At 46.7% G+C, this 50,623-nt stretch overlaps 1 protein-coding gene and 1 long non-coding RNA gene across 4 annotated transcripts; both read left to right on the plus strand.

Moving 5' to 3' along the window:
* Window positions 1-3,001: 3,001 nt before the first annotated feature.
* On the plus strand, window positions 3,002-23,526 carry LOC308573563 (uncharacterized protein). 3 transcript variants are annotated; one of them, XM_081170664.1, is made up of 8 exons: window positions 3,011-3,119; window positions 5,971-6,017; window positions 7,711-8,067; window positions 9,076-9,468; window positions 11,122-11,226; window positions 11,333-11,357; window positions 11,450-11,481; window positions 22,117-23,526. In XM_081170664.1, the coding sequence occupies exons 2-8, from the start codon at window positions 5,975-5,977 to the stop codon at window positions 22,302-22,304; spliced, it is 1,143 nt and encodes a 380-aa protein (XP_081026790.1). In that variant the 5' UTR covers window positions 3,011-3,119; window positions 5,971-5,974; the 3' UTR covers window positions 22,305-23,526. The 3 variants fall into 3 exon arrangements, with proteins under 3 accessions (XP_081026792.1, XP_081026790.1, XP_081026791.1); XM_081170666.1 differs by lacking the exon at window positions 5,971-6,017 and having other exon boundaries at window positions 3,002-3,119; XM_081170665.1 differs by lacking the exons at window positions 3,011-3,119; window positions 11,122-11,226 and having other exon boundaries at window positions 5,774-6,017.
* Window positions 23,527-33,163: 9,637 nt separating this feature from the next.
* Window positions 33,164-36,683, plus strand: LOC308572777. Its single transcript, XR_014001865.1, has 2 exons — window positions 33,164-33,288; window positions 36,522-36,683. It is a non-coding gene; the product is annotated as an uncharacterized lncRNA (long non-coding RNA).
* The last annotated feature ends 13,940 nt before the right edge of the window (window positions 36,684-50,623 follow it).

Below are 50,623 nucleotides of genomic sequence, written 5' to 3' on the forward strand. Positions count from 1 at the left end.
CGAAAGCTCATACCAAGAACTAACTTAGTTGGTCTTTAAGGTGCTACTGGACAATTTTTTTTGTTTTTTGTTTTTTATATATATTTCTACTGACCAACAAGGCCACCTACCTGAATCCAGAAGTTCCTCCTTATCCAGAGGTAGAGAGGCAGGCTTGGCAGCAGAGGCAGCAACTCTATGGGGCGGAGGACAGCTCAGCCCCCGCCCCACATGTGGGGATGTGACTGAGCCATCCCCAATCTTGAGGGTCCCACCGGGCCTCCCTGGGCCTTGTAACCTCACACACATGCAAGACGGTTGTGTGGAACTTGGCCCCTCTGCTTGGAGGGCCACATTCCCCTTGGGCCTAAGATCCCCCATTGCTGGTCACTGCTTGGAAAGTTCAACCGCCTCCAAAAAGGAACGAATTCTGTTCACAATTCACAACTTGCCCATGTGTCCTCGATGTGCCCACCCAGCTGCTGCCTTCAGAATTTCGCAAGCTGCCTGCTAAAGTATAAAATATACTTCAGAAAACATCTAAACACCCCCCCCCACTGTGTCATGTTAACAATGAAATTATTTAACTCCTCCAAGTATTTTGGTCTTTAAGTTTCAACAGCTGACATCACTTTTCAGACATGCAGAAATGGACACAGAAAGGGCTGAACTCCTCAATGCCTTCTTTGCCTCAGTCTTCTCCGATAAAGAAAACAATGCCCAACCTGAAGAATTTGGAGCAAATGATTCAGCAAACACAGCCCAGAATAACTAAGGAGATAGTACAAGAATACTTGGCTAGTTTAGATGTATTTAACTCTCCAGGGCCAGATGAACTGCATCCAAGAGTATTAAAAGAACTGGCAGATGTGATCTCAGAACCACTGGCAGTCATCTTTGAGAATTCCTGGAGAACAGGCAAAGTCCTGGCAGACTGGAGGAGGGCAAATGTCCCTATTTTCAAAAAGGGGAGAAGAGAGGACCCAAATAATTACCGCCCAGTCAGTCTGACATCAATACCAGGGACAATTCTGGAGCAGATCATTAAGCAAACAGTCTGTGAGCACCTAGAAAGGAATGCTGTGATCACCAATAGTCAGCATGGATTTCTGAAAAATAAGTCATGTCAGACTAACCTGATCTCGTTTTTTGACAGAATTACAAGCCTGGTAGATGAAGGGAACACAGTGGATGTAGCCTACCTTGATTTCAGCAAGGCATTTGACAAGGTGCCCCATGATATTCTTGTAAAGAAGCTGGTAAAATGCGGTCTTGACTATGCTACCACTCAGTGGATTTGTAACTGGCTGACTGACCGAACCCAAAGGGTGCTCATCAATGGCTCCTCTTCATCCTGGAGAAGAGTGACTAGTGGGGTGCCACAGGGTTCTGTCTTGGGCCCGGTCTTATTCAACATCTTTATCAACGACTTGGATGATGGACTCAAGGGCATCCTGATCAAATTTGCAGATGACACCAAACTGGGAGGGGTGGCTAACACCCCAGAGGACAGGATCACACTTCAAAACGACCTAGACAGATTAGAGAACTGGGCAAAAACAAACAAGATGAATTTTAACAGGGAGAAATGTAAAGTATTGCACTTGGGCAAAAAAAATGAGAGGCACAAATACAAGATGGGTGACACCTGGCTTGAGAGCAGTACATGTGAAAAGGATCTAGGAGTCTTGGTTGACCACAAACTTGACATGAGCCAACAGTGTGACGTGGCAGCTAAAAAAGCCAATGCAATTCTGGGCTGCATCAATAGGAGTATAGCATCTAGATCTAGGGAAGTAATAGATCTAGTGTGTATCTGAAGAAGTGTGCATGCACACGAAAGCTTATACCAAGAACTAACTTAGTTGGTCTTTAAGGTGCTACAGGAAGGAATTTTTTTATTTTGACTAGGGAAGTAATAGTGCCACTGTATTCTGCCCTGGTCAGACCTCACCTGGAGTACTGTGTCCAGTTCTGGGCACCACAATTCAAGAAGGACACAGACAAACTGGAACGAGTCCAGAGGAGGGCAACCAAAATGGTCAAAGGCTTGGAAACGATGCCTTATGAGGAACGGCTAAGGGAGCTGGGCATGTTTAGCCTGGAGAAGAGGAGGTTAAGGGGTGATATGATAGCCATGTTCAAATATATAAAAGGATGTCACATAGAGGAGGGAGAAAGGTTGTTTTCTGCTGCTCCAGAGAAGCGGACACGGAGCAATGGATCCAAACTACAAGTAAGAAGATTCCACCTAAACATTAGGAAGAACTTCTTGACAGTAAGAGCTGTTTGACAGTGGAATTTGCTGCCAAGGAGTGTGGTGGAGTCTCCTACTTTGGAGGTCTTTAAGCAGAGGCTTGACAACCATATGTCAGGAGTGCTCTGATGGTGTTTCCTGCTTGGCAGGGGGTTGGACTCGATGGCCCTTGTGGTCTCTTCCAACTCTATGATTCTATGATTCTATGGTAAATGCAATGAGTTAAGGGACAACCCTTCCCCCCGGGGGTTATTAAACTGAAACTTTAGTCAAACTGAATGGAAAACACCCAGAGTTCCACAGCAGAAGGAACTCGATTCACATTAAGTTCAGATGGAAATTATAGGAAATACTTTCAGGTGCAATTCCAAGATTTCTGAATTAATTCAGTGAATTAGTTAACATAAATTAGAGTTCAGTCCAAGCCCTGTTCCCGCTTTATACTCCTTTCCATGCACAGTGAGGACTCTCACTCTGCCTACACTAGGCATATCTTGCTTTCCCGTTCTAATCTACACACCCCGTTTTATGCAATCTGCCCCTTCTCCTTATTTTGAGCAACACTAATTAGATTTAGAACCACCTTCTCACTATATAGAGGGATCTGGCAACTTCTGTTTCAGTGTATCTGAAGAAGTGTGCATGCACACGAAAGCTCATACCAAGAACTAACTTAGTTGGTCTTTAAGGTGCTACTGGAAGGAATTTTTTTAGATTTAGAATGTCAGAGAGGAAATGTTGTTCTGCCACCTAGTGGCTGATCAGGGTAATACACGCAGAGGCCCAGAATGCGCCGAGCAAGTCCGGAGCATTTCTGAATCTTGAAACTTTCGAGTTCACTCATTTTCACCCGCTGCAGTGAAGGTCTCCTAGGTTTTATCAGGTGAGGACTAAAGGGAGAGATGGTTCAAGGGGGTGGGGGTGGGGCAAGGGAAGTATTAGAGCACAGGCTATGCAGGCAAACCACCCCTGCTCTTTCCAGGGGGGACAGAGCTTTCTGGCAGCCACAGGAGGGGGCCCGAGAAGGAGCAGCAAGACAGGGCTTGGGATGTGGCTGGAGGGGTTAATGGAGCTACAGTCATTTAGACCACATCTAACATTGTCTTGGGAAGTGTAATTTACCTCTCCTGGATCTACAGTTCCCAGCACTCTTAACAAACTATAGTTCCCACAATGCTTTGGGGGAAGCCATGCAATTTAAATCAGATTTAAATGTATGCTGTGGATGCGACCTGGAATTCTCCATGTGGTGCCAAGCCTGCTCCTCAGAAGAGGTCTCCCTGGGGTGCCACCAAGGACGGAAGAGCTGGAGACTGAGGTCTGAGCTATGGGCAAGAGTTGCTTAGAAGCTCTCTTTCAGAGGCTCTATTGTAATGACTAGGAGTGGTGCTTGTGCAGTAGAACGTCCCAGGTAAGGCTCCTCCATTTGAGCTACTGGCTAACAACCCCACAACCTCTCTTTTTTTAAAAAAAATTCTTAATTTTCAATTACTAAAATCCAATATAAACCACATTTTAACAATCTCAAATTACAATTACAATTCAAATATATATCAATAATAAAGCCAATTATACATTTTCCGTGGCCTCCTGTGTACTAGATTTCAAGGTGAGATAATTTTATTTCATCTTGCTTCCGAAGTCTTAATTAATCCATTTACATTCCGTCTTGATCTTAATCCCTTATCAACAGCTACAGAGGTTTTTTTTTTACTTCCATTCATATTGGCACATTTAATAAATTTTATTTCTGCAAGAGGAGTTCTGTATCCCATATATTTCCTCTGTGTGATGTTTATTTTGTCCACGTTGTTTCTTCATTCTTCCTATTCTCCATCATGTCCTGCACAGCACCGCTGCTTCCGCTTCGCTCTTTCTTTTCCTTTGTACCCAGAGAATGAGGCTGTAATTTCAACTGTGTCACACACCATCTTTTGTTGTTACTGTTTGAGTTTAGAGAGAGAGTAATCTGGGGTCCTGCCAAAGCCTTGGCCGATCTTCAAAGCTCAAAATCCAGGTCCTCCCATGGCAATACAGTGAAAGTTTGATGCTTTAAATCCATTTCAATTTTCTCACACAGTTCTATTTTTCATTGTAATCCATGAATATGACCCCGTTCTCTTTTGTCTCCTCTTGCCTTTTATCAGTTTGTTAGCATTCAAAGCGGGGGGGGGGGGGGAGTTGCCGAATCATTTATGTAGAAAGAAAGGGTAAAGACTCCCCCCTCACATACCATATTTTACATGGAAGGAAGTCTTCTTTCCAGTTTGAATCGTAATGGCTTTGTAGCTGTTTCAATTTAGCAGTTTATGATCTTGTTCCATCTGCTCCAGCACGTGCCTGTATATTAGTCATAATTTCTGTTATGTACTGAAGTTCTCACCCTGGGCCAGCAGGGGGATACAGTAGATAGTTATGCAAATGAAGGATCGAAAGTGATGTTCAGTGATTGGATAGTTTTAGAAAATGGCAACAGTTACATTGTTCTGGAGCTCTATACAGTATAAGCAGGCTGACTGAGCTCCTCAGTCAGTTCTGTTCCAGCTTACAAATAAAGAGCTGCTTTGGAAGAATCGCTGTGTCGTCTGATATGTTCACCCACAACTTAACAATTTCACTCTAATAAACAGAAGTACGTCTGCTTCCTAATGGCTGCGTATGAGGGTTACCGATAGGCGAAGTACTTTTGCACTCAGTGCCTCCCTGCCTCCCGTATTCCATGCCAGAGCGAGAGCCAGGTACTGAGACAATTTGCAAGTGAAGCTCATCCCCCCCCCCCGCCCCGGGCCCTGTGGGGAGCTTGAAAGGACAATTACCCTCAAATCATCCTTGTTTATTCTTCGCTAACTGTCTCCACTGGGACGCGGGTGGCGCTGTGGGTTAAACCACAGAGCCTAGGACTTGCCGATCAGAAGGTCGGCGGTTCCAATCCCCGCGACGGGGTGAGATCCTGTTGCTCAGCCCCTGCTCCTGCCAACCTAGCAGTTTGAAAGCACGTCAAAGTGCAAGTAGATAAATAGGTACTGCTCCGGCGGGAAGGTAAACGGCATTTCCGTGAGCTGCTCTGGTTCGCCAGAAGTGGCTTAGTCATGCTGGCCACATGACCTGGAAGCTGTACGCCGGCTCCCTTGGCCAATAAAGCATGATGAGTGCCGCAACCCCAGAGTCGGTCACGACTGGACCTAATGGTCAGGGCTCCCTTTACCCTTTACCTTTAACTGTCTCCGCTATTGTGGGAGTGGCATCCATTAAGGGAACAACCCCACCAACCTCAGTCCACCCTCATCTACCCGCTGGTTGCATGTCCTCTAAATCACAGCCAGTCTATGGAATGGCACCACCAATCAGCTTCCAACTTGGCAGGGAGGAGGATGGACACAAAACTAGAATTAGTTGTCTCTGCCTGTCATTGGCTTTGATCTCGCCAATATAGGCTGGTCTTCCTGCCTTCTGCCCCGCCAATGCCATTGGGCACCAGCCACCTCTGAAACTTCCTAGTTTGGTTGTATCACGTGTTAATTCCCCAGAGGAGGTGTTTGAGGGGGAGTCAGTTGCGGTTAAAGTTTCAACCTTGAGTGATTTCTAAGCAGACGGGAAGTGAAAGGCTGTAAATAACTGCTGCACTTGCAAGTTGCTTCATGTCAGCTGTCTCTTCTTCTGCTTTCCTTTCCTTTCTCAAGCGAAGAGAACTTAAGGTGACAAGACCATTTGCCTTTTTTTGTTTTCCATTTCAGGATTATGTTTTTCATGCTGATCCTTCTTTTCCTAAGGGAAATTTCAGGTACGTGTCCTACAAAGAGATCTCATGGTCTCTGCTCCTGTTGGTTTCTTAAGGAGAGGAACTGTGAGGGAAGGTCCACCAAGGACCACGCCAGGCAGAGCAGCTGCTGCCACAATTTCCCTTTTCTTTAAAACTCTTGTGAAGTCATGGAGAGCCCCTGGCACTTCTGCAAAGCCAATTTTGGGTTCCTCAGAGCAGATGGAAGATGTTCAGTTTGGGGCAGTGCCTGAAACAGCCTTTTGTTGGTAATAGTAAAAACGAAATGTGAATCTATGCCACAGACTGAAACTGACTTAACCATCCTTCCTTTTACACCATGAGAGTGAATGTGAGAGGCCTTGACTGTGCTGTTTTCAGTGCATGCTTAAAGCATCTTGGTTTAGACATGCCTACCCAAATATCTCAACTGCTGATGTATTTTTAGTTTATTGCTGGTTTTAATTTTCTGAATCTTTTAATTGTTTTTACTAATGATTTTACTGTTTTATTCCTTTCATAAACTGCTTCAAGGTTGTTCACAATTGGGCCATGTATACATTTTATGAAATAAATAAGCAATAACAATCAATGGGCTGGAGAGGAAAGGTTATTTCATTTAGGGAAAATGGCAGCTGAGGGGAACATAATGAGGGGTGTAGGAGACATCTGGAGAAAATGGAAACAGTAGCAGAAATTGCTGATGTTTGCTTACTTCTTCCATGCCCAGAATGGAAATCAGTCTAGCAAATACAATCAGTATTTGGTGCTGTTGCTATTTTTTCAACCTCCAAATCATATGTAACTGATTACAGTTTCCCTGCCCCCATTTGCATTGCATTAATATTAATATATTGGAATAATGTGATGGAAATGTAATTTACATATAATTGATTAAGTTCTGTAATTTTGTCACAGCCGATAGCTGCCCTATATCCTTTGGCATGGCAGAGGTGTCTAAAAGTCTGCATGATGTAAAGAAAATGGACAGAGGTCCATTTTTCTCCCCCTTTGTTGGTCATCCAATGAATCCAAAGGGTGTGAGATTCCCAGTGGCCCAAAGGAAGAACTATCTTGCAAGGCATTTACTTAAATTATGAAATATGCCTTCACAGGAAAGAGTGACAGCCACCCATTTAGATGGCTTTAGACAAATTCATGGAAGATAAGGTTCTGAATGGCTACTGGCTTTAGTGGTTACATACCACCTCTGGTGCTCTGAATTCCAGGGGCTGAGACTCGCAAGGGAGTCTTGCCATCAGGTCCCTTTGGGGCAGTCGTTCTCGACCTGCGGGTCCCCAGATGTTGTTAAACTACAACTCCTATTACCCCTAGCTAGCAAGGCCAGAGCTCAGGGATGATGGGAGTTGTAGTCCAACAACATCTGGGGACCCACAGGTTGAGAACCGCTGCCTTGGGGGCTCCCCATAGGATAGGCATCTGGTTGGCCCCATTGAGGGCAGGATGCTGGAGTAGAAGAGCCTTTGGGCTGATCCAGCAAGCTTTTCTTAGGCTCTGTCAGCCACCCTCCAACTCCAGCTCTGTATTTGGGGAGGTGATGGCAGTTAAAACGGTGTAACACTGAAGAAATATATACTAGCATAGATACATTCAGGAGAGGGACCACATTACAGCTTCCAAAGGTTCAGGGAATTCTTTTGCCCTGAAGTGCAAGATCCTACAAATACGAGCCGTGAACACTTTCCTCCCCCTACAGGCGCAACCTTCATTAATATTTATGAAAATGAAAATCACTGGCTGAGCTGCAGCAACACATCAGCCGATCAGAAGGAATCAAGATGGTGGTTGGGGAAAGACTGCTCCTCCTTGGTCCAATTTCAGCCAATGCCTTGTGATCCAAGTTCTCAGTGCCCAGCAGGAAAGAATCCCACAAGCCGATATCTCAACTGTACACAAAGGAATGTCTCTATTGCTGCTTTCCCAGGTGGTGGAATATTTGCATGCAAAGCCCTGTCAGGTAGCAATGCGTCAGATCCACACCCACTTATTAATAAGGAGGACCACTGCAGGAATTTCAACTTCTTCATTGTAGCAATAATAAACAACACTGTAGGTGAGTGCATTAAAAGACAGCATGTCATTTTGAGGTGAATTCAGAAAGCATAAGAGTAACAGGTGCACTGGAAAAAGAAATAGGAACACAGGAAATCTGCCATACAGAGTTAGCTAAGGATTATCTGCAGTGACTCCAGGGTTTCAGAGAGGGTTCTCTCTTGCTCTCTGCCCCTGAGCTAAGAACATAATTTCTCTTTTAGAACCATTTCCATTTATGTTTGCTAGTGGGAATGCAGGCAACAGCCATGAAATTCACAGCAAAAGCAAAAATGATGTGCTTCCAACTGAGGATAACTCTAAGAGTCAAAATAAATGAAAGACCTTTTTTTTAAAAAGAGAGAAGGCGTTAGACCAGATGGATGTGCCATCTTAGTCCTACGCAGATTAGACCCATTGAAGTTAATGGGCACAGCTCACCTGGGTCCATGAATTTCAGTGAGCCAATTCTTGATAGGATTAGTAGGATGCCATAACTAGCTGGTGTTTACTTTGGCAGGGAGACAGAATGCAAACCAGTTCAATCAGATCCATGCAGAATAAGCTGCAATAATGCACAGGTCAAAATTCACCATTGGAAGCAAAAGTATTGTAAAGCTCTCCCTTTTCAAACTTTGCCCATTTTGCTTGAGGGGCACTGACTTGAATATGTAATGTTAGTTTTCAGTGAGGTACAAATGCCAGAAAGAACCAAGGGGAAGCTTTTGCACATTTCTAGCAAATTGTATGAAAAAATGTCATGATTATGCACTGGTACCTCGGGTTAAGTACTTAATTCGTTCCGGAGGTCTATTCTTAACCTGAAACTGTTCTTAACCTGAACTTCCACTTTAGCTAATGGGGCCTCCTGCAGCCGCCGTGCTGCCGGAGCACGATTTCTGTTCTCATCCTGAAGCAAAGTTCTTAACCTGAGGCACTATTTCTGGGTTAGCGGAGTCTGTAACCTGAAGCATATGTAACCTGGGGTACCACTGTTACTCTCATGTGACTATGCCATTTTGCATTGCAGAGAGTAGCATGCAATCAGAAGAATTAGTGGTTGTTGAAGGAGAACAGAACTTCACTCTTCCTTGTGAATTTAATTTGACTGGTGCCAGAGACATATTTACTTTGTATTGGATTAAGGAAACATTTGAAAGGAGGTGCCTTGCTTCTGTTTCAAATGAAGACCACTGTTTTTCTAATAATCTAAACTGCTGTGTTGGCACCAAGATCAAAAAGAGACAGGTCAAAAATTTGACTGACCCACTTGACAGACATCAAAGTCATTACCTGACAATTTTCAACACCACCACTTCAGACACTGGAGTGTATTTCTGCCTGGTTGCTGTTTACACCAACAGACACGTGTGGAAGATTGTAAATAATGTGACTGTACAAGTACGAAAAGGCAACAGTGAAGGTGAGTTTAGAAATTATTTTTAAAAATGTGTTCTCTTCCTTTAGTTGAGTGTTGGATGCTCAGAAACTCTCCTCATTGACTGGGGACTTAGGCAGGAAGGGCAGGCACCCCGAAGGCCTTCCCTCACCACTCAAGACATTTGGGAAACTCTCGGAGAAACCCTTGTGGGGGACGGATCATGGTCATCTGTCCTCAAATTGGGCTCTGCCACGAGTGGTGGGGGAAAACAATCGGTTCAGAACTTTCTAGTTTACCCTTCCTGAAACACTGAAATTAATACAAATGTAAGGCTCTGCACTTAGGCAGGAAGAACCAGATGCACAAATACAAAATGTGAGACACCTGGCGTACATGTGAAAAGGATCTAGGGATCTTGGTGGACCACAAGCTGAACATGAGTCAACATGAATGTGATACAGCAGCTAAAAAAGCTGACACTATTCTAGGCTACATCAACAGAAGTCTAGTGTCCAGATCAAGGGAAGTCATAGGACCACTGTTCTGCCTTGGTCACACCACACCTGGAATCCTGCCTTCAGTTCTGGGCACCACAATTTAAGAAGGATGTTGACAAGCTGGAAGGTGTGCAGAGGAGGGCAACCAAGTCTGGAAACGAAGCCTTATGAGGAATGCTTGAAGGAGCTGGGTATGTTTAGCCTGGAAAAGAAGAGACTGAGAGGTGATAGGACAGCCATCTTCCAATATCTGAAGGGCTGTCCCATGGAAGAGGGAGGAAACTGGTTTCCTCATGCTTTCGAGGGGAGAACACAAAGCAATGGATTCAAGTTGCAACTCCACTTACCTTCAACAGGCTTGTGCGGGACAGTTGCTGCAGAGGTTTTCTCAACTGGCTTAAACCCAAAACAGACAATGTTTTTTTTTGGGGGGGGGGGGGAGGGAGGTGCTGGTGCTCACCATGAACTTATTACACTGAGTGCCACACTTTTAACATTTGAAAGGGAAAAAAAAAAGGTGCCGGTACTGCTTACCCTTGAGTCCCCCCAGAAAAAAAGCACTGGAAGGAGTATCCCATTAAAAGGATTTGGGAGAAGTTGCTTCTGTCCAGCCATCCAGGCAGGGGCCATAGCCCTCCTCAAGGTGGCGATCCCATGGAGCATTCCTACTTGATGTATGTCACAGGACCTCACCATTCTGTTGACCTCCAAAAAGGCTACTTCCAGCAGGTGGCTGGATGTTGATGGTTGTGTCCAATGCTTATGCCAAACCTCTGACATTTGCAATCGATAAAGAGGTGGCCTGATTTGACTCAAAGCAGTGCCCGTTCTGTCTGGTTCTTCTCTGTGAGTCAGGCAAAGTGGGCTTGGGGTGCCTGGGCATGCAGAAAAGAGATTCTGACTAAAGACCAGGAAGAACTTTCTGACACTAAGAGCTGTTTGACAGGGGAACAGGGTCTTCTTTGAGTAGGACTAGCATTGAATTCCACTCCCCATAATCCCCAAAGCTCTAAGCCCGAGAAAATACAGACAGGATTTTGGCTTGTATGATCATATCAGCAGATCAATGTTTGCCATCCATTATCCTCACAAAACTTTGAGGAATGTTTAAGTAATTTGGAAACAATAAAATTAGCCTGAGGCTGCCATGTTTCTTTTCCTCCGCCTGATACCATATCATATTGGGATCTCTTTTCAGGGTCTACTTTTACAAAAGAGCTACAGATCTCACTGGGAGTGGTAGGAGGAATTGTTCTGATTAGTGGGATAATATTGTTCCTTTGCTGGAAGAAAAAGTCTAAAGGTAATGAAAGAAGAACATATTATAAGGTGGAATCAAAGGTGACTGTGTGATTTGCAAAAGCATTTTAAACTGCTACTTAATAATGCATATATTTTTTGTTTGACAGGAAAGGCATATGAATCGCAACAAAGGTACTACATGTCAAACAATATAAAGAATTCTGCTGGTGCTTCTCTCCCTTCCAGACCATAAAAATGACTCTAAATTTATCTCTTCTATTTAGGGATCAGACCACAACTGAAATGGAAGAAGACTGTAAGCACAAGCCCCCTTTTGAATAATGTTATAAGTGGTGTCTCATGTAAGAGATATAGGCAAATGTCCAACACATATTCCTTAGAGGATGTTACATGTGTCACATTTAGTGGACATGAATCATTAAGTGTGAATTCAGATAGTTAGCATTCATGCAATTAAAATTCTGCATAGAACTTGAGCAGGTTAGGAAAGGAGACTAGGTCGGCGAATGCAAAGACGCCATGTGTCAGAGCTGCTTCAAGATCCTAGCTCACAGAGGATCACGCTAGCCAGCGGTCATTAAGTAAAAGTCTTTATTGAGTTACAGTTTCCATTCTCAAGCTGCTACTTGCAACTCTACGTCTAATGGCTAGATCGGCGAAGCTCCGTCTGAGTCTCCGCCCCTTGTGCACCAACTTAATATCCTAGCCCTGCTCCACCTTTTCCGCCTGACTGTCCTCCTCTGGGTCCCTCTACCCCCCGGGGTTTCTTCCTTCCTGGATTCTTCTGACGCTGACCCGGACCCTCCTGCCTCCTTGCGCCGGGCTTTAGGACCTGGTTCCCTTTCCGGGCTGCTTACTGCGCCGCCTTCCTCTGCATTTGAACTTGGCGCGCGCGCCCAGCCTTCCACTTTCCTCTTAACCGTTTCTTCGCTCCCCGATGGAGGTGTGGCCACTCCTGACTCATGCCCTCCCTCCTGTGGTGAGCTGCCAGCGCTTGCCCCCTGGCTCCCTCTTTCTTCCCTGCTCCCTGGCGGTGACGCTGGTCCCGATTTCCAACTGCTCTCCCCTGAGTCCCCTCTGGCTCTATCTTCCTGGGGTGCCCCCCTAGACTCCCCCCTTGCCCTGGCCACTGGTGCTCCTTTCTGTGAATCCTCTGATTCACTGGAAAGACTAGGAGATCTCGGGTCGTCGTCATCACTCATCTTTTCTTCTGCCTCCTCCCCTTCGCTCTCTGTTTCCTCCCTTGGCCTTGCCTCTGCTCCTAAACCCCTGACATCCATCCCCCCCTCGAAGCCCCCCATTCCCCCCTCCCCTCCTTCCGGTGCTGGAGCTGGGTGCTGCTGCTGCAAAGGGACGAACGTCGGATATCGTTCGCTTCCCGTGGCGGGCCTCCATCTGAAGTCTCTCGGGTCTTCCTCCCTGCTCTCGTCGACGACGGTCACCTCCGCTTCCATCTCTGTGCTGCCGTGCTCGAAACCAGGGTCGTCCCCGAAAACGTCCATGTCCGTTTCTCCCTCACTTCCTCCTGGCGGCGTTGCTCGTCCTGGACCTTCCTGCCACTTCCTGCGCCACTGCTCCTCTGGTCTATCGTCCCACCAATACGAGGGTTCTGAGGCAGATCCCGAGGGTGACCCCTCCGGGGAACGGGCGTCTCGTATCGGGTCCTCGTCCGAGTCAAACCCCCGGAACGTGCTGGCAGAAAGCGTTGGCGTGAAAAGCCAGTCGTCGAAAAAGTCTGCTGGCATAGGTCTATGTGGGAAGAGGGCATGAAACTCGTCTTTGAGTAGAGGTTCGTCCAAGGCGTAGCCCGGCACCCAGCTGTTCGCACTGGCCGGGGTGCCCTCCTTGGCGAGAAAGTATTCTACCCCCTCTTCCCCCCATCTGGAGTCCAAAATCTCCGTGACTTCGTTGATGCGCTCCTTCTGTGCCACTCCCGCGTGCCCTGTTCTGTCTCTGACCGGACTCGGCGCCGTTCCTGGTTCCTGGAACCTGTGCGGTGCCTTGTAGGGAGTGAGCACCGATCTGTGGAACACCGGATGCATTCTGGAACCCTCCGGAAGTGCCAGTCTGAAAGCTACCGGGTTGACCTGCTCTTCGACTTGGTAGGGCCCCAGTTGTTTATGCCCTAGTTTCTTCTTGGCCAACGACCTGGCCGGCACTGCGTGGGCTGCTAACCAGACCCAGTCTCCCACGTGGAGCTCTTCGCCAACCCTTCTGTGTCTGTCCGCTTGTACCTTGTATGCGTGTTTGGCCAGCTCCAGGTGGCGCCTCAGCTGATCGTGGACTTCCTGCAGCTCCGACGCGAACGCATCTGCCGTCTGCGGCTCCCCCTCCCCCATTCTTTCCAGTCCCGGGAAGGTTCTGGGGTGCCTCCCGTTGTTGGCGAAGAACGGCGTGACCCCCGTGGACACGTGCTTCGTGTTGTTGTAGGCGAACTCGGCAAGCGGCAGGTAATCCACCCACGTCGCAGGCTGTTGATTCGCATAGCATCTCAGGTACTGCTGCATGATGGCATTGACCCGCTCCGCTTGCCCGTTGGTCTGCGGGTGCCTCGCCGACGCCAGGTTGATCTTGACGTTTAGGAAGCCCATCAGCTTCTGCCAGAAATTCGAGATGAACTGCCGCCCGCGGTCGGACAGAATAGACCGTGGCAGACCGTGAACCTTGAACACGTGGTCTATGAACAGTTTGGCGGTTTGCTCCGCCGTGGCCACCTTAGCACACGGAATGAAATGGGCCATCTTGGAAAACAGGTCCACCACCACCAGCACTGCCGTCTTGCCCCTCGAGCTGGGCAGATCCGTGACAAAGTCCAGAGCCACCCTTTCCCAAGGTTCGACCGGAGTTTGCAGCGGTTCCAACAGTCCGGCCGGCGGTCTGTGCACTGGTTTGGCCCTCTGGCAGGTGTCACACCTTGCCACGTAGTCTGCGACCTCCCCTCTCATTCCAGGCCACCAGAAATCCCTGGCTACTAAGTCCACCGTCTTCTCCTTGCCAAAGTGCCCGGCCGTGGGCGCGTCGTGCAGCTGCTGCAGCACCTTGGCGCGAAGGTCGTCTCCCGGCACGTAGATGGCCCCTTTACGGATGAGCAATCCATCTCGTAGCTGGAAACCGTCGGCCACAGCCTTGCCCCTTTGCACCTCTGCCATCTTTGCTTGCGCGAAGGAGTCATCCTGCAACGCTCGTCGCACCGCCTCCAGGTCCACGGTGGCCGCGGCGCACGCCCATACTGTTGGTGCGAAGATGTGCATGGCTGCCGCTGGCGTTGCGTCCTCCAGATACTGTGGCTTACGGGAGAGGGCGTCCGCCATGATGTTAGTGTCCCCCGGGACATACTCTATGCGGAAGTCGAAGTTCGCAAAAAACTCAGCCCAGCGTATCTGCCTCTGGTTTAGGAATTGTGCCGTGCGCCAGTGCTCCAGATTCTTGTGGTCCGTGCAAACCTGCACCGTGTGCTTGGCGCCGATCAGGAAGTGCCTCCAGGCTTTGAACGCTGCATGAATGGCCAGCAACTCCCTGTCCCAGATGGTGTAGTTCTGCTCGGACTTGCTGAGCTTCCTGGAGTAAAACGCTCCCGGTCGCCACACCCCCTGCTGGTCCTTTTGCAGCAGGACCGCCCCCACGGCTCTGTCCGAGGCGTCTGTCTCCACCCTCATCGGCCTGCTGGGGTTGACGTGAAGCAGCTGCTCTTCCGACGCGAAGAGACGCTTGAGTGCCTGAAAGGACTGCTCCGCCTCCTCTGTCCAAACGAACTTCTTTTTCTTGGAGCTAAGCGTGTCTGTGATGGCCGCTGTCTGCATAGCGAAGCCCTTGATAAACTTGCGATAGAAGTTCGCAAAGCCGACAAACCTTTGGACCTCTTTCCGGTTGCGTGGGCTCTTCCAGTCCAATACCGCTCGAACCTTGGCGCTGTCCATGGCGAGCCCTTTGTCAGACAACTTGTAGCCCAGAAAATCCACCTCCGTCACGTCGAATTGGCACTTCTCCAGCTTGGCGTAGAGCCTATGTTGCTTTAGTCTGGTCAGCACTTCCTTGACGTGCCTGTCATGCTCCTGCTGCGATTCCGAAAAGATCAGGATGTCATCTAAGAAACAGACGCACGTCTTGTAGAGAAGTCCCGCCAACACGTGATGCATGAAAGCTTGAAAAACGTGGGAGCCATTTTGCAGTCCAAAAGGCATAACTCTGTATTCGTAGGTACCCAGTGGCGTGAACATGGCCGTCTTCCACTCATCTCCCTCCCGCATGCGAATGAGGTTGTACGCCCCTCGCAGGTCTAATTTGGTGAACACTTTTCCCTTCCGCACCTTCGCCAGGAGGTCGTCGATTCGGGGCATGGGGAAGTCCGACGGCTTGGTCACACTGTTTAAAATGCGATAGTCCACGACCAGTCTTTTTTGGGGCGTGTCTCGCTTTTTAACAAAGAATACAGGACTGCCCCCCGCTGCCTTGGACTCTCGGATGAAACCGCGCTCCAAATTATGATCGATGAACTCTTTGAGTTCCTGCAGCTCGTCCTCCGACATGGAATACAGTTTCCCTTTAGGCAGCGCCGCCCCCGGCAGCAGGTCAATTTTGCAGTCATATGGTCTGTGAGGGGGTAGCCTGTCCGCCTCCTTCTCGCAGAAAACTTCCAAAAATTCTGCGTACTTGTGGGGAATCGCTTGCAGCGTGCCTAGCAGCAGCTGTGACTCCTCTTCCTCTCCTTCCTGCCGGTGCACGATGCAGTGTTCAGCACAAAAGGAAGAGCCGAAGACCAGCTGCCTCTGGTACCAAGCCAGCGTTGGGCTGTGCTTGTCCAGCCAACTCATTCCCAATACAATGGGCGTATCCGATAGTTGAGTGACATTGAAGCTGATGACTTCTTTGTGATTCCCAAGTCGCATCGCCATTGGCGGCGTCTGCTTCACCACTTGCCCCCCTAGCAACTCCCTGCCATCCACCGCGACAACCTGCAGGGGCAGTGTGGCCGGCAGCAACTGTATAGCGTGCTTGTCGACAAAGTCCTGCCCTATAAAGTCCGCGTTGCTGCCCGAGTCCACTGTGATGGGCACGTCCATGGTGATTCCATTGGGCAGCTGGAGAGATGCGGTGAGCCTCACCACTGGTTTGGGCGGGAGGGGGTTCACGGGCTGTAAAATCTCTGGGGACTGCGGCACTAACACGTCTGGCTGGGCCCCAGGGCCTCTTCCTCCAGCCAGACTGCTTCGTTTCCCTGCTGTGTTTCTCCTTGCTGCGTTGCTGCAGTCACCATTGCCGAGGCTGCAGTGAGCTTGTGGAGCCTCTGGGGACACTCTTTCGCCATATGCCCTGGCTCCCCACAGACGTAACACTTCCTGTTCCCTCTAGGAGGCTTCGCTTTCACTGCTGCCGGTGCTAGGGCTCTGGTTGCTGACTGAGCCCTTGCACCTCCAACCTCCATAGGTTCGGCTCCTCCTCCTGGCGGAGGCGTGGATTGCGCCCGCGCTGCTTCTCTGGGAAGGAAGGAGGGGCCCCTGGCTGGTTCGCGCCCTCCACGCCCTTCGTCCCTGCTCCACGGGCGTTCTTCCAGCCTCACCCCCACTGCCAGTGCCCTCTGAACGACCTCCTGGGTGGTTCGGGGTCTCTCCCCCCTTGCGATCTCATCTTTAATCGAGCTGTGCAACCCCTCCCAAAAGAGGTCTCTTACAGGGGCCGAATCTCTGTCCCACTCCAGGGCACTGACCAAGGCGAAAAAGCGGGCATGGTACTGCCTGACGCTGGCCCTCCCTTGTCTTAGCCCATGCACCTCCTTCCGGGCAAGATCCACGTCAATGCTTGATAAAAAACACCCATCCATCGCTTTAATAAAGGCATCTGCATTCTGGAGCGCCGGATCCTTATCTCTCCATAAATTGCGTAGCCATGCTTTAGCATCCCCATGCAAATGAGACATGATGAATCCCACTCTCTCTTGCTCATCTCTAAAGTCTTTATGCAGCAGTTGCAGTGCGCACAGTACGTCTGCTCTAAAGTTGGGATACTGTTGCAGGTTCCCATCGAAGTGAGAGACCAGCCCGCCTGTTCGTCTCGCCAACCCAATTCCCTCCTGCCGGGGTGTCTGCTTTGTCAGCACGTCTAACCTGACCTGGAGATCCCTGCAGGCGGCAGCTGCCTCCTCCTCTCTCTTCCTGGATGCGAGAGCCTCGGCAGTCAGTTGTGACACTGCTTTTCTGAGTTCCTCTATCTGCTGCTCAGTCGTCATGTTGTCTGCCGTTTGTGAGCTAGCTAGTAGGCACCTGCTTCTCTCCTCTCCTCGAGGCTGTAGATGCCCACAATTTTTGTGAGACGGAGCTTACTGTCAGAGCTGCTTCAAGATCCTAGCTCACAGAGGATCACGCTAGCCAGCGGTCATTAAGTAAAAGTCTTTATTGAGTTACAGTTTCCATTCTCAAGCTGCTACTTGCAACTCTACGTCTAATGGCTAGATCGGCGAAGCTCCGTCTGAGTCTCCGCCCCTTGTGCACCAACTTAATATCCTAGCCCTGCTCCACCTTTTCCGCCTGACTGTCCTCCTCTGGGTCCCTCTACCCCCCGGGGTTTCTTCCTTCCTGGATTCTTCTGACGCTGACCCGGACCCTCCTGCCTCCTTGCGCCGGGCTTTAGGACCTGGTTCCCTTTCCGGGCTGCTTACTGCGCCGCCTTCCTCTGCATTTGAACTTGGCGCGCGCGCCCAGCCTTCCACTTTCCTCTTAACCGTTTCTTCGCTCCCCGATGGAGGTGTGGCCACTCCTGACTCATGCCCTCCCTCCTGTGGTGAGCTGCCAGCGCTTGCCCCCTGGCTCCCTCTTTCTTCCCTGCTCCCTGGCGGTGACGCTGGTCCCGATTTCCAACTGCTCTCCCCTGAGTCCCCTCTGGCTCTATCTTCCTGGGGTGCCCCCCTAGACTCCCCCCTTGCCCTGGCCACTGGTGCTCCTTTCTGTGAATCCTCTGATTCACTGGAAAGACTAGGAGATCTCGGGTCGTCGTCATCACTCATCTTTTCTTCTGCCTCCTCCCCTTCGCTCTCTGTTTCCTCCCTTGGCCTTGCCTCTGCTCCTAAACCCCTGACACCATGCAAGAAAACATCTTGCTTGTTGGAGAGAAAGGTGCACTTTATGCCATAGGAGCCAACTCCGAGGGGTCAAGGTCCTTTCGCCCTCCCAAAAATATTTGAAGGGGCTCCCCCCCAGTTGATGGGTAGTGCCATTTAAATGGTGTGTGTGTGCTGTGCCATGTGATTGTTTATGCAAGGTAGGGCTTACCTGCCCCCCATATTTTATTCAAGTTGGCACCCCTGCTCCCTGCCATGCTAGTTGTCTAGATGCAGGGAAACATTCACAAATATGATCTCTCAGCTGCTGTAATGGGAAGGTGGTGGTTCATTTTACCACCTTAGGATTCTAGAGCTTCATTCGCATCTCATTCTGTGGGGGACTCTTTCCTTTTGTGTGGGGGTCAGCCATATTTCCAGACTGCACTGGGGTAATAAAAATCCTTAAGAGGCCTTCAAGAATGACAGTGACCATTTCAGTTTGGAGCAGCAGGGAAGGGTCTAGCAGAGGTTCAAAATAATAATAATAATAATAATAATAATAATAATAATAATAATAATAATAATAATAATAATTTATTTATTTATTTATTTGTACCCTGCTTATCTTGCTGGGTTTCCCCGGCCACTCTGGGCGGCTTCCAACAAAGATTACAAATACATTAAAACATCAGTCATTAAAAACTTCCCTAAACAGGGCTGCCTTCAGATGTCTTCTAAACGTCAGATAGTCGTTTAGCTCTTTGACATCTGATGGGAGGGCGTTCCACAGGGCGGGCGCCACTACCGAGAAGGCCCTCTGCCTGGTTCCCTGTAACTTGGCTTCTCACAGTGAGGGAACCGCCAGAAGGCCCTCGGAGCTGGACCTCAGTTTCCGGGCAGAACAATGGGGATGGAGATGCTCCTTCAGGTATACTGGGCTGAGGCCATTTAGGGCTTTAAAGCACCAACACTTTGAATTGTGCTCAGAAATGTACTGGGAGCCAATGTAGGTCTTTCAAGATTGGTGTTATGTGGTCTCGGCGACTGCTCCCAGTCACCAGTCTGGCTGCCACATTCTGAATTAGTTGTAGTTTCCAGGTCACCTTCAAAGGCAGCCCCACGTAGAGCGCATTGCAGTAGTCCAAGCGGGAGATAACCAGAGCATGCACCACTCTGGCGATGCAGTCCATGGGCAGGTAGGGTCTCAGCCTGCGTACCAGATGGAGCTGGTAGACAGCTGCCCTGGACACAGAATTAACCTGCACCTCCATGGACAGCTGTGAGTCCAAAATGACTCCCAGGCTGCGCACCTGGTCCTTCAGGAGCACAGTTGCCCCATTCAGGATCAGGGAGTCCTCCACACCTGCCTGCCTCCTGTCCCCCCAAAACAGAACTTCTGTCTTGTCAGGATTCAACCTCAATCTGTTAGCTCTCATCAATCCTCCAACCGCCTCCAGACATTCACACAGAACCTTCACTGCCTTCACTGGTTCTGATTTGAAAGAGCAGAACCACTGTATGACAGTGCCGCGAGCTCTCAGCTCCTCTGGACTGCCCAGAAGGATGTTATGATCGATGGTGTCAAAGGCATGTTGTGTGCAGGCATTGGAAATGACATGCTGTGCAGGTCTGCACTTTCTGACTGTGCATCTGGGACAGATGTTTTGCACCTCTAGATGTTTGCCGAACTAAACTCCCATCTGCCCCAGCAAGCAGGGCCAACGGCCAAGGATGTTGATGATAATAATATTATATAATTTTTATTTATTTATACCCCGCTCATCTGGCTGACTTGCCCACCCACTCTAGGCGGTTTCCAACACAAAGAATAATCATAATAATAAAACATCAAACATTAATAGTAACAATCTGATCCTATATAAATAGTCACAATATCTTTAAAATAAACAACCTACATCAAATAAAGCAAAATTCAACAATCCACTAAAATTCAATAGTAAACAGCAAAATCAAACATCAAATAATAATTAAACTGTTTAGTAATTCTTTATTGTAATAAATATAATCTATAACATTGGTCAACAACAAATTTGTGTTTTTTCAGTTGATTTAGGACGAATCTGATGCGCTGAATCCAAAAATCACATTGGTTTTGCTCAATCAGGTCAAGTTTTTGAGCTATGGCCATGTCTTTTTTATGTTTTTGTTCACATGTACGCTTGTGTGGAGCATTTTAGAAGAAGTTGGTGGGGGTAAAATGCCATGTCGAATAATTGTTTTGATTGGAAATGATTATTTTAATGACAAGAAGTATTCAGGTCCGATAGTTCTGGGTGATTATGTCGAAAAGGGATCAGTTTGAAGTCATAAAACCTCGAAATCTTCCATAAATTGGTGCGGCTGGGATCAACAGAAAGAACCGGAGCAGCCTCAAGTATCCTAATCTTCAATCAGCACGTCGTCCTGTAGCTCATTGTGATGAAATTCCAGTGCCTATCTTCAGAGAACTTCCTGACATTAGTGATGAAGATGCCTCCAGTGTTGAAGGACATGAAGAAGAAGAAGTGGTTCTTGAAGATGATGCTCCACATCCATTTTCCCAGAAGGAGTTGGATGATCTAGTTCGCGACCTCAGCTTGTCGAAGGACTCTGCCAAACTGTTGGCATCCAGATTGAAGGAAAAAAACCTCCTCTCTGACAGTGCTCGCATCAGCTTCTTCCGCAACAGGCATCAAGAGTACCTCCGTTTTTTCTTGGAAGAGAAGGACTTGGTGTACTGTGCAGATATTGCACAGCTTCTGCTCAAGCTTGGAGTGCCACAGTACGAACCCAAAGATTGGAGACTGTTCATTGACAGCAGCAAACGATCACTGAAATGTGTTCTGCTACACAACGGCAACCATTTTGCCTCTATACCCCTGGCTCACTCGACTACACTGAAGGAGAACTATGAAGCGGTGAAGTATGTGCTGGATAAAATTGGTTATGATCAGCATAAGTTGTTTATTTGTGTTGACCTGAAGATGGTGAACTTTTTGTTGGGACAACAGTCTGGCTTCACCAAGTACCCATGTTTTCTGTGCATGTGGGATAGTAGGGACCGTGCTCAGCATTACACGAAGAAGGACTGGCCTGTGCGGGAGGAATTGGTGCTTTGCAAAGAAAGGAACGTCATCAACGACCCTCTGGTGGACAGAGACAGAATACTCTTCCCACTGCTGCACATCAAGCTCGGCTTAATCGAGCAGTTCACCAAGGCTCTGGACAAGGATGGTGCATGGAGAAAGCTGACTCACAAGGAGAGCATTTGGCTAGGACATTTCCCCCTGATGTGCTTGGTTTCTATGTGCAGGGAATCCACACAACTCTTTTTATTTTTAAAAAACACACAACAGCAGACATAGATCAACATCACACAGAACACAACAAACAGTACATAGGGTAGGATCTAATGTTTGTCCTACTTAGAGTAGACCTGCTGAAGTTAATGAGCATGACTAACTTAGGTTTATTCAGTTTATTGGGGCTACGCTGAGTAGGACTCGCATTATTATTATTATTATTATTTATCCAATTCGTTCAACACAGAAATTTTGAATGTAACACTGGAAAAGAAAGATATTGTAAACTGCCCTATGATCCTTGGATTAAATTAAATAAAATTAAAATTAAATATAAAATAAATAGGAAAATAAAATAAAAGTAACATACAAAACCATTTGCTTACCTTTAGTATAAAATGGTAGAATTTAGAAAGGACTTTGCCATATGTTAGTTGTAGGTGCATAGCTTGGTTCTAAAGTGGTGCATCCATTATTTTCAGGTCCCCCTTTAAAAATAAGATAGTTGAACTTTCCATCTTAAAAATCCCTTGACATAACTTTGTAGGATAGGATTGAAAACTCATCTGAGTCTTTCCCCCTTTTCCCCTTACAGGCTCCCCATATGCCGTTTCCAGCCGCAATGACATAGATGGGAATGAAGTTGTGTATTCACTCGCGATGAGTCCTGGTGTGAACCCAGATAGTCTCTATTCTTTACCAGAGAGCAAATCAGATCCTGGAATGCAACCTGGAGAGAATGTGCAAGCAATTTATGCTGTGCCAAAGAAAGAGAGATCTTGAGTAGCGCCATGGATCGAATGTTAGCTACAGATGTGGAAATTCTGGCTTGATGTCTATGTCCACACTAACTATAAAGCCAGTGGCCATGGACGAGTGTCCTTGATCTCTCAGCTTCAGTCAGGAATAGGCCATAAACAGTCTTGGCTTCCCCCAGAGAATTCGGGTTGCTAGAAGATCCCTGTTTTGGCCCACAGAGCTACAGTTTCAGAGTTCCCTGTGAAGAGGAATTGATTGTTAAACCACTCTGTAAATTGTAGCTCCAGAGGCGTAATAGGGGGATCTCATAACATAGGGTTGCCATAAATCGGACACAAAAGGTTTTTGAGCTTTTTCGGGGAAAGTTGTTGAGCTTTGGAAGATTGCCCACAGAAAGTTGGCAACCCTATCATAACAGCACTCAGTGCCCTTAATGAACTACAGCTCCCAGAATTCTTGGGGGTGAAGCCAAGACTGTTTAAAGTGGTATCATAGTGCTTTTAATGTATGGTGTGCATGCATGCCTCCCTCAAGAACCTGTGGCCTTCCAGATGTGGACCCACCCTTCCCTTACACCCTGCTTGGGGGCTGAATAGGTTTTTTTTCGTAAGCCCCCAGTTGGCCTGGGGACTCACTCCTCTTTTTTTGCTGCCGCCATTCTGCTGGGAGTCCTGTTTTTGGATTGGTGTTCTGGACTGGTTTACTTGGCTTTCATTTTGGGCAGGAAAGACAAGTTAAGATCTGGTGGGGCAAATACCTGAGGCACAATTGGGTTAAGGGCACTCTTTGCCACCCTACACTGTCTTGACGTTGGGTCCTTTGGGATGTCCTTTGGCCTTGGCAAGTGCCTGGGCGTGAACTCCAGCCCGGTGGTGCCACAGTGCGCTTGTCAGGTTCACATGCCCATGGGGACAGCATCTTAGGGGTGGGCAGGGCCAGAGGTGGATGTGGTTGAGGCAATTGTTGTGACTCTTCCCTTTATAGAACAGGCTACTTACCAGCCATGCAAAAGTCAGAGGTTTCTGCTTACACCCCCATCTAGGCAAGCAACAGGCGTTGTTCCAAGAAGTGTGTCAAAGAGAGATCTTTCCCAGTCTGCATCTGTATTGGAACTGTTTTAAATATGTTTTTATTATTTTTATTACTTTGTTGCTTGGTGTTTTCTACCTTGAATGCCTTTAGGAGGAAGGATGGGATATAAATTTAATGAACAAATAAAATTTAAATAAATAAATAAAGCAAGTAAGTTGAGTTTGATTACCATCACCATCAGGGTTCTGGGACACATTTCAGCCTGGCAAAAGCACTCAAGGAGGGGATGGAGCAGAGCTGGAGAGGGTCTGGTCTGGGAGAGGAGGGGCAGCCTGTGAAGGGTTTGGGAGGCCGCACAGGGCTCATCCACACACCTGCTGCTGCTGCTGCTAGTCCCATGGCTGCAAAACACGGGCCCAAGCAGCAGTGTAGCTAGCTGCTCAGGTGCCCGGGGTGGCACACATGCCCTGCAGCCGGAGGTGGAATGAGCCGCCCACGGGGGCAGGGCGAGTCTCAGCCGTAGGACGGCTGAGGCGGTGGGCAGACGCAAGCCCCACGGTGTGGCACCCAGTGCCCCCCGCCTCACCTAGCTACCCCTGTGCCTTCATGATCACCTAAGTGTGGACCTCCAAACATTCCCAGAGCCCTCCCCCCATTGCTCTTGCTCCCTCCCATAGGAGCTTATGGAGAGGGGAAGAAATGGGGCCGGCTGGTGGGTTTCTGGCTTATTGCAGAGATTCAAAAGCCGCTTTTTAGGGCAACGAGCCTCCAAAGGCGGCTTCCACCTTGCAGTCATAAAACCCAGAGCAACCCAGACCCACCAAACGTATTAACTCACTCCCACACCGCCCCTGACAATACCAGAAAAGCAGCCCTCATGGAAACCCGTCCCAAGCAGCCTCAGCCCATTTCAACCCGATCAAGCCTTGGAAGGTTTTCTAGGCGGCTGAAACCTGGCAGGAAGATCCCTGCCGCCCCTCCTGGCTCCGGGGGCAGCCTCGCTCTCTGCCCGGCTGGCCGCGCAGGGACTCTCCTGGTTCCTGCGGAGGGAAGCGGTTTTCCTCCGCAGAGACTTACTGTGCCAAAGTGAGCAGGCGAGGGAGACGGAGAGGAGGAGGCAGCTTAGGCAGATTCATGGAGGAGAGGAGGCTACTAGCCAGAAAGGCTGTGCTCTGCCTGCAAAGTTGGAGGCAGCAATGCTTCTGGTTTCTGGAAATCACGCGAGGGGAGAGTGCGCCTGCAGTGGCTTAGGAAGGGGCGTGCGGTGGGTGCCGGGGCTATTTTTTGTCACCCTCCTCAGTGATGACACCTGGGGTGGCCTGCATCCCCCTTCCTAGCCACTGGGTCCAAGTGGTTTTCCGCTTGTCCCGCCACTTTCCCAGGAAAAACCCACTCTTCAGCCCCAAAGAGCAGGTTTCCCTGGGTGAAAGCGGTGAGACAAGCAGAGGTTTGGATCGGCCAATAGAGAGGCTGGGGGGGGGGAGAGTACATTTGGTCCCCAGGATTGAGGTTCCCTAGGTTCTGCCTTATATTTGCAGAAGTTCGTTATGCAATTATGCAGAAGCATAATTTTTGCCTGAAGATTGCTCTTTCCCCTCCCAGTAGTAGGAAAAGCTGTGAAAGCAAAGGGATAACAGTTCACCTCCAACAAGAACATCAGTGAGTGGCAAAATCCTCCTATAAGGCTCCATTTCACAGCTTCTGCTAGTTCTTTTTCACAAGCTGTATTCTGCCTGAAGGCTAAAGAACCTTTTTCAGAGAAACAAAACCTGATTTCTTTATTATATTACTCATTTGGATAATATACTGACATGATTTTTAAAAATGGAATGCTTCTTCAAAGCAACTATCCAAAAGGCTACCTGGAGATGGCGAGGTGGATTTTATTTCTGGACCACTAGATGCCACCCTCACTCTTGCTAGAAAGCTAAGCTTTCCTTTCCTTTCCCATGGGAATAATATTCTGATTTCTGCACATCTGGAAATCCCAGGTGCTCCTCTCCCCTGCCAAGGGGTATTGGACCATTTCCCTCCTGCTGCCCTTGCAATATTCCTGAGGTGTGCTCCTCCCTCTGGGACTTCAGGGCAATAGTGGCCAGGAGGGGAAGGACTAAGCACCCACCTTGCTCACCGCGTCTCCCCTGCAAATCCTTCTTGTCATTTTGAAGTGAAATGCACCTGGCATAGATGTCAACTGGATGCCAAACATTTGATTCTGGCATTGGGGAAGCTTTGTAAAAGTGTTTAATCACCTCCCCGCGGGCGGATCCTGTGCATTTTTACCAGTCAGTGCACTGCCTCAGGTCTGCAAGCAATCCTGCATTCCTCTGCTTGAGAGTGAGCAGTTCCTTCTGTCTAACCATGCATTTACCTTTATTGACATTGCAACCCTAACCATGTCTGCTCAGAAGTATTATGGTAATTCAGTGGCACTTAATTCCAGTTAAGTGGGGTTAGGTAAGAGGGGCTCTTCATGCTTACCTGGGAGTAAGTCCCCTTGGCTTACTTCTCAATAAATATGCATAGGATTGTGCTGTGAATGTGTTAAGAGTACAGTGGTACCTCGGGTTACAGATGCTTCAGGTTACAAAGGCTTCAGGTTACAGACTCCGCTAACCCAGAAATAGTACCTCAGGTTAAGAACTTTGCTTCAGGATGAGAACAGAAATTGTGCTTCAGCAGTGTGGCAGTAGCAGGAGGCCCCATTAGCTAAAGTGGTGCTTCAGGTTAAGAACAGTTTCAGGTTAAGAACAGACCTCTAGAATGAGGTACCACTGTAATAATATTCCAAATTTATATAACTCTGAATATTCAGCGTTTCACATACATTATCTTATAGTAATGTATCTACTGCATAATGGATTTGTGTGTGCATTTATATATGCAGTTGTTTTATGGATATTTTTATTGTATTGTGAAATCATTTCAAGATGCTTCATTGGAAATGCTTCATAAATAAAATACTGGTAAATAAAATACTACCACGGCTGCTGCTACTACTAATTCTTTCAGCAGAGTATTACAGCCTCCTCATTGGGGGTGGGGGTGGGGTGGGGCTGAGAGTCTTCAGCTTGCATAAGATCAAGAGGTGAGTTAATGGAAGAGGCAGGATTTGAATGGATAACTTCTTGGTCTGCAGCTCTGTTTCTTAGCCACTGCTGCACCAGCTAGAGCAGGCCCGGCCTCTTTCATCAAGGTGGAGTGCCCCTTAAGTGGCTTTGACAATAAGTGCATTTTAAAAATGTAAAGGCTGTATCCAATGTAAAGCTCCCGTAAGTTAAAGTCACTTAGTGGCATTCTTCTTGCGGAACATTGTTGCATGTTGCAAAATGCAAGTACAGTGGTGGTTGTTGTTGTTTAGTCGTTTAGTCGTGTCCGACTCCTCGTGACCCCATGGACCAGAGCATGCCAGGCACTCCTATCTTCCACTGCCTCCTGCAGTTTGGTCAGACTCATGTTTGTAGCTTCAAGAACGCTGTCTAACCATCTTGTCCTCTGTTGTCCCCTTCTCCTTGAGCCCTCCATCTTTCCCAACATTAGGGTCTTTTCCAGGGAGTCTTCTCTTCTCATGAGGTGGCCAAAGTATTGGAGCCTCAGCTTCACGATCCACTGAGGTACCACTGTACATTACCAACAATGAGAATCAGCTGCTACGTGAGAAGCTTTCACTAAGGCAGCTGTTGTGTTGGCTTCCCTTTTAGTTATTAAATATAACTTCTTATTCATGTTTTTTTTCTTGGCTTCCCTTTTAGAGCAACCTTTAAACTCTGCCAGGTATTGGTGCAATGGGGCTCTTGGACTATCATAGAATCGTAGAGTTGGAAGGGACCCCGAGGGTCATCTAGTCCAACTCCCTGAAATGCAGGTATCTCAACTAAAGCATCCATGAGAGATGGCCACCCAAACTCTGCCTAAAAATCGCCCATGCAGAAGAGTAGCGGTCAGGGAATGCGCCATACAGTCTTAAGCAAAGTGAGGAAAGTTAAAAGGCCAGTGTGCTGTATGTGTCAAACAAGGAGCTGGAGGACCACAGTTCAATCCCCACTCGGCTATGAAGCCCATGGAGTGATGCTGTGCCAGTCACTGACATGAGGACACAGAACGCTGCTTTGTATGGCTCAGGCCACTGGTCCACATGGCTCAGTATTGACAACACTGGCTGGCAGCCGTTCTCCAGGTTTTCAGACAGGGAAGCCCCCTAGCCCTACCTGGAGATGTCCCTGGGGATGGAACCCAGGACTTGATGTGGGCAAAGCAAGTGCTCTCCTGCTGAGCTAGGAGGGCAGGGGGAGAACCACGTCCACTTCTCTGAGCTCCTCAGGAGAAAGGCAAGATATGAAATGCAATGGAAATAAATATATAAAGCAAACCTTTGACTGGTTGACATAGCTAAGAAATCTGTCAATTTCAGTTTCTTTCTGTTTCACATTTTTCCATTTGCCTTATTTGCACATCATTGTATTTTTCTTTTTAAAAATCCTCATGACAATTTGCCAGCAGTTTCGTACACAATTAAAATATGCACATTTTTGTATCCAGTTGTGCCTAAGATACACATTTTTTTAGGCAAGAAATTCTCCTAATATAAGACACTCTTGTCTGTTTCGATTCAAATATACATATTTCTCCCTTATATATGCATCTTTGAACATATTGTTGGGTTGGAGAATTGCACTGCAAAATTAATAGAAGTACAGGCTCATGGAACCAAAGAATTATAGAGTTGGAAAGGGCCACAAGGGTCATCTAGCCCAACCCCCTGCAATGCAGGAATCTTTTGCCCAATGTGAGGATTAAACCTATGACCCTGAGATTTAGAGTTTCATGCTCTACCAACTGAACTACCCCTCATAATATGCAAGTGTTTGTATGCAATTCCGCCTTTAAATGTGAACCGAATTAAATCTCTCCCTCATGCCCAGAGAAGGAAGGCTCAGAGCCAGGGGACTGGTGGTGGGACACCAGGGAGAGGGCAGAGGGAGAAGAGTGGAAGGAGTTGTTGGAGGCTGAAGGGGCAACAGGATTTGGTGAGCAAGGAGAGCCTGTGACAGAGAGCAGTTCTGACTCAGAGGCTGAAGCAGAGGTGGGGGTGGGGCAAAGGCTGCAGAAGAACACAGATTGTCCTACTGTGACAAGCTCCCCTCCCCACTTGTCTCCAAGGACACACAGAGTGATGCACAGAGTGGAACAGAGATTGGAGATGCCCCGTTGCAGTTTGAGACTGCTTGGGAAACTTCTGGCAAAGTAGGAGGCTTGGAGGTGGGTGAAGGTGGAGAACCTCAGTCCTGGCAACTGCTCTACTGGGGCAAAACTTGCTGGGATGTATTGCTGAGTTGTATGCCGTTTCTTTGAATAAAGAGTTAGCTTCTCTGAGAAACTCTTGCTACTTGCTTGCTGACCTGCGTCTGATATATTTGCAGTTGTAAAAGCAGGAGAATGCAGAAGGTCCATGGCTCAACCCCTGACCTCTCCGATTAAAGAGAAGCAGGTAGGAGATGCCACTCGCAGTCAGAGCAGAGAAGCCGAGGCTGCAGAGGCCTTCTGGATGTTGCTGAACTACAACTCCCACCAGCCAAATGTTCCCCATGCCTGACATAGATAAATAGTTTGACCAAGTACAAAGCAGCTTGGAAATAATATCTTCAAAGTCTCTTCGGCCTTACAATGCAGCCATTTCTGAGGAACCAAGAACTCTCAGAGCTTGCATACAGTTCACTGCCAATGACTCAGACACATCAACATCAATGCCAAGGGGTGCTTCTGCTTCACAGGCAGCTGCTATCCACCCCTCCCCAAAGCAAGACAGAACTGTTAATTAAAAGAAAAAGAAACAAAATCAAACCTCCTTGATATTTCAAGTTGGTCTGCTGCATGCTGAAAGTGTTTCCTGTCCGCTACATTTTCCTCTTACAAGAGAGAGCAAACCTGCTGGCTGCTCCCTTTCTTCCTGACACCCTGAAGCCACAGCTGACACAGACAGCATCAAATGCAGGCAGTGGCGTAGCATGGGTTGTCAGCACCCTGGGCAAGGCAAGTAATTTGCGCCCCCTAACCTGGGGCAAGGCAAGTAATTTGCGCCCCCTAACCCCTAACCTGCCGCCGCTGCCAGCTTCTTCTTGCTGCTGCCTGGTCTGGTCTGGTGTGGTTCTCTCCCACGCTCAGCGCTGCGCTGGGCGGCCGCTGCACTGTCCCTCCCCCAGATAGTCCCTCGATCTCTCTCCGCACCGCACGCCTGGCACCCACCCCCTCCACAGTGGGTGGCGACCCGGCGGCTCGGATCGGATTCGCACAGCCAGCACTGCAGTGAGAGAGAGTGAGTGAGCCAGGTAGGGGCAGAGAGCTGCGAGTGCGAGCGTGCCCCCCCAGATGTTGCGCCCGGTGCGGCCGGCCCCCCCTGCACCCCCACGCTACGCCACTGAATGCAGGCACTCAGGGGTGCCAAGTATGAGATTGCTCTGTAACCATCACATCTTAAAGAAAAATGTATCCATGGTTTTTAGATCCGAAAGCTCTGATCCAGCGTGCATCATTAATTCAAGGAATCTATTCAAAACCATCCATAGGAGCCAAAAAATAACCTCACTAGATGCTTTTAACACAACACTTTGTCTCCAGCAGTGGTCATTCAGATGCTTTCTGATGAATATGTATTTGCAGACCTGAAAATTGTGATTCAATGTGCATCAATGTTTCCATGAGTTAAAGAAAGTACCAGGGGCATCATCTCACTCTCAGGATTGTGGGTGCCCACCACCTGCATGTAGTGTGTGTGATGTCACACACACAGCGTGCAATGTTGCATCACATTTTGGGAGGGGCTCCTCTTCCTCCTCCTTCTGCAGTCAGTGAGGCACCCTTTTCTGGCTGTGGAGGGTGGAGCTGAACTGCTTCTCTCTCGGAGGCAGCACCACAGAGGCTGGCTGGCTGCATCTCTCTGGCTTTCCTCATTGACTTTGTGGGTGCCCAGCTCCCACAATTATATTATTGTGAGTGCCCATGTACCCAGGGCCCCCTGGAGTTGGCTCCTATGGAATGTACCTTTCACACCAACAGTATCTCCAAGGGGAGGGTTTTATACAACCAGGGCACCACGCCAGTGACCAACCAGTGGTCAAGCAGCTGCGTGCCAGCAAACAAGACCCAAGCGTAAGAGAAGGTTCCCTTCCTGTGGTTTCCAGCAACTAGTGTTCAGAAGCATTGCTGCCTCCACCATTCGAACATAGCCAGTGTGGCTAGTTAGCATCCATAGCCTTATCCTCCATGAATTTGTCTAGTCCCCTTTTAAAGTTGTCTAGCTTGGTACCCACCACAGCCTCCTGCAGAAGGGAGTCCCATAGTTTAACTATGCACTGCATGAAGATGCACTTCCCTTTAATCTGATACCATGCCCTAGGTGGGGTGTCAGCTGGAAGTGAAGAGAGCTACATCTAAGCAAGGTGAGCTGACACCACCCACTGATGGGCAGGATATGCCCTGCAAGTGCTCAAAGTGACTTCTTGCCCTTCCTCCCGTTTCCCCCAAAAGGCTTCCACTGCCCAGATATTGCCAGATATCAGAACAACAATGTTTCTATTTAAATCAATGGGACTGGAAAGTGCATCATTTTGGCTACAGCATGTGCAGTGAGATTAATTGACTGAATAGAATGGGCTCCTCAAAACCAAATGCATTGGAATCTGGAGCAAAAGAGCCACAGACAATCCACTTCCAAATTAAAGAATTGCAAATGCAGAATAATCAATAAAACATCATTGATGCATGAATTATAGGCTGGCCATGAACACGTTTTTGTTGTTTAAAAATTAAAGTACTTATATGGATCACTATCCCTGCTGGCTGCAGTAGATTAATTCTCTTTAATGCATTTTGTTATCTTTCAGTTTTAATGGCTATTGAACTTAAATTGGCAAGGCTTTTAAGCAGCATGAGCCTTACGTTTTTTATTCTGCAGAGCTCCAGAGTCTGGTTCAAGGGACAGGAGGGCATGAAACCTGAGGCTGCTGGCTTGGAGAGCCGTACAACAAAATTCAAGGAAGTGTGAATTTCAAAGGATGGCAGTATGTTGATTCTTACATTGTTTCAGAAAGTGTGAATTAGCTGGGCTCAACTTTAAATGCAAACTGAATTGAATTTCTCCCTCACTTCTACTCCCAGGATTGTCGTCCAGTGTCTGAGTGCATGAGAACCTAAGAAGAGCCTTTAGCTGGATCAGGCCAATGGCCCCTCTAATCCAGCCTCCTGTTCCCACAGTGGCCAACCAGGTGCCCCCAAGGGAAACTGGCAAGGAAGGCCTGAACACAAGAGCAGAGGCAGCCACTGAGGTCAGCAGCCATCCATAGCCCTCTCCTGCTTTGGCCCTGAGAACAGGAAACAAAAATGATGGAGCCAAAGGTGATTCAACCAAGTAATGTCTAAAAAGGGAGGGACACATACTGGCGTAAAATGTGCATAGAATGCATGTACTATGGAAAATCACAGACAAAAATGTGTTACATCAAGGAAATATATTAGACAAGATTGCCTAGAAAAATGTGTATATTAGGAGAGCATCATACTAAAGTGCTGATGAATTTTCATGATGATTTTTTTAAAGAAAAAGAAATTGTAAACTGATGTGACAATGTGGAAAATGGAACTTCAGTTTGGCAAAAGGGGAAACTGAGAAAGAAACGAAATGGACAGGTTTACCATCCCTGCTCGTAAGGGAAGTTATGCTGAGAAATGGACGTGCCTCTAAAGAAGGATAACAACAGGAGGACTCAAAGAAGGAACTTTTGGAAACTCAAGGCAGTAGAAACATAAGATGATTGGACCCCACTGAACTTGAAGCATGGGAAGCCCCAACAAAAATGTATAATTTGGCAAAATATTTGGACTTTATGATATATATTTGTATAATTTGGAATATTTAATGTGATTTGATTGGATTGTTAAAATGGAAAACTTAATAAAAATTATTATATAAAAAAGAGAGAAGTGGACGTGCTTCTGGTCAACTCAGAGGAAGACCAGGCTGTTCTGAGGCCCCCAGGGCTTTGCTTGCAGAATGTTAGTCTAATCAGCGGAAGAAAATATAACTACAGATATCTGACAATGATACATTGGAAAAGCACGGACGTTGATGCACCTCCAAATGCTTGAATTATCTCTTGCTTCTAGACTAATTAAAAGTATCACACTGAGCCCTTGACCCCTGCTTGACAGAGGAGGCTGGCAGCGCTTTGTGTCTAGGAGGCAGATCTTGAGCTACCTTCATTCTCTGTTGCCTGTGCCTGCTGAGTCTGTGCCTACATTGTCTCTAGTATTTCTTGCCTTTTGAAGATCCCCAGTTAAAATGTTGACGGTCTAAGTTGCTACAGTTGGCACCATCAGCAGGCGGCTTCTTGCCCCAGTCCTTGGAAAGCCGGAGTGGGAAATGGCTATATGTAAAAAGGAAAGAGTCACAGTCATTTTCCTGCCCACTTTGTCTGTGGCTCCACTGGAATGTCACCCCCAAAGTGTTGTGCCAGGGATATGTGACCCTTGGGCTGAAAAACGACCTTCAGCTCTGCTTGCAGGTCTGCCAGCTGGAAGTGGAAGCATCATTCAAAAAGAGCAGCACAGCTGTCTTGATTTTCTGGAAGCTGAACTCCACTGTTGTTGGGTTTTTTTAAAACTGACTTTCAGTCTAAATATGGTGTTCAGCCTGTGGATGTTCGGCTTGGATGAACAACCGGTAAATAACAATAGATGCAAAGCCGGAAAGAACCAGGTGAACACCAAATGTCACACTAGGGGGCAGCACTGAACCATGGATTCTTCCTTCACCTCCTGCTGCTTGTTGAGGGTCTTGTAGTTTTGGTTTGCAGGATCACAAATGGAAATATTAGAAGTATATCTCACAGCTACGGCAAAATAATCTCCAACATTGTGAGATGCAGATGATGAAGGCACCTGTGTGTCTCTAGGGGCTGGCTCAATCTTCCTCCTGATTCAGGTATTTTTCTTTCCCCAAACTGTGTTTATGTGCCCCTCTCTCCCTCCCTCCCTCCCTCCCTCTCCAGACACATATACAAGAGGAAATATGATATAATTCAACTCCAATCACACAGTTTCAGATGAAAGTATCTGAAAGGCTGTAGTCATGCCAAGGACAAATTTTCCTTTTCGGCCTTTTAAAGACTACATTGCAAAACACCCTTAGAAACTTAGGGAGCTGCCTTATAGTGAGTGAGACCAATGGTCATAGGAGCCAGCCCTGCCAGTGGCCTGCCTAGCTCATTACTGCACACAATGGCAGGCAGTGGCTCTGCAGGGTTGCAGACCAGGGGACTCTCTAAGCCTTACCTGCAGAGGCCAGTAACCAGGTCTGTCACCTTCTGCATGCCAAGAAGTTGCCCACCCCTGGGCTACAACCCTTTCCCTTAAAAAAAGTCAAATGTGACCAGAGTGATGGAGGTAACTTCTACCTTGTCCAAGTAGGCATCTTCCTTCCTTCCTTCCTTCCTTCCTTCCTTCCTTCCTTCCTTCCTTCCTTCCTTCCTTCCTTCCTTCCTTCCTTCCTTCCTTCCTTCCTTCTGCAACTGAACAAAATGGGATCTGCTGTCTAGTTTGGGGCTGAATATGCAGCTTTCCCCCCTTCAAACCCACATGGGAGTTCAGTGCATAAAAAGCAGTCAATACAATCCTTCTTGGGAATTTTTTTGTTTATCCAGAAGGATTATATCCACAATGGTATGCTGAAAGTGAGCAAAAAACACGAGAGGAATTGTATTGTCATACTACAAGGCAGTTATTGGACTACAGCTTCCACCCCCCGACTCTTGGCAATAGGAACTTGGGCTGATGGAACTTTAGGGCTGCAAAGGTTGAAGGATGACATCCTATACAAACTTGCCTGGGGCCAAACACATTCAGACGTTCTTCTGGCTTACACTGTGGAGCCTCCTTTCTTCTCTTTGTGCATGCCTTTGAAGGGAAGAGTGGGTCAACAGTGACCTGTGTTTGCTGATGGGGTCAGATTCAGGGAGTTGGACGGTGCCTTGTAAGCCATCTACCCCAAAGACATGTTCAACACAGGAAATCCAGAATCAGGGCATTGTGGAAGTACAGATATGCTGGATGGGATGCTTGCACTCTGAATGCTATACGTAGGGCTGCCTCTGAAGATGGTTTGGAAAATTCAGCTTGTGCAGAATTTGGCAGCCAGGTTGCTCACTGGGGCAAGCCAGTTTGGGCATCTTACACTGATCCTGGTCTGACTGCACTGGCTACCAATTAGTTTCTGGGCCCAATTCCAAGTGATGGTTTTAACGTATAAAGCTTTAAATGTCTCAGGACTGCAATACCTCAAGGACAGCCTCCCTGCATATGAACCCTGCAAGCATCTTCTGAGGCCATGCTTTGTGTGCCTTCTCATTGAAAGGTCCAGAGGGTGGCAACATGAGAACGGGGCCTTTTCTGCAGTGACTCCCCATCTGTGGAATGCTCTCTCACTGGCAGCTTCTTTACATATCGTTACATGGCAGGCAAAAACGTTTCTCTGTAACCAGGCCTTTGGTTGATTGACATTCCGTGGCCTTTAAAAAAAACACACGTGTGTGTGTAGGGAGGTTATTTGTTTTTCATTTTATTATGCATTTTGTGTTCTCATTTTGTATTTTTATGTTGTGAACACTGGGCATGCTGTCTGCGGCTAATGGGAACTGGGATCCCAGCCACATCATAGAGCATCCTATGACTACTTGTTCCATGAAAGAACTCACCGTAATGCAATCTCAATTACACCATGAAAATTAACTCTCAGCTCTTGATCAACTGATTCTAAATTTTGGCAAACTTGGTACTAAGAAAGAAAATTAACTATCAGCTCTTGATCTACTGATTCTAAATTTTGGCAAACTCTGTACTAAGAAAGAAAAACCCAGGGAAGTTGCAGCCTCATTAAGGAGATGGGAATAGCAAAATGACCTAGCAGTCACAATTATTTTGGTTAGTCTTTCAGACACCCAATTGGTTCACACTAACATATGTGACACAACTACTGAGATTATTACAAATTTACTAAAGGCTTTTGGATTGACAAGCAAGCTTTCATATTGTGCTTGGATGAGAGATTTGTTTAAATTAAAGTTTGAACGCAAGAAAGACTGTTAACAACCACATGACAGAGTTCCTAGCTATCACTGAGAAGCTGGAACTTTTAAACTGGATGGTGGACTGAAAGTTTGCTACTTTTTGGGGTCACTAGGATAAAAATATGAGATATTTGCCACTCTCTTGGATGGTGAACCACAGTTAACCCTAACGGATGTAATTGGCCATCTGGGAGAGGAGTGTGCAGAGAGAAGTGAAATCTCTGCAGCCAGGAATGGAAAACCCAGTGATTCCAGCTATGTGTTGTGATCTTAGAGGAGAACCAAGGCTCCATCCAAAAGAGTTGCTGTTTCTGAAGTAACAAAGAGGGACACATATTCAAGTTTTGTGAAGCCCCCAAACCAGCAAAATCCCTTTCATTTAAGCACCAAATCAAAATAATGGGAACCACAACAAGAAGAGGAGTTTGGATTTGATATCCCGCTTTATCACTACCCGAAGGAGTCTCAAAGCAGCTAACATTCTCCTTTCCCTTCCTCCCCTACAACAAACACTCTGTGAGGTGAGTGAGGCAGAGAGACTTCACAGAAGTTTGACTAGCCCAAGGTCACCCAGCAGCTGCATGTGAAGGTGCGGAGATGCGAACCCAGTTCCCCAGATTACGAGTCTACCTCTCTTAACCACTACTCCATACTGGCTCTCAACAATGAACAAGAAAGCAATTTTCTTTTGCATGAGAAGAATCTAAATATAAACAATTGTGATGCAAAATCAAACAAATGCTTCAGTAATTCTGGATGTTCTTTGCATATGAGTTATGATGAAGATTTCTTTGGAGGCGTTGTCAGTATTACCCCATCAGTGGTTGACAGTATTCAAATTGCAAATGGTGAAACCATAAAGAAATGTGGTATAGGTTCAGGAACCTAAACTGCAAACTTAGCCATCAGTTGAAAGAGAACCATGTGAAACAGGTCCTATATGTCCCACAATTGAATTGCAACATGATCAGTGTGTCCACCTTGGACAGAAAAAGTATTCTTATACAGTTTGGAAATGGTAAATGCCAAGTAACCAAAGGTGGCAAATTGTATGCTGAAGCATATTTGTTTAATGGTATCTATAATCTTTCAGAACTCGAGAATGCAAACGTGGCACACATGTGCCAGAAGCAAGGAACAGACTTCCCTCAAACTCTGGCACAGAAAGTTTGGTCACATAGACATCAAAGCCATGGTGGAACTGCAATGCAATGAGCTTGCAACAGGAAGGTAAACCAAAATGCACCAGTCACAACCAAGTGTGTAAGTTGCTTCACTGAGAAGAGTGTTTAGCCTCTCCCCCGTCTGTGTACTGAACAGTGAAGCATCAGAGTGACACACGTAGCCTACCCTGCTGTACACTTAATGTTCCCTCCCTAGGGAAGAATAAGTCCATACTAATTTTTCTGGATGCTTTCTCAAGGGACAGTGTTGTATACGTTCTAAAGGAGAAAAGTGAAACAGTACAGATGTTCGGAAATTACATGACCATGGTGAGCATCATCACCATCACCATCATCATCATCTTCTTCAAATATTACGGTCATAGACCAGCATAAGTAGGGTTGGGTACAATCATTTAGAATCTGTAAAATGTTTTGGAAAGCTAAAAAGTATTTAAAAGAGAAGGTACTGTATATATAAAAGACTATAAGAATCTAAAAAGAATCTAAAAGAAGGGTTAGGAGCATTACACGGATGTAGAAGAACATAAAAGATTAGTATATAAAAGACTATAACTATCAATTTAGAGAGCACTCTGATGTGAGTGTTCATTAAGTCTAGTTTGTGGCACAGGTCATCATCCGACAAATTTTGAGCACTGGCAACATGGTATGTTGTAGCAGGGTTGGTATCTAAAAGCAGCAGGGAGGTGTAGAATTGTCCTGTGCGCCCTGGGTCCTTATGGAGCAGTTGGGAGAGGAGGCTGATACAAATGTCCCTATAATACAGGCACTGGAGAAGCACATGCTCTATTGTCCAGAGTCACAGAGGCATTGTCTCTCTGAGAAAGCAATCTTCCTATATCAACCTTCAATGACAGCCGAGGGGAGGGCATGACCTCGTGCCAGGGTAAAAGTCCTCCGGTGCTAAGGGACTTCGAGTTTAGTTCAATATGCCATGGGGGGGGGGCAGAGTACCTGGTGGATTCATTGGCAATAAAAGTTGGGGTCCTAGCTAGATCCAATTGGCTCTCTGTGTCTGCTACATGCTGTTTCATGAATGCTTTGGCCTGATTGTATCCCATGCTGAGTAGAAGACCTAGGGATGAGATTTTAGTTGCCACCGCCTGTTTCCATGTGGATTGAAAATCACCACTCATAGTTAGTGGGGCAAGGCCAAGGGGAAATAAAGATAGTTTGAGCCAGTAGTTGAGTATGGTCACCCACACTCTAGCCTCCACTTTTGTGAAGCCTGTCTCTAGTCTCAGAGTGGCATTAGAGATACATTTTGGGACTTGAAGGGCTGATCTTAGAAATTTGGATTGTACAAGTTCTAGTGGTGCAAAATTGGAGAAGGGGCCCAACTGGGCACCATAGAGAAGTTGTGCTATTGGCTTGGCTTCAGATAGTTTGAGTGCTGCAGGTATATAGTGACCACCTCTTGTTTTTTAAAAAATTAAGGATTGCAGATGAGCTTCTCTGATCAATTTCAGTAACATAGTCCCCATGGGCTTTCCTACTGCTGGCAGAATGAAGCACTACCCCCAGGTGTTTGAAACAGAAGACCTGCTCAATCTTGTGGCCATCTATGCTCCATGAGCGGCTCATAAGCCTTTTGGTAAATGCCATGATTTTAGTTTTCTGATAGTTGAGTTCTAGCTGGTCCTCCTTGCAATACTGTGTTAGTGCTCTCAATGCTCTTTTGAGGCCAATATGTGTTCTTGAAAGTATTGCTGTATCGTCTGCATAGAGCAGAACAGAGATGTGTCTTCCAGCAAGTTTTGGGGAGTGAAAGTTTGTGCTATGGGGTTGACCCACTATGGAGTTGATGTAGAAATTGAATCAGGGTGGGGCCAGTATGCAGCCTTCTTGACACCTTTCTCAGTTTCAACGGCATTGGTGAGATGGCCCCGGGGCTTACAGCTTACTTTGTGAGGTCCCTTCATTTAACATACAAATTAAATGGAATAGATGTTGATCTATTGAGGTGGCCTCCAGTTTTTTCCACAGTTTAGCTCTGGGTATGGAATCAAATGCTGCTTTGAAATCTATAAAAGCAGCATAAAGGGAGGTTGTGTTACGAGAGGAGTACTTCTCAACGAGATGATGGAGTACTAGGCACTGGTCAATAGTGGACTGACCTTCCCTAAAGCCAGCTTGCTTCTCTGCCAGTATATTTCATTGTTCCATCCAGTCGTGGAATTTCCACTGAAGGTGTCTTGTGCAAAGTTTTCCAATTACGTTGAGGAGACTAATCGGTCTGTAGTTTGCAGGATCATCCTTCCCCCCTTTTTTATATATTGGGGCAATGATTGTAAGCCCCCAGTCCTTGGGGACTCGGCCATGGGTGTCAATGTAGGTGAAGAGTGAGGCCAGAATAGAGGCCTATAAGTCCATATTGTTTTTAATGGCCTCTGGCAGGATTAGGTCTTCCCCTGGGACCTTCCCCAGTCTTAGCTAAGCTACCAGGTTCTTAATCTCTGTCACCGTCACTGGTGCCCACATAGGCAGATTCTCTATAGTTTGACTAGAGCCTCCATTTTTAGCAAAGGTGTCTGAGTAGAGTTCCTGAAAGGCATGGTGAGCATGTTTCAGAGGAAATGGATAACTTTTGTGTCAGGGACTGGATTGAGGAGGAATGATGGGAACCCACCCCCCTTTCCCTGAACCTTCCCAAGGGCAGGAGGACTGTATTGATTTCAAACAGTGGTTTGCAGAAAGGCATAGTCCAGAGGGGAAAAGCTGGGAAATACTGGGTGAGGAACAGCTAGAAGAGGAAACACCAGGAGAGAGACAGCTGGCAGATTCAGTGTCCTTGGACAGTATTCCTGACCCCCCTTCGTCTAAGACTAGACAGGCTTTGAGAGTGATAGAACAGAGAGCTCAGCGGCAACAAGTTCAGATTAACTGATGTAGGAGTGGTATAGATTAATATGGATGGAGGGGGTGAACCTTTACTGGGAGCAACACCATTTCTAGGGAGCTATGCATGTTGGGATTTCATTTCTCCATTGCTGGATGTGTGATTGTTTTCATCACATGTCTGTGTTGACATTCCATACCGTTGGAGTCATGAGAATGGAAGTTCAGTTACATTGTTCCATTATGCTGTACTATTGCTGGTCCCATCACCTCCTGGCAAATAGAAGGGGAAGAAATGGAGGCAGTGAGAGATTTTACTTTCCTGGGCTCCATGATCACTGCAGATAGTGACAGCAGTCACAAAATTAAAAGACGCCTGCTCCTTGGGAGAAAGGCGATGGCAAACCTAGACAGCATCTTAAAAAGTAGAGACATCACCTTGCCAACAAAGGTCCGTATAGTTAAAGCCATGGTTTTCCCGGTAGTGATGTATGGAAGTGAGAGCTGGACCATAAAGAAGGCTGATCGCCGAAGAATTGATGCTTTTGAATTATGGTGCTGGAGGAGACTCTTGAGAGTCCCATGGACTGCAAGAAGATCAAACGCATCCATTCTTAAGGAAATGAGCCCTGAGTGCTCACTGGAAGGACAGATTGTGAAGCTGAGGCTCCAGTACTTTGGCCACCCCATGAGAAGAGAAGACTCCCTGGAAAAGACCCTGATTTTGGGAAAGATTGAGGGCACAAGGAGAAGGGGACGACAGAGGACGAGATGGTTGGACAGTGTTCTCGAAGCCACAAACATGAGTCTGACCAAACTGTGGGAGGCAGTGGAAGACAGAAGTGCCTGGCATGCTCTAGTCCATGGGGTCACGAAGAGTTGGACATGACTAAACAACTAAACAACAACAACAACAACATTGCTTTTAGTCTGCTCTCTCTCAGAGAAAAGGAAGAGAGAAGATCCATGTTCCTTTGTTCTGTAACACTTGTATATAATAAAGTAGCTTAGATTCCACACCTCAAATGCCTAGTTTCTGCTTGGACTCTGCTATCAGATTGTGTGCCTATATCCTCGGATATATGTCGCAGAAGCGCATCGGGAAAGAAGAGTGATGATTCATCCCGAAGGTTGTTTGTGGGGGAGAATGCAGCTGCCTGGCATTTTCCAAGTTGGTTCAGAAGCCCAGCATGGCTTATACATACCAACAATGCATTCCTTTTTGTCTCGCTGTGATTATTAAAGAAACTAACTGGTAAGAACGTTCCTTTCATTTCATCTGCTTATTTACTGCCACCAGGGGAGGGATCCTATTCCCTGAAGACTGACGTTTAGTCAGTGACAATGGAGGTGAGTTTACATCAAGCCACATGAAAACCCTCCTGGAAGAGGAAGGGATGACACATGAGTGTTAGTCACACCCCACAAGAAAACTCAATTGCTTAGAGAAAGTTTAGAACCCTTCTGGAGATGACCAGATGCATGCTGAATGTCTCTGACCCCCCCCCCCACATGTACATGTGTGTGTGTTTGTGTGTGTGTAATGGAGTAGACCCTGCAGCATATTTCCAGAACAGGCTGCTCACCAAGAGAACTACATGCACACCTTTTGAACTCTGGTATGAAAGAGGGGCACATATATGTATTTGGCACATGGGTGTTGCCAGGATTTTTGTGGGGGGGAGCCAAAGTTCTTGACTTTTTTTTTTAAGAAAGAAATCAAAGTTGTCGAGCTTTGCCATGGAAGAGTGGCACATATGCGTATTTGACTTTGGCAGTGTTGCCAATCAACTTGAACTGCCAGCCAAGAGCAATCTAAAACTAACAAGTTACATGGATGCTGTCTGAGTCAGAGACTCTAAGGATTACAAATCAACAGTTGGGTTTCTCTTTATGTTTGGAAATGGTCCTATTTCCTAGGCTAGTTATAAACAAGGATGACTAGTTTTTATTCCATAAAGTGCTTGCTAATGATATTGTTAGCATGAGCACTTTCAGCAAAACGATTAAAATGAAACCAACCCTCGGTGTACGAGGAAATTGGAACAATACTAAAGTTGAAGAGAAAAGACCAGCCCAGTTTACTGTTAGTCTAACATCCATCTGGATCCTGAGTTGGCAAATCTGTTGATGCAGCTTTCTATCTTAATAAGATGGTTTTCTGATTTTTAATTCCAAGAGATTCCTTTGCAGAACAATGCTGGTTGGCTGAATGAGCATCTTCACAGCAGGGGGAGGACAGCTGCTCCAGTCCAAGGACTGCATTCTCTCTTGGGAAAGCTTCCAGGGGCCACAAGCCAGTAGCAGGCAGGGCCAGAGGCAAAAGTGAGGGGAGGAGTGGGCTGCTGGGCTGCATTTCAGCCATGCAAAAGCCAGATGTTTCTGTTGGACCTTCTTCGCCAACCGAGTTTGTTCAGTGACTGGGGCAAGGGAATAAAAACTTGCCTGCAATATCTTTGCTTATCTTTATTTTTAAATAATAATCAAACAGCTGGAAAACACCCCTTCTCACCACCTTTCCTCAACAGTATTCTATAACAGCACACACTACACCATTTGATCAACTTAAATACAGTTTTCAAATCAATTACCCTATCACATCGCTGCATTTGGTGCAGTAAGTAAACTCCCCCTGCTAATTAGTTAAATTGTTAAGATACCTCAGGTGTGCTGAATTGTCAAAAGCTCACAGATGTGCTGCCATGCAGGTTATACTTACAAACACACACCTCTGAGTAGAACCATTGACCACATTAATATTAAAAAAAATCCCCCCAACAACCCCCTGCTGGTCAATGATGCATAGCAGAGACATCTAGCATTTTCCTTGTATTCAAACATAACTACTTTATCGTTAAACATTTATTTTCAATCTCCAAACGTATATTTTTAAGGTTTGGTCTACTAGTGAAGAACCATCTGCAGTCCTGTCAATTTTTTGACTTTACCAAACTTTTCACATCAAAATGCTTTGGTATTCTTTCACATTCTTACAAGAAAATAACAACTCATCAAGGTAAACAGTCAATTTTACAATAGAATTAGCATTTTGTTTGGTAAACACACAATTATCAGCTTTCCCTTGCGCAAACCCAAATTCATTCAAGGTTTGTTTCAAGGTTTTGTGCCAATTCCTGCTGCTTTGACACAGGCCATAAAGAGACTTGTTTAACTTACAAACAAGATTTACACCCCCTCCCCTAGATTTTCAGGATCCATTTATGAGGGGAGGGGTATATAAGACTAGCAGTTCCCTCTGGCTCTTTGCTACAGCAACACACTACCCACCTAACTGTGCTTTGGCTTCCTGACTCCTGGTTTCCTGATTTGTGGACTCTTGGCTTCCTGACCCCTGGACTGCTGCTTCCTGACCTCTACCCCGGTCCCGATGTACCAAGCTGGGACTCCGACTGCCTGTAACTCGGACCGTGACACACAGGTGCAGCTTTTACACCATCTGGAACCTTCATGTACATATTTTATACAAAACGGTATTAAGATAAGCTGTAGAAATGTTACATGATACACATCACATTTATTCTTAACAACATCCAGTGTCATTAGCTTTATGCTTTCATATTTCACACTCTAAGAAAACACATTTTTATAATCAATGCCTTCCACTTACTGGCATCCTCTCGCTACTAATCTAGCCTTATAACTCATTTTATTCTTATCATTAAGCTTTACTTTGAACACCCATCTTTATTCAATGACATGCATATCAGGTGTTGGTTTCACAAAAAAATATTTGGTATATTTTTACCACAATGTGTGTTAACCCAAATTGTCTTATCATCTCTAGTGTTTAAGTGTTCTTAGAAATTACATATGTCCAAACATATCTGGGTTTTCTGGTCCACAAGTGTTAGCCAGAATCGGGACCCTCAAGTGTTTCTGGCAATGGTCCTACCAGATCACAATGAAACCTTTCAAAGGGCTCAGCAACCTCTCTTGACTTCATGAGGCTGTGGTTCTGCGAAGAAAGCCTGTGGCTCGGGCCAATTTCCTTGCTGCCGTTGTTCCGACAGCTTCCATGCCTGAGTGGATCTGTGTCCCTTTTGTGACCTGGAGGAGGTCTCCTTACTTTTTGCTCTGCATTCAGAAGCAATATGTCCCACTCTGTCACAAGCAAAACATGTCTTATTGGTCCTTAAAGCAACAACATCCCCATAGTTTTCTGTACTGCCATTCTGCTCCCTTGGGACTGGCATAACTGAGGCGTCCCACCAGTCCATTGCCACCATCAACTTTGCAGTCACACCTTCAGCTGATCAGGAGGGACCAAAGCAAGCTGGTTTGTGACTGCATCATACTCTTCATTTAACGAGCAGAGAATTATAAAGCAAAATTGATTAACAGGAATCACAATGTCTCTCCTTAAAAGCTCCATCCTGAGCTCTTGTAGATGCCTCAGATGAGCTGTAAGGTTGTCGCGGGGGTGCAGCTTTGCATGATAAAGCTGCTGGAAGAACGCCAAGGCAGATGCAGACTCCTTTCTTAAATGGACCCCAGCCAAACACTCCCACATGTCTTTAGTCGATGTTTTATCTCTTATATACACGACTTGTTGATCGGACACTGCTAGATTGGCACTGCCTTGGGTTTGTTATCTCCCCACGTCCTTTCTGGGGTGACTGATTGAGGAGGTGAATCCTGGGTGTAGTCAAAAAGGTCCTTGGAGTCAAGTAATACTCTCATTCTAAAGGACCAAAGGCTATAATTACCATCCATCAATTGGGGAAAGGTAAGCACTGTCTTTACGCCATCGACCATTCTGGATATTTTTCCAGCTTCCCTCTGACCGGCAAACAGCTCAGCTCTGCAGCCCTTTCAGCAAGCAGTCCATATGCCCATGCGCTGCCTCTGGGCCCATAACCAGATGTTGGACCTTCTTTGCCAACTGAGTTTGTGCAGCGACTGGGGTGATGGAATAAAAACTTGCCCGTAATATCTTTGCTTATCTTTATTTTTAAATAATAATCAAACAGCTGGAAAACACCCCTTCTCACCACCTTTCCTCAACAGTATTCTATAACAGCACACACTACACCACTTGATCAACTTAAATACAGTTTTCAAATAATCAATTACCCTATCACATCGCTGCATTTGGTGCAGTAGGTAAACTCCCCCTTGCTAATTAGTTAAATTGTTAAGATACCTCAGGTGTACTGAATTGCCAAAAGCTCACAGATGTCCTGCCATGCAGGTTATAATTACAAGCACAGACCTCTGAGTAGAACCATTGACCTCATTAATATCAAAAAAACACCCAACAGTTTCTACTCCTACACACCCACCAGCAAGCTAGAGGCATCATCACATTCCAGGGATACATTGCTGCCAGAGAAAAGTCCTTGAAGGACTGGTGAGGAGCTGCCATGATAGAGGGCCTAATAGAGAGCCCCACTCCATGAGAACAAAGCTAGAGAGAAGAGGAAACAAGATGTACTGCTCAATGATAATAGTAGGACTTGAATTCTCTAATGACAAAGCCTCAGAAAGCTCCTCTATTACTATTTTTCTTAGAGTCTGGGGACTCAGGTCTAAATATATGCATTTTTAAAAGGTACACCATGACTCTTATTCAGAATTAGGTATGACAGTTGATAAATTGCAATGCTTAATTTATTGTATTATTCAGTGCAGAACTATTTACTTCCTGCCACATACAGAAACACTATGTTTGTGTGCATATATACAGAGAGAGAGAGAGAAAGAGAAAGAAAGAGAAAGAAAGAAATCTGGATAGAGATACCCACTCTCACAAGGGAATCTAAAACCAAGGATATGAAAGTGCATTCATAATCTACTTGTCTGCAATTACTTAAGAAGCTACACTGGGGGAGAGGAAAATAGTCAGCAGCCCCAAACAGAAATCTCAAGTAATACCACCAGTATTACAGTGAATGTGTGTGTTTACATTTCAATTTGTTTTCCGGCTAAAAGCATGTAAGAACCATTTGAATCCTTTTTCCCAATCCGTCTTCAGATTGTTTGCTCAGCAAGTTCCAAACTGCCTTCAAGTAGAACTGGACTCAAGTTGCCGAAATTCTGTAGCTTTTGTTTTAGCTTTTTAAAAGGGCAGTGGCAATTACATCAAAACATCTCATTATAACATTGCAAGGCAGTTTACAGAACAAAATCAATATCACACAGGCAGGAAGATCCTAAAAGAGTCAACATTAGAGATGGCCAAACTTTCCAGTAAGGCTAATGCTAAAAACCAGTGCTTGGGAAGCCCTCAGAATTAAGCATGCTTTAACCATATGGTGGAACCACTAGAAGATTCAGGACACATAAAAGGATGTCCTTCTTCATGCAATGTAGTTGAACTATGGAACTCACTCCCACAGGAGGTGGTGATGGCCATAAAATGAATGGCTTTAAAAGAGGATTAGGCAAATTCATGGAGGAGGAGAGGGATTTGGATGCTACAAGCCAGGATGGCGGCTCTCTGCCTTCACAATTGGAGGCTGAAATGCTTCTGCATGCCAGTTGCTGGGAATCACGGGGCGGTGAAAAGCTCTTGCGCTCCAGTCCTGCTTGCAGGTTTCCCACCAGCATTTGATTGGCCACTCTGAGAACAAGATGCTGGACTCGATGGACCATGGGTCTGATCCAGCAGCCAGGCTCTTCTCAGGCTCTTATGCTCCTGTAGATGCCTGATGCATCTCAGTGGGAACTGCTGTAGCAGCTTCCAAAGCAGCAATTCTCTTTAATCTAAGGATTGTCTCACACAAGCATTTTGCAAGCACATCATTAAATAACACTCTAGAAACCATCCTCAGAGAAAGGTTGTGTTTATTCAAATATGACAACTTGGAGGGTTTGCAAACTGTAGATCAACCTGATTAACTAATCAAAATGTAGTCTGTGCAGGGAAGTTCCCTAAGACAGAAAGGACCAACTCCTCACTGGGCAGATTTCCAGGCTCATTCTGTGGCCCCACAGCAAAGGTTTGGGAGGGCTTCTCCCTTCTCACAAAGAGCACCTTGACCAGTGCACCAGCTCCACCAGTTTGGCATTCACTCTCATGTGCTCGCTGAGCCCAAAGGGCACCCCAAGGCCCTGCAAACTGAAGCTGGCATTGGATGACCCAGGAATGCCCTCAACCCAATATTGCCTCAGGTATTTACAGCAGATCTTAAAATTCTCTTTCTGGTCTGGCCAAAAGCCAATTAAATCAATCAGAATGCCACTCCAGGGGTCATGGACTGGCTGGGCACAGAAGAGTGGTGGGAGGCACCAGTAGGGGAGCCCCCTAGGGAACCTGCAGGGGAAGAAGGCTCAGAGTTGGTGATGGAACAATGAGTGGTCAGAGGGAGAAGAGGGAGCAGACTGGGAGGAGGAAGTGTCAGAAGCAGAAGAGGTGACAGGGTTTAGTGAACAGGAAGAGGCTCTGGCAGAGCACAGTTCAGGCTCCAAGGCAGAAGTAGGGGCTTTAGAGGGGTGGAGCCTGAAGACAGAGAGGCAGGTGGCTGAAGAAGCCAGGAAGTCTCTCCCTCCTGCTGAGAGCAGCTCCCCTCCCCCCTGGTCTCATACAACTCACCGAGAAATGAAACAGGCAGAGCAGAGGGCGTGTGTATGCAGACGCAGCCTGAGTGTGTGGGGAAGACCCTGGAGAGGGGGAGTCCTAGTGGGCACTGGGAAGGCAGGGATCTTCTGTTCTCACAACTGCTTCATCAGGGCAAGACCTCCTCAAAAGAGTTGCTGAGACTGGAGCTGTGGTTTGTTTCCTTGGATAAAGAGTTAATTTCACAGGCCTCAGTTGATTTATTGTTTTGTTGCTGACTTATGCCTGACTCCAGCCCTGACACCAGGATAGAAACTCCCCAAAGTATGAAGCAAGTGCAAAAGGGAAGTCCCAGGGTCAATCAGCTCCTCCCCAATTCCTACTCACCCCCGAAACAGTCAGTTGGAAAAAACCCCCAAAACCCAGCCACAATGCTGGTAGATCTTCTTCTCTGGTGATCACTAGTAGCCGAATGAGATTGAAAATGATGGCAGTTCTGCGTTCAGGATGCTCACTATCTGTGTTATCTGACAAAGTCCGTATATTCCATGTTGCAAAGTTCAATTGTCTTTTATGACTGCTAGGTGGTGACCCCGCTGGGCACGGTAATCCAGTCAGGGAAAAAGGGAGGCAGACTATGTTTAGGGCACCTATTCTAGCTCCTCCCCCTTTTTGGGGTGAGCAGAGTTGATCCTAAAAAAGGTTGCTCAGTCGTGGATACAGCTGCTGAGCTGCTCAACTGCCTCGTTCTTTGAATCGGAACGACTAAATCTGTATCCACCGTCCATGTGCTGGTTCATGACTAGGGCTTCCAGATTTCACAATCCTGCCCCCATTATCATTTGCCGAATGCCATGGGACTTTTTGGGTTTGGGATGGGTTTTTGGAAGATGCCTGTTTTGTTTATGTGTGTAGATCAGTGCACGCTTGTAGGGATGATTGCGGAGTGAGGAGTGGGGTCCGGAAGGAGCACACTCGCCACCCGCAGGCAGCCTCAGCCTGCCTGCATGCGTGACCTTGGGGTGTGGAGCACACACACCCCTCACAGACAAAGCCACGGCTGTCTGAACATCATTGCCTCTGTCTAACCTTTTGCGGTCTCAGTAGTCTGCGGTGTCCTGTCTGTAACCTTTGTCTCTGAGACCTTTTGTGTCCTTTGTCATACACTGTGCAAGGGGAAAATGACACAGTGGAAACAGGTGCCAAAATAACTTTGTACCACCCCACGATCTTGGGACCAGAAGATATGTAAAGGTCACAGCCCAAAATGTATCTGCCTGGTTTGCATTGTCTCAATAAAAGGAGGCTCCACAGGGCTGGCTGGCAGCTCGCATGCAGCCCACCTGTGCGCAGCTCACCTGCATTATCAACTCCTGCTTCATGTCTGTCACTTCACACGCTGACCAACGCACAGTCTTCGCAGTAGGGCTCTGTTCCAATGGCATGAGTAGTCACAACAAACAGGTAGATTCCTATCTGCTGCAGCCTTCATCCACCTTCACAGCCGTTGTAACATACTGCTTGTTATTATCTGCCTGTTCTGCTGTGGAGGACTTCTTGGATCATTCTTTGTCTAGCTCCTTCCCCTTGACCTTACCGCCTTGGGTGACCCTGCTGGGGGTACGAGATTCCTGACGGCTTTGCTCACAAGGGTCATAGGAATGTGCAAGCCCACTCACCATGACATGGTGATGATCCAGTGACTGAGTATTAGATCTAAGGCCTTTCTTGCATAGGCACCCTGCCTGTGGAACTCCATTCCTTGGCCACCTCACTACTGAGTTGACCAATGTGCTTTTATGTAGAAATATGAGCTGGGGCTTCTGGAAGGAGATTGGGTTTTGGCTGCACTGTGTGTATGTGTGTGTTACTTTCATATTAAGTAGACAATAGTTGTATACAGGGAGCAGCTGTGTCCTTTTTGTGGAGGTTTATGAGTGCAGCCTGCAAAGAACTTTCTGATAGTAAGAGCTTTTCAACATGGAACAGACTACCTCTGAAGGTTGGATTGTCATCTTCCAGGGATTCTCTAGCTGTGATTCCTGTATTGCAGGGGTTGGATGAGATGAGCTTTGAGGTCCCTTCCAAATCTACAATTCTATGGTTCTGTCTGTCAGGGTTGTGAGAATCCCCCAGCAGACTTTAGTTCTCACTTGCTTTCCAGTTCCCTTTAATGGACCCAGTTGTCAGAGAGCAGTTTTATGCTTGATTTGTTTGTATGGATGGATGTAGAACTAATGTCTACTATGACTTTGGACCAAGACTTCAAAACCACCCATAACAGCCAGAGAAGCCGTAGCAACTTTGCTCTGACATCACAGCAGAGCAGGGAACCCTCAGAATGCACATGTTTATATTGCCGCATTATGAAATTGCATCCATCTCCCTCTCCATAGGGTTTTTCATGGGAGGAATTCCAGTGCAGAAGGCAGAGTATATTAAAGAAAACAACTCCGTAGGTTCAAGATTTCACATCTGCCTTTGGCGTGTGTGTGTGTGTGTGTGTGCATTTAGCCAGCTCAATCCAAAGTAGCATATTCAGTCGATGTTCATATCTTTCTTTTTTCCCCTGCACACTAATTACTTGGAATTTGTGATTTAAAGATGGCAGCCTAATTGTTTGTTTCCCTTGGAAATGTGGCTTTACTGTATGTTGTGGTTTAGTGAACTGTGAAATATCCTGCTGATGCTAATCTGTATAAATAAAAGATTCACAAGGCTCTTTGACAAATGGAACTCCCTGCTTGCAAGTCTGCTCTTGACAGACACTTTAAGTAAGATCTACGTTTTTGTATCTCTCTCTCTCTCTCTCTCTCTCTCTCTCTCTCTCGTGTGCGTGTGCACATATGTGTGTGTGAGATCCCATGCTTGAGGTCATTACCTATCAAACACTCATGAAAACTGACAACATTTCGCAGACAAATGACACTATCCCATTGGGTTATTTTATATTAATATTAAATGAAAATGTTTCAGTGTCTCTGAGAGCCAGTGTGGTGTAGTGGTTAAGAGCGGTAGTCTCATAATCTGGGGAACCGGGTTCGCGTCTCTGCTCCTCCACATGCAGCTGCTGGGTGACCTTGGGCCAGTCACACTTCTTTGAAGTCTCTCAGCCCCACTCACCTCACAGAGTGTTTGTTGTGGGGGAGGAAGGGAAAGGAGATTGTTAGCCGCTTTGAGACTCCTGAAGGGGACATATAGACACTCCTGAAGGGGACATATAGATTGTCATATAGAGGAGGGAGAAAGGTTGTTTTCTGCTGCTCCAGAGAAGCGGATGTAGCCTACCTTGATTTCAGCAAGGCATTTGACAAGGTGCCCCATGATATTCTTGTAAAGAAGCTGGTAAAATGCGGTCTTGACTATGCTACCACTCAGTGGATTTGTAACTGGCTGACTGACCGAACCCAAAGGTTGCTCATCAATGGTTCCTCTTCATCCTGGAGAAGAGTGACTAGTGGGGTGCCACAGGGTTCTGTCTTGGGCCCGGTCTTATTCAATATCTTTATCAACGACTTGGATGATGGACTCAAGGGCATCCTGATCAAATTACAGATGACACCAAACTGGGAGGGGTGGCTAACACCCCAGAGGACAGGATCACACTTCAAAACGACCTTGACAGATTAGAGAACTGGGCCAAAACAAACA

This window comes from Podarcis bocagei, assembly GCF_964188305.1.
Source record: "Podarcis bocagei genome assembly, chromosome: 14".
NCBI lineage: Eukaryota > Metazoa > Chordata > Lepidosauria > Squamata > Lacertidae > Podarcis > Podarcis bocagei.

Excerpts from the sequence above, each read along its gene's own strand:
- LOC308573563 (XM_081170664.1), top strand. The coding sequence starts at position 5,975 with ATGTTTTTCATGCTGATCCTTCTTTTCCTAAGGGAAATTTCAG. Across the intron at positions 6,018-7,710 it reads TTTCCTAAGGGAAATTTCAG|GCGCAACCTTCATTAATATT; the intron begins GTACGTGTCCTA and ends CTCCCCCTACAG. Across the intron at positions 11,358-11,449 it reads GCATATGAATCGCAACAAAG|GGATCAGACCACAACTGAAA; the intron begins GTACTACATGTC and ends TCTTCTATTTAG.